General features: G+C 38.7%; 1 protein-coding gene across 1 annotated transcript; it reads right to left on the reverse strand.

The window, feature by feature from the left end:
* Positions 1–10,358: 10,358 nt before the first annotated feature.
* On the reverse strand, positions 10,359–49,408 carry cfap20dc (CFAP20 domain containing). The gene is made up of 16 exons (XM_068316125.1): positions 49,388–49,408; positions 49,184–49,273; positions 48,426–48,519; positions 48,260–48,332; positions 47,384–47,498; positions 47,096–47,243; positions 44,149–44,298; positions 40,227–40,399; positions 40,013–40,115; positions 38,907–39,020; positions 38,676–38,795; positions 37,230–37,375; positions 24,872–25,105; positions 16,106–16,167; positions 11,462–11,556; positions 10,359–10,511 (listed from the first exon to the last, which is right to left on the reverse strand). Exons 1-16 carry the CDS (start codon positions 49,406–49,408, stop codon positions 10,393–10,395), a joined length of 1,857 nt encoding a protein of 618 aa, XP_068172226.1. The 3' UTR covers positions 10,359–10,392.
* Between the last annotated feature and the right edge of the window lie 22,681 nt (positions 49,409–72,089).

Raw genomic sequence — 72,089 nt, forward strand, 5'->3', positions numbered from 1 at the left:
GAAATCCAGACAAACAAGGTGGGCACTGTTCTTCAACCGTTTTGATTTCCCTCTGTCGTACCGCCCAGGTTCTAAGAACACAAAGCCTGATGCCTTCTCCCAGCAGTTCCAGACAGACCACTGTCCATCACCACTTAATGGTATCCTCCATACAACATGTGTCATTGGTTCTGTAACTTTGGAAGTGGAGGATAAGGTAAAGTGCTCCCTGGAGGAGCATCTTACCCCTAGTGCATGTCCAAACTAATTTGTTTTTCCCAGACAGTCTCCATTCCCAGGTCCTGCAGTGAGGTCATTGCTTTAACACATCTGGGACCCGCCGGTGTTTCAAACCCCCCCACCCATTGATCCAAAACAATAGATTGGTTAAGATGGTGAATCGACCAATTGACTCAAGGACGAGTAACAGCAGAACCCAGTGTCCCGAGATTTGTGATGCGACTTGTTGGCCTGAACGCCTCCGCCTCAAACCCTGTTCCTAGCAGGACGCAGCCATGGACAGCTGAGAAAGGGAGAACTAACAACAAAGCTCCCCAATAACCAAATATGCAACTGGAGAACAGATTTTTTCCTCTCCTACAGATCCTGCATCTCCGTCTGATGACCTGGATAACCTCTGAGCTTCACACAGCAGGGTGAGGACTGAGAGTAAATCTGAAAATAAAAGGCTACAAGGAAAGCTAATGACTTGGTCGTAAACTCTGATATTGGGTGACAATGATGTAAAAGATTTAAGAAACATGCGTAGTAAGAACCACAAAACACTCTGCCTTCCCAATGATATGGTCGCTGACATGCCTGAGAGTTCTTCATATCACAGCTGGACATCCAAATGTGAAGAATGTCATAGTGCACATAGGGACCAATGATGTTGTGAAACAGCAGTCTGAAATGCTGAAACCAGACGGGCGATCTGTTGAACACAGTCAGCTCTTCGAGTGCTGAGGTGTTGATCAGTGGACCCTCTACCGCCAGTTAGAAAAAGAGTTGAGAGATTCAGCAGATTGTTGGCACTGAACACATGGCTTGCAGCTGCATGTGCAATCCATCCACTGCACTTAAGGCAGATGGACTTTTCCTCAACGAGTCAGGAGTTAAATTGTTCATCTACAACTTATTTTACTTCTTATGTCATCAATCAGCTCCCTCTGTCATGGTCAAACAACAAGAGGGATTAAAGTAAGACGAAGACAAAACTCAGCAAGTAAGTAAGCAAGCTCACCCTGACTACAAAATCATCCTCCCCGTCCTCCCTTCCTCCCCATAAACCAAAAATCGATGAGGGTCTCATTAAGTTTTTCTGTGGCCATATTTTCCCAATTGAACCACAAATTGACACAAGTGAGGAAAAAAACAAACATAGGATACCATGACAAAATAACTGGCATGCTACCTTAAGCCGACGGAATCCCTGCACCACATGAAAAATAAAGGAATTGAAAATTTAAAAAACATCTACATATTTTGAAACAGACTCTACAAGTGTAAAAATTATTCATGTCTTCACATTAAAATCAAGATTTATAACCCAATTTCTGCTATTTCCACAGAACAAAACGCCATTGAGGCCTTTAAAGCTCTGCAGAACAGATTAAAAAAATTCAGGTAAGAATTGGGAAAGTTGAGTGAATTTAAAAACAAAAATCGAAAGCAGTTTCATATTACGAGTCAATTTCACGCTCATTACTAAGCATTTCATGGAATAAACAGTTGCTAAAATCAACTGAAATACTAATTCGGGTCCGAGTGGAATGTTTACCTATCTTTACCTCAGCCTTTCCATGAACCACAGGTTTCACCACATCAGTTTGCTGTTGGTCAAGGCAAACATTTTATAATTTGTTCTCCGTTTAGAAAATGTTGCAAGTGGATGGATTTTCTGGCTTCCTCCCACCACCAAAAACATATGTGAATGTGAGACTCTAAAGTGCTTTGGTATGAATGTGAGTGTGATTAGTTGCTTATCAGGTTGCCTTTCATTTTAGGTGGGATTGACCTCCCCCTGGTTAGAAATGACTGCATAAAAGTTTACAGAACTTGTAAGCGCTTGATGTTAACAAGCTGTAGTACCGCCGATAACCAGCAGATGGCTCATGCGCTCTACTGACAAATCAGAGGACTAATGTTCACAGAATCATTACTACACATGGCAGGATTAAAACAAACCAGTCAGACTGCAACATCCTGCGACACCTCTGAATTCAACTTTTACCATGACCTACACATTTTTGTGCCTCTGGCTTCCTGAAAATGTTACTTTTTGTTTTGTGATTATATCTCATCAGGTTCCACAGATGTGTACCTAAAAAGGTATACAGTGCGCCATCATTCCTCACAGTTAATACGTTCCAGGAACCACACGCGATTAACGAATTTGGTGATAGAGTCACAAACTATTATCTTATTATTTACACTAATATAAAGTTTTATGAACCTTCTCCATACTGATATCAAACCAACTTCTATCTGCATTATCTTTTCCCACATCCTTATCGTCTATGTGTCTCAGGGAAGTCCGAGACTCGCAGAACGTAGCGCACTTCCTGATGGCGTAAACCAATAGAATGCGTGTACGGTATCATGTGATTGCCTTCCAAAAATCTGTGATGAGTACAAAAGTAGAAAATTTGAGTACAAAAATTTTAAAATTTGACCTTGACCTAGTTTTCCCAAAGTCAAGGTCATCTCATTTTCATCCTCTTTGCCACCCGAGTAATGTGCTTTTTGTATCTGCAACAGCTGTGAACATGTTTGGTGGACTAACAGACGGACAAACATACACTAACAATTACATCACCCTTCCTGGAATGTAATAATTACATTTTGTTCAATTTTTGGTAAATTCATGTGCAATTTAGCAATGATGGCTTAAAATGGGAAATTCTCAGGAATTAGCAGAACCAAAAAAATATTTCTTTCATTTATTTTAATATACTGTATAACTGTGAAGATTGCAAATTCATCATACAGAGATAATACAGTAGTCATGATTAAAACCAATTTTAATTCATCCCACAATGAAAAAAGCTTTTTACACTCAATATAAACATTTTTTCCACACACATACAGTATATAAGCCTGAACACACACACACACGCACGCATGGACACGCACGCACACACACACACACACACACACACACACACACACAAAGGGTTTATGCATATGCCATGGAGAGAGAATAATGGAGCAGTCTTAGAGGTTTGGTGTCTTGCTCAAGGGCACCTTGGCAGTGCCAAAGAGATTAACTAGTGCACCTTTTTTTGTGAGACCGCGCTCCTGCGGTCCTGCCAGGAAACAATGAGAGCGCAGCTGCGGCTGCTCTCCTGGGCGAGGGAGAGAGGCGCGGAACGGAGATGGACGGAGCGTCTCTATCGCTCCGTCACTGCCTTGCTTTTGGGTAGGTGCTCCTAAAGTCTTTGCTGGTGCTACTAACTTATAAATTTGGGAGCACCAGTGCTACCAAGAAAAAAAGTTAATTTCGAGCCCTGCCCCAGACTGAGCTATGGCTGCCCAAACATCATTGATAAAAACAGCAAAAAGCAACATTGAGGAGTAACAGTAACATTAAGCACAGTTAGGATGGAGAGACTGATCTATACAGGTTGGCAAGACAGACAGACAGAGATGGGAAGGACGTGCAGCAGGTTAGGGTGATTAAGGATAGGGATGGAAGTCTATTGACAGGTGCCAGCAGTGTGACGGGAAGATGGAAAGAGTACTTTGAAGAGTTGATGAACGAGGAAAATGAGAGGGAACAAAGACTAGAAGAGGTGGCTGTTGTGGACCAGGAAGTAACAAAGATTAGGCAGGATGAAGTGAGGAGGGCACTGAAGAGGATGAAGAGTGGAAAGGCATTCAGTCCTGATGATATACCTGTAGAGGTTTCGAAGTGTCTAGGAGAGGTGGCAGTAGAGTTTCTGACTGGGTTGTTCAACAGGATCTCAGATAGTGAGAAGATGCCTGGGGAATGGAGAAGTGTGCTGGTGCCCATTTTTAAGAACAAGAGAGATGTGCAGAGTTGTGGCAACTACAGAGGAATAAAGCTGATGAGCCATACAATGAAGTTATGGGAGAGAGTAGTGGAAGCTAGACTATGGGCAGAAGTGAACATTTGTGAGCAGCAGTATGGTTTCATGCCAAAAAAAGAGTACGACAGATAAAGTATTTGCTTTGAGGATGTTGATAGAGAAGTACAGAGAAGGCCAAACGGAGCTGCATTGTGTTTTTGTAGATCTGGAGAAAACTTATGACAGGGTGCCCAGAGAGGAACTGTGGTATTGTATGAGGAAGTCCGGAGTGGCAGAGAAGTATGTTAGAGGGGTGCAGGACATGTATGAGGACTGTAAGACAGTGGTGAGGTGTGCTGTAGGTGTGACAGAGGAGTTCAAGGTGGAGGTGGGACTGCATCAGGGATCAGCTCTGAGCCCCTTCTTGTTCGCTATGGTGATGGACAGGCTGACAGACGAGGCTAGACAGGAATCTCCATGGACTATGATGTTTGCAGATGACATTGTGATCTGCAGCGAGAGCAGGGAACAGGTGGAGGAGAAGCTAGAGAGGTGGAGGTTTGTCCTGGAAAGGAGAGGAATGAAGGTTAGACAGAGGTCATGTGTGTGAATGAGAGGGACCCAAGTGGAAGAGTGAGGTCACAGGGAGAAGAGATCAAGAAGGTGGAGGATTTTAAGTACTTAGGATCAACAGTCTAGAGCAATGGACAGTGTGGAAAAGAGGTGAAGAAGCGTATACAGGCAGGATGGAATGGGTGGAGAAAAGCGTCAGGTGTGATGTGTGATAGAAGAGTTTCAGCTAAAATGAAAGGAAAGGTGTACAAAACTGTGGTGAGACCAGCGATGTTGTTTGGTCTAGAGACAGTGTCACTGAGGAAAAGACAGGAGACAGAGCTGGAGGTAGCAGAGATGAAGATGCTGAGGTGCTCTTTGGGAGTGACCAGGAAGGATAGGATCAGGAATGAGTACATCAGAGGGACAGCACATGTTAGAGGTTTTGGAGATAAAGTCAGAGAGGCCAGACTGAGATGGTTTGGACATGTCCAGAGGAGAGATTGTGAATATATTGGTAGAAGGATGCTGAGTTTTGAACTGCCAGGCAGGAGACCTAGAGGAAGACCAAAGAGGAGGTTTATGGATGTAGTGAAAGAGGACGTGAAGGTAGTTGGTGTGAGAGAAGAGGATGCAGAAGATAGGCTTAAATGGAGGGAACTGATTTGCTGTGGCGACCCCTGAAGGGAAAAGCCGAAGGGAAAAGAAGAAGTAATATGACAGTTTGCAAAATGTGCTATAATACTTCAATTCTGGTATAAGGAGGTATTTTGACAATAGATTGCTCAAGTCTTTATCATACCAGCTAAAACAAAAACCACAGTGAAAACTGTAACTACTATTTTGTAATATTAATGTTCCACAAAAATGCTCCATTGCTCCAAGGTTGCCTTTTCCTTTGCTCAAAGTGTCTGACAGGAGATGTTTAACTTGGTGAACAACATGCAAATGGAAATAAATCTAAATTTCAAAGGAAACTGGTTGATTTCTAAATAAACATGTTATTGATGTTCCTATTTTCATTTGCAAGCTAATTAGTGTGCTTGAAATCCTCTGAAATGTCAAATCTCCATGTGATGTTTAGCAGAAGTAGATGCTATTAACTGATAGCTCTCTGACTGCTCATGAATTAATGTAAAATAATGCAACGCCTCATATTCAGCAGCACTCATTACCTTTCCGTTAAAACAATGCTTCAAAAATGATATTACTATTCATACAAACACACCCACAGCCATGGAACAGCCATGGGAGCATTTTGTAGCTCAGTATATTGCCCAAGGAAACTTCAACATACGGTAAGAGCCAGAGATTGAAACACTAACATCACAATTGGAGGATTATCTCGACCTCCTGAGCTGCAGCCACCTGCAACTACTCCAATATTTTCCACGTTTGCTTTTAAATCTCTCCATTCTTCAATCCAGTGTGTAACTGTGACAGTAAGGGAAGACTTAAGATTTTATAGTCTGGACATTTTGTCATGTCACTGTTTAATGTTATTATTCTCTTCATTTGGATAGTAAGATTAATTGATCTGGGATTGGACATTTTATGAGCCCAGGGAAAGTGAATGGCTGGGCCTAATTGCACTAGCACCAGTCTTATTTTCACACTTGCTAGCACAAGAAGTTATCATAAAATCTCTAATATTGTTTTCCTAAATAATGGTCACAATAAAAGAAGCAGAACTACGTAAAATTCTGTTCTACAATACATATTTCATGTGCATCTTCACTATATATATAAATAAGCCTAAATGTTCTGACATTAAGCATAAAGAAATAACACTCTGATAACAATTCAAGCCTGAGGCTTAAAGCCCACTTTAGTCATATCTCACTGATTTTTCAAATGACAGAATATTAATCAGCTGTTTTGACAGTACATCAGTCATTTTGGTTATACATAAAAAATCTTAATCATTTAAAATCAGTTCAGTTGGTTTATATTAAAGTAAATATTGGTGGGTTTTGAGCAGCTCAAATAAAACATTTGGTTCCGACAAGGGATGCTGTTTTGTGTTATTTTTTGTTGTATAGCTGCAATTAACCAATAATCAAATAAATAGTCTGATTACTCAATCATTTGCAGCAGCTTTAGTCCACACAATCCATCTACATTTTATTTGGCTCGTCCGGCAGCATTCCAGTCTGAGAGTTACTCCAGAAGATCCTGTCACAAGGGGGAAAGGAAGTTAAAATGACATGCGATATGAAAAGAAAGGTTACAGTTCTGTCAACTTGCACCGTTTAAGCTACTATCAGGAGACGCTGACCTCGTCTGACTCCTCTCCCACTGTGGTTGGCCTCCTGTCGCCATCTTCCTCCATCACTGCTGAACCCTGATCCTCCATTTGCCTCAGCTGTGAGTATCTGTATGTTGCCTCACTGAAACAAAGCGATGTGACATGTGAGGTTATGCTTGAAATCTCTATTTTAAACATTAAATAATGTTATTAAAGGGTATTAATGAAGTGCACCTACTTGACTGGAAAGCAGTATTTACGAATGATCATTGCAGCAGCAAAGACTGCCAACACTGAGACGAGGATCACAGACGCAATAACACCAGGGTGAAGTCTTAACTTGTCCTCAAAAAGACAAATGAGTCCAGTAAGACCTAACAATGCAGTGGTTTAAGAGCCTGTAAACCTCACCGCTTCGCCCATGATGAGTGACTGGGATAAGAGGGAAACTCAGGCAGGTTTGATGGCTGAACAACAGTGTGTTGTAGCACATGCTGCTACGAATGACCCAAAAAAACTCAACAGGAGGGGTATGAATAATCAGTCACATCAGAAAAATGCTCATCATCTCATGCCTTTGGTTACAGCAGTACATAAGACCACAGGAAACGCTTGGAGTGGAGTTTCAAAACACGATCCTTGTAGTGATTACATTCATAGTTGTCTGGTTTCACAGGAACTATTAACCACATGGGTTATGAGACTACTGACAAGAAACTGTCAGATTTTATTTCCATATTTTTTTACATATTGACAAATTTTGCTTTGGACTAAGAAAATATCATACAAGTGCCATGTTTAAATAAATATCAACCACGATTTTTTTTTTTACTTTGAAAATGATGCGTTCAAAATGAATCCACTTTTATGGGTCGGTGAACAACTATTTAACGCAAACCCATCCAGAAACATTACTACTACCACCACTATTCTGGCTGTTATTATGGATCCAGAATGATTCCAGATGATTGTATAAAATAGCTGTCGGCATTTTTCGAGCAGCTAGACGTAAACATTTCCGCCTTTCCACTTCCACACACGGGTCTAGGTTTTACCCACGACACATCTCAACACTGTTAAATATAAAATGTCTTTACATCACACTTCAGAACGATGCGCTCAAAGCTACACAGAAAGTATTATTATTGAATGACAGCTGTGATGATGTAAATCCAACATTATGTCTACAGACGGAGGAGCCGCCACGGGTGTGTCATTACGACTTTACCTGTTTTGCCGACATTTTTTACGTGAACCTGGCCCTACCTGCCTTCATTACAACATTACTTTACGTTACATTACTTTCACGCTACATTACTGAATACTGTACTTCATGTCGGTCGAAACCCCCCCCCCAGATCGGTCTGACGTAGGTTTACTTCCGGATTGTTTCACCTGGTGGAACTCGACGCATTTCGACGCCGCCTCGGAAATTACTGTGACGTTCACGTGTCACGTGACGTAAACTTCAACATTAACCGAGCTGAGACGATTACAGCGCTGGGCCAAGCCATCCCGTACTAGAGCTGAGCACTAAGAATTTATGCAACAGCGTTTTGAGCATTGACTACCTTTACAATTAAAAATCACACAATTGGCATCCACTCACTGGCTTCCTGTGGATTGATTTTGATTATACTGGTTGTTGTTTAGTTTTTCTCCTCTGATCTTTCAGATCTGTTTCTTTCCCCGGTCAGAACCTGAGATCCCGCAGCCAGCTGCTGGTGGATGAGCCCAGATCCAGCCGAAAGCAGCAGAGCTGATTGGGACTGGTGCTGCAAGCTTACCAGGCTGCTGAAGAGTTCAACAAATAAAATAAGACCTGCAGTCGATAATTAAATCACTGCTGAAGTGCTATCTCTTCTCACTTGCTTTTAATTCCAGCTGAGCTTGACTTCTTGCTTTGAACTTTTGTAGATCTATATATTTTTCCTTTATCATTGTTGTGTTTATTGGCTTTTTTATTATTATGTCTTTTGATCTGTTGTTCTTTTAGGTATGTTAGGCAATTTGTTCTGATGCTGGCTGCTTTTTAACATGCAATAAAAATCTATTTTGACTTCATTTTAATAGAAATTTTTTCTAAAATTGAACTGTTCCTTCATAGCACTAGAAACTGTATGGAGATTTTGGGGAAATATATCAAAATATGACACAAATTCAAAGTCATTTTGCAGACGGAGGTCATAAGGATTGTGATTCTATCAAATGTTTTTAAACCAAGACATTCTTATATTAACTGATATTTTTTTTAAATTGTAAATTTAGTTGAACTTGATCCTACACAGGATTGTTTTCTTCTGCTTTGCTGTTTGACTCTAAAAGCCATGCTAATTAAGCCATGTAAGAGTGGATATTATTGGTCGTAACTTCAACCTACACCTGCCTACACAGTAATTGTGTGTTTACATCTGCCAATTGCTTGGTCTTTTATCTATTTATTAACAATGTGAAAACAACAAACTCAATCATTTTATTTTATTTCTAGGCTGAAGGAAAATTGCAGCACCACCTTAATGAAAATCTACACAGAAAATCAGCAGCAGTTTGAAAGAAAATTTATTGGAACAAAACAAACATGCATCAACATCTTTTTTTTAACTTCATTATATATAAAGAAGAAAGTAACAGATACTGATGTATTATCTCAGTCAAAATGTTAATGTTAAAAATCTTCTGAATGAAACAAGATCCAGGATGCTCTTTCAACCGGAATGCATATTCATTTAGATGTGAAGACTTCTGAAAAGACTTTTTAAAAATCGCATGTAATACTCAATGGACAAGAAATCAGCTTCCTGCTAAAATTGGATGAGATTTATTGAGTTCCACTCTTTTACCCTATAATATGTCTGTATTTGCAGAAACACAAAACTCCAGATGTCCTGTTGTAATCTCCAAAAAGCAACAGAATGGAGGGGTTTCCATAAAAGGGGTATGCATTACCGATCAATAAGCGGCAGTGGCTCAGCGGTAGAGTGGCCGCCCCATGATTGGAGGTCGGCGGTTCGATTCCCACTCCTGCCAAGGCATCCTCGGAGTGTGAGCTGACAGTGGGAGGTGCCAGCTCACCTCCCAGCCACTGCCGAAGCGCCCTTGAGCAAGGAGCCGTACTACTAACAAGCTGCTCATTTGGGGAAGTCACTCTAACACACACACACACACACACACACACACACACACACACACACACACACACACACACACACACACACACACACACACACACACACATATACATAAAGGTATACAGTATATATACAGTATGTACACACATATATGTATATATATATATATTTACACACACACATATATATATTCAGTATATATATATGTATATGTATATGTATATATATATATATATATATATATATATATATATATATATATATATATATATACACAAACTGTATACTGTATATATGCATGTACAAAGTGGAGTGTAAAGATAATTTCCCCAATGGGGATAAATAAAGTGGATTTAATATTTAATCTTTAAACTAAATCTAAAAAAATCCTGAAGCCATTCATCCACAGTAAATGCCATCTGATTTATTAATTTGGATTCTGTTGAGCTTTGAGTCAAGCTAGCTCATAGTACTTCCCCGTCTCTGGATCAAAATAGCAGTTCAGGCAAGGATCATAGAAGAGATTCAAACTCTCATCACCATTCTCCTCTTCATTCACCGCTTCAAATCCTCCTGTAATAACGTACGAAAATCACTTTTCATAATTTACAGGTGACTATTCAAAATATATAAACAAGGCAAAGCAAGATTCAATTGAATCAAGTTTGCAAGGTAAAAAAGTGTGGAAATAATAATATATACAGTATAATATAACAGCAATAAAACAAAAATGTATGATTAATATCTTAAATATAAATAGCGATAACAATATACATTGTAATAAAAGTATTGTAAGTATTGTTATAAAATGTATATTGCTTGTTCCCTGCTAAATGAATAGGGCTCTACTTTGTAATAAAATGAGAAGCATGTACGACAAGGTAACCTTGAGACTCAAGTGGATTTAAAAGTTTTTTTTCCATTGTAATTTTTTCTCTCATCAATCAGCTCCTAACACCCGGACCCTGCACCACATTATGAAGGTGTAAAGAGATTCCCTGTAATCCCCACACCTTCCAAGCATGTGAATTTAGCTGTTAAATTGACAGGCAGTGAAATGCTAAAAAGGTTATGGAATGCTCCAGGAGGAACATTTTATCTTATCAGAACTTTGGCAATGATAATGAAAACTAATTATCAGACACACTGTGTAAGAGCTTTAAAAATGATGTTGTAAACTGAAAAGGTTTCATCAATTAACCTGTCGATGTGTCTAGGGGGTACAGAGCTGTAATGAGCCTGTCTCTTTTGACCTATGGAGTTAGGTGGAGGACAGAGAGCTCCTCTCTCATGAGATTTTTACCTTTAATTAGATACATTCTGCCCCACTGCTTAGTGTCGTCTTTAGTGGAAGGTTAACATTTTTGTAAGCTTTGACAGTCGTGAATGTTTCCATTAGTTATTTGCATTTGCACCATTAGTGTGGTTAATGTTAAAGCATTGTGTTGTTTGCAGTCGGTCTGACTTTTAAACACTTAAAAGTGCGTCTGGGAGCAAAAGGACCAATACTAAGGTAAATCTACCTTCGACTGGATTGTCAGGATTGTTCCACATCTTGCCTGACCTTCTCTGCTGGCTGGGAAGATTAATAGGAGGACTGAGCACATCCATCCAGTCCCTAGGGAAAAGACCATAAAAGCACACAGTCATGACAACACATGCCATTACACTCACCAAGCTCCTACTGTACCCTGCACATCAAATTGCCTCTATATGACATTTTAACAATGAAGTCCCATCATTGTGTGATCTCAGAAGCCCATCCAAGCTTTCCTCGTCCTTGAGCCACTTCTCCCGTTCACTTAGCCTCTCCACCTTACATTTTTACTTGAAGGGTCATTTATTAGATTCAGTCTCAAACTGTGACTTCCAAGAGTCTACATTCTGGCCCTGAGTGGGGGTCCTACCCTTGTCTTTGTCTCTGAGAGCAACACTTCTGTTCACTCTAAATTAGATTATCTGCTCTGCACTGAGACACACACATGCTACAGCTACACATCAATCATGTTCCAGTAACGTAAAAAAGCTCTTTTAGAAAATAGAGAATAAGATTTGACATTTTTATAATGATAATTACTAAGAAAATTGTTGTCTTTTTAGCCACTTGTCACAGCATCTCCTAAGATCATAGTGCATTTAATGAGGTTCATTTTTGTACTGTAGACCAATAAAAATATAAATTCACCGCAGATATTATTACAAGCTAAAATAACATTACAAATCACATCCACTAACATACCTTAACAAGTTCATTCAATAGGAAGATGACAGTTTTCAGTTAACTGTTATCAGAAGTTTCTGTGCATTAATGTCACAAATTCTTCATCTCTAAGCACGTGTCTTTATAGTGATCAAATACATTATCTCCACTGAGGCCCTGATTTTTCTTTCTAACAAAGGCATCCAGCTCTAACATCCCTTTGATGACACGAGAGGCAGAATATAATAAAAAATGGAGTGTAATGGAAGTAATTTTCTAGGACAAAGGCCTCTCCTACAGAGCTGCAAATTGAACTTCAAATTGTTAAGTGGGACTTGGCGAGAGTGATTAAATTCTTAGATTTTTAAAGTCATTACAAGTCAGAGCCCAAGAACCTGTGATAAAGAGAACCCTTGCTCATTTAATTTGAATAAGTGAGGCATTTTTTGCAGTGAGTACGTACGTAACATTTATTGAAATGCTTTCTAAAATATCTTAAACTAAACACACACTTATAAATACTCTCAAATTCACATTTATGTGCATTTGTAAACTATCCAATTTGCTCCTTGACACGTGTGATTTCAAAATAGCCAGCCAAAGGCGAACATATAAATAACACAGAAACCAACACATTCAGAAATGGCAGAAAAGTCCTAGCAGCGTTACACAGAATATAAAGAGCATTTCAGCTATCAAGAAAACGGTAGCTTTCAACAGTAAGGAAGGCTTGCAGTGATGCCAGGATGTTAAAAAAATACCATAATTCCATTCAGTGTAAGGGTGTCTTAGAATGCAAGAGAGAAAAGAAGAGGAGAGACAACAATGACAAATCCTGTGCAGCTGTTCTTCGATATGTAAATCAAGGTTTCCTTCAGAGCCGTATTACTGTTATACAGCTGCAGATGCTGTAGTCCGTGGGAGACATATTGGAGAGTATGGCTGATCTCTGTCAATATCGTTATCCAATTCAATGGACATTCAACCAAACAGCAAAACCTCACTGAACATCTTCATGTAAAAAACATGTTAGTAGTCATTAGAGTAAATTTAATTAAAATCTCGAAAAGTGTTCCTTATGTCTCCACTTCACATCACTTACAACGATAATAACGATAAAACTTAACGATAAAAGTATTTTGGTTAATGTAAATCTGTACATGTTCGCACAAGCCTACCTTCCTTTTCATCAACAAATCAAAGGCATAACAGAAGAGGTGGGTGCATTATTTGAGTGAAACCATGATGCAATCCCTTTGTCTTGTTCTGCAACAAGACAAAAATTGTGTACATCCATGAAGAGATGTGTGGAAATATGGCTCTGTTGTTGTGGCTAGTAGGATGATTTCTGCCTTGGTCATATCTAGAGGTGGAAGCTCAGTGCTTAAAAGTCAACTGCTAGTTACCAGAATTCAAAGGGCAGTTCTTTTGGTATGGAACCAAGAACTGGATCCGGTTGGGAACCGGTTTCAAACTGCGAGTTCACCAGAATCACTTTGTTTGAATTCTATCAATGTATTTTACCTCCACCATAAGTAAGTGATTGGTTTGATTTGTTTATCATTCATTCTACACAGCCCATTTCCCACTGTCATGAAACCTTTTGATCCAGAAAAAAATATTTTCAGACTGATGACAGACTGCCATGAAATCAGAAAGAAGACCTAACATTGCACTTAAAACAAAGAAGCACTGATTTCTGGAGTAGATCAAGATAAACTAATGTTTCAACAATTACTTTTCTTCACTTTCTCTAATTTTGTCCTAAGGGCAGCTGTTTGGTCTAGGCTAAGGTAAGCTACTGAGTGGCTTTCTAGTTTGTGAGGGTTTTTGATAATGCGAAAAACAAAACAAAACAATGATGCCTGATGACTTTCAGCAAGGACCCCATTATCAAGAGAAAAACAAGGCTTAATTTCTTGAAGAAAGATGACAAAAGTGAAACATCTGTATAATCCTTTCAATTCAGGGCAGAAACACCAGAAATGTGTTAGAGCATCTTTCTCTTCAAAAAAACCCCCGAAACCTAAACTTTGTCTTGTTTTCACTTAATTTAGCCAGAGCAAGTTCAACATAAAAATGTAAGTAAGATAAGTTGCTGTGAAATCTTATGCAGGGAAGCTAGCCTGGTTAGAGGGAGGCTAACCGTCCAGCAAAAGCTCAACTTACAGTTGCTATCTGGGTAAATTTCTGACTCAGGTGATGCTCCCACATAATTTGACATTATGACACATTGTTTCAAGAAAATCAACTTATGGTACATGGAAATTCAATGTAATAAATTATGCAATGAACCACAAAGACCTAAATACTTGTTTTAATTAAATATAGAACGTGATCTGAAGCTTGTATAAATACGGCATTTAAATTAATATTACACTTTTTAATATTAGAATGACCCTGTTTGGATGAGCTTGAATCGAACTCTTTTATAGAACTGGTGGTCAAATATGGGTGTGTGCACACTATTCTCAAGCAACATGTGAGATCTATCATACGTAGATAAAATTGATTTGGCATAGCAAGCAGTAGTGGTGAAGACAGAGCAGCGATGTTTGCTCCACTGAGCAGAGCTGACTGTTCATCTGGGACGTAAAAAAAGTAACACATCTGCAATAAAACAAACCAGAACTGAGGACTGACAAAGCCTTCCTGATTGATTAAATACTAAAGTAGCACCTACTGTATATTTATATTGATTTATTCGCTGTTCCTATGGTGGCTCAGCAGTATAGGTGTCAGTGCTGTGTTCTGAGGGTGAAACCTTTCTGTAGCCCTCAGCCTTGTGTCATCCCCCATCTCCTCTCTCATTATTTAGCAATATTGTCAAGAATGAAAGATGAATTTACCCCCCACCCACCTAAAAACACTTTGATGCATTCAACATTAGACAATGTAACCTTTAGGTTCTATATACAGTGTACATAAAAAGTCAAGTCAAACAGACCTAGATCCACACTAAAATTAAATAGGTTCTTCTTGCCAACCTTGTCACCAAGTTAAAAATCCATTAAGACATTCTTGTGTTATCCTAATGGCAGAGCAACGGACCAAACTGATCATTTAACCTCCATGGCAGAGGTAATAAACACCTTGAATAAGTAATTTTTATCTTCCCCTGACAAAATACAACAGGAGACATTTTGGGGAATCGACAAAGAACCAAGTATAAAAACAGAACCGGCAGTATTTTTAATAAACTTGAGTGAAGTATTTTCCTTTTTTGATGTACTCCTGTCATCTCACTTTTTTAACCTCAAGTTTATTTGGTCGAGTTTATTTCTTGAGCAAGGAAAGCAAAGTACATTTCTTTTGCCTGCTGTGAACTAAAAGAACTACTATGGCTCCCATCTTGCAGAGGAGAGTTTCGATTAATCAAATATGAATTTCTTATTCTACAGCTGCTGAAAGTCAGTGCTAAATAGTCCAACCCCTGCTGTTGATTAATACAAACTAGAATAAAAATGTTACGTTGAACATCAATTACCTAGTATGTAGAAAGTTTACATGAAACGTAACAAATGTGTACTTGCAAAAATGAAAACAGTGAAAACATTTCCTGGCACACTTTCTATCACTTAAAGTCATCAGTAGACAGGATAAGCCCCAGTCTGCATATCTATTTGACATTTAGCTTTCATTTTGTAGTCACTGATTACCATCTAATTGGGAAGGTGCATTTCATGCATCCTTGTACCAATGAAGGCTACATAAGGACATTTCTTGTCAGGAAATGCATAAATGTTTGCTTAAAAAAAGTTAAATTTTGTTCTTCTAATGTTTAGGAGGAAGAATGTCATCTTTTTCTGAAGAACTTTCAGAATCTAGGCTTTCACTACAAAACACAGAAATGTTATAGTATCAGTGTCTCTCTTCTTAAAATATGGACTTTGTCTGGTAGTTTACATTTTTATTAGAATCATGCAAATTTATTTTAGCAAATGTTTTACCAATTTGCTGTGCTTACCTGGGGTTTGATTGCTGGAGGGGGTTCATCTCCTTCTGATAGTGGTGGCCCTGATCAGCAGGCTGGATATGAAGGGAACAAAAATGAACGGTGTTATAAATGTCACCAAATATGCAGTACTTGCTAATAAGCAGTGTAATGTGTTAGGGCATAGAAAAGATACATACAACATAATTGAAAATGCTTTTTAGTTTCAGAACAGCCTATTTCCTTCCATATAACCCAGTAATGATCGACATTCACCATCAAAACAAGCTTGACTGCTGATGAATGACAGCCATCCCTCAACTATGGGAGGTAATACTGCTCACTAAAGAATTCTGATGTCAAGTAGGGCTTTTTAGCAATGTGTGGTAATTGGATTTAATTGTAATGGTAAAAAAGGTTGCATCAAAATGAAACAAAGACTTTCTGAAAAGGTATTTTATGTGTTAACAGGTTTAGTAGCTGTCAACAAGTCAAGCTTGAAATATCACTGCAGAAAAACTCCATAAATGAAAAGAATGGCAAAAGACAGAAAATATATGTGTGAAAATGATGAGTGAACAAATCAAGATGTACTCTGATGGTTATGGAGCAACAAAGGATTGGAACTGATTGGAAGCTGTTAATTTTATAAGCAGCTACATTATTTGTGAGATGTGGTACAGGCTATCGTAACAAAATAAGAGTGGTGCTATTTTCAGTATGAAGCAATATCGGGCTGTAGGAAACAAGTGAGTTGCCCGCTCCATCTTGTCAAAGTTAAAGACCATATAATAGCCTCGGGAGGCTATTTAATGCTGATGCATACTTAAAGGCTTTTGCATTACATGACACTGATAAAGAAGCAGTTATGTTGAAGCTGTAGCGTTCCAGTCTTTTCTTTATATAATTGTCGTCTAAAAATAAGAGGGTAGCTGAGCTTGGACCCCATGGAATTCTGCAGGTAATGTGTACTGATGATGATGAGTGGTGTGGGATGATGGAGAAAATTCTTTTGGAAATGAAGTAGCAGAATCATCTCAGTAGCCTGTTTTGTAAGTGGTCATTACAACGTCCTTGAATCACATCAAATGGAAAACGTATTGGACAGGAAAAGTGTAACGATCACAAGTCACAAAATGTATTTCTAGTAGTAATGCTTTTATGATTTTGAAAGGATGTAATATCTTAACAGCAAAATGTGGTCATGGCGTGTGCATTGATCTTTTTGAAACTCTACCTGTTGTACAGCTTCCTACAAAACCACAGGTCACATGTTGCTGAGAAGTTTGTTACACAGCAGGTATGGCTAAATCTAGATCCTCACCAGTAAGTTTGTTTTTAACTCTACATCTGCCAGACAGTTTTCTGAGCTTTTTACTGTTGCTTCTTTAACTAATTTTGATCCAAATTATCACACAGAGGAGCTGGTCTCCCTTTTTAACCAAATCTGTCACACTGTCCTGGACTCGGTTGCCCCCTACAAAACTAAAAAACCAAATGGTGCACCGCAACCTTGGCTGAATGATTCTATCCAGGAACTGAAGAGAAACTGTAGGAGAAAAGAACGGAAATGGAAGAAGACAGGCTTGCATGCATTTTATGAAATTTGGAAAGAATCAATGATGAGATATCAAGAAAGTTAAAGAGGCAAGAGCATCCTTTTTTTCTAATTTAATTTTAGCAAATCAATCCAACCCCAGAATTTTATTTAAAGTAATAGATTCAGTCACCACCCCCTCCCCCTGTCATTTTACTGATGCCTCTCAAGAGATGTGTAAAGATTTATTAAATTTCTTTACAAACAAAATTTAAGGTTATAAGGCAACAAATCACCCCCTCAGACCGCGTTTTACACGCCAGTAGGGATATACACAGTTATCTTAGCAATTTTGAACCGGTTTCACTGTTATTTTTATCTGAAATCTTAACCCACATGAAACTACGTGCAGTCTTGATGTCATTCCAACAATATTTCTTAAAGAGGTTTTTGACACAGTTGGTCCCGGTATTTTATTGATTATTAACAGCTCATTAACAAAAGGCATTTTCCATCTTCTTTTAAACATGCTGTGGTCCAACCTCTTTTAAAGAAACCCAACCTTGATTCTTCTGATTTTAACAATTTTAGGCCAATTTCTAAACTCCCGTTTTTATCAAAAATTCTAGAAAAAGTGGTTTCAACCTAGCTTTTAGCTTTTATGTCTCATAATAATCTCTTTGAGAAATTTCAGTCTAGTTTTAGAGCTTTACACAGTACAGAAACTCCCCTCCTCAAGGTAACCGATGATCTTCTTTTAGCAGCTGACAGGGGAGAGAGTACAATTTTAATCCTTTTAGATTTAAGTGCAGCCTTTGACACTGTAGACCATGCCATTTTAAATGACCGTCTTGAAACCTGGCTTGGCATCAAGGACACTGCACTTAGCTGGCTTTATTCCTACCTTTTAGATAGAACTTTTGCAGTCACCATAGGTAATTACATATCCTCGAAAACTCAGATTACCTGTGGTGTAACGCAGGGTTCAATTTTAGGTCCAATTTTATTTTCTATTTACATGCTTCCGCTCGGTCAGATCATCCACCGTCACAACGTGTCTTTCCATTGCTATGCGGATGACACACAGATATACCTCCCGCTGAGACCGGATGACCCAAGTAGCCTGGCTGCTGTGTTAGACTGTCTCAACGATATCAACTGTTGGATGGCCCAAAACTTTCTTCAGCTCAATAACTCCAAATCTGAAATCATACTGTTCACTCCTCCAAATTCCATCAGTCCCATTAAAAATAGCCTTGGTCCCCTGTCCGTTAACGTTAAATCCGCTGCCAGAAATCTAGGAGTAATATTCGATTCAAACCTCAACTTCAAATCTCATATCAATAAAGTTGTCCAATCCTGCTATCTTCAGTTAAGAACAATCTCCAAAATCAAACCCATGCTCCCACATTCAGACTTAGAAAAAGTAATTCACGCATTCATCTTCTCCAGACTCGATTATTTTAACTCACTCCTCTCTGGCATCAACCATAAATCACTCTCCCGCCTCCAACTGGTCCAGAATGCAGCAGCTAGGCTTCTTACTGGTTTTAACAGGTGACATCACATTACCCCAATCCTGGCTTCCCTCCATTGGCTCCCTGTGCATTTTAGAATTGATTTTAAGATTTTGCTGATCACTTTTAAAGCCCGTCTGGGTCTGGCCCTGAGTTACATAGCTGAAATGTTGACCCCATACGAGCCGGTACACAGCCTTAGATCCTTGGGTGGGGCCCTCCTGTCGATTCCAAAGTCGAGGCTTAAATGTAAAGGTGACCGTGCCTTTTCCATCCGGGCCCCTCGACTTTGGAACAACCTGCCTGAAGAGATAAGGCGGCCAGAATCAGTGACATCTTTTAAATCTCTTCTTAAAACCCATTTTTATAGACTTGCCTTTATGTGATGTCATCTTTTATTTTTACTTTTATTTATTTTTTATTCATTTTTATTTATTCTTTTAGTCTTTCTATTCCTTTTAAGCGTTAATTCTTGTTTCTATTGTCATTAGGCAATGCTGTCTTTTTATCCTACTATTCTTTTGTTTCTAAGTATTAAAATCAAAAGAATCGTTTTATTGCTTTTATTGTTCTTATCTCTTTTACCATTCTGTCTTAATTCCTGTTCTGGTGTGTTTTGCTTAACTTTACCTCAATTTTAGCTTAATTTTGTCCCGCTTATGTTTGGCCTCACTGTTTTGGCTCTTTATTGTCATATGCTTTTGCCTTGTTTGTCAAAGCACTTTGTAAACTTAAAGTTATTATTATTGTTAATTTTATAGCTGTAATCTACTGGACTGTAAGTGAAAATCTATCCTGTTCAAGTCTGCTTTAGCCAATTACCGAGTGAAGAAAACCCTCAGCTGAAATAAAATTAGGTGTGTATCTTTTGGTGTTGTTAGGACCAAAACACCACTGCTTCAGTAGGAGACTGGTAAGAAAAGTTGAAAAGTACTGAAGAGTCCAACTCTACAATAAATCAAAAGAACAGTGCCCCCCCCCCTCCCTTCAGCCTGTTTTTGGAGCTGACATAACTGTTGTTTGATGGTCTCCTTGGCTAATAAATATTTTGGTGATTTAGTTCCTCTGTCCCTTCAATCAACATGTCCGTGATTATCCTACAATATGAATAAAATTGATGCCACAGCTTTCAGAAAATGTAAGAGAGGCCTACCTCCCTCTGAACAACATTATCATAGATCACTTTTGGCCCATCTGTTACAGAGACATATTAGTTGGCTATAAACTATGCGGTATGGAATTTTGTTCTGCACACATTTCTTTGGAAATGATTTTCAACAACACATCACTAATGCCGGATAATTTCTTTCAACTGCCATATTTTCAAGGCAGTGTCAAGGTGAATGCTGATGTATCAGCTCCACTATAATGAGAATTTTCTTTTGGACAGTTCGCTTTTTATTTTGCAAACCGTCCATTCACTATTATATACTCTCCTAACACCTTAATAATCTACCTTTGATTTGAAGAAATATCTTCCACTCAACCTTGTACACATAAATGTTTGTTATTTAGTGAATCTGAAACAGAGAGACCTGGCTCATGATTCTGTTCACATGAAGGCATAAATGTAGCTGGATATAACTCATTTAGATATGATGGGTGGGGGTAGGCATGCATCGATTTTCATAAGGAGCTATTTCACTGTATAATTACTTAACTCTTCTCAGAGCATTGATCATGATGCTCTGAATGCTGATGTTCAGGGAAAGTAATTCTATTAATTTTATACAACTTAAAAAATAAAAATAAAAAACTCTCACAGGAGGAACATCATTCTTATTTCTGTAATAAACTTGCACTAATTGCTGCCAATCATGCTCTACATTAAACATTCACAATATTGCACTCAGAAAAAGACTACTCTGAGAGCTTCCAGCAGCACCACTGACTGGCAGACTTTCTGACAGCAGAATAACAATCTCATCTCCGTAAACTGAAGGCTATATCAGTCATGTAATTATGTCATTTTTGAGATGTCAATCCTCATGAATCTAAAAAACAGTCATACTACACCACTATCAGAAGGAAGGTAAATAATTGCTTATTGCTATTTTACTGTATACAAAGCACTCTTGGATGCATATTAAAAATCCAAACTGGACACCAGCACTGCTATTAAATGTGACTTTTTGTTTAATTGTGGAACATCTCATTAAGATATTAAATGCCAGATCAACCTTATATTGCTGTACTTTTCTTTAACCTGAACCCCCCCCCCCACACACACACACACAATTTTCAGCTAATGTCTTATTTTAAACATGACAGTTTGCAGCCGGTGATGGTTCTGCCCAGCTTTCTCTTTGCCATTGCTCTACATTTTACATGTAGATGTAGTACATACAAGAAACACTGCCTTTGCTGGATATAGAGAAGGGAACAAGTCTTTATTCACTGATAACATTTGTAAGCATGAAAGCAATGGATTTGCAACTTCATCAGGGCAAATACAAAGTAAAGAACTAAACATGGCAATCACCCTTTTGTCTTCATTTACTCTTGTCTGAGGAAACGGAAACGATGGAATTGTGTGTGTGTGTGTGTGTGTGTGTGTGTGTGTGTGTGTGTGTGTGTGTGTGTGTGTGTGTGCGTGCTCCTTTTCCTTTAGATGGCTCCAGTATCTTTACAAGCTCATGAATGTGTAAATTTTACCATTGACAATATCGTGAATGAGGGCGAGTAAAAGACTCAAGACGAATTGATAGCAGCTGTTAGTGAAGCTGTAAACGTTGACATTTTATTGCTTTTTTACTGTTTATTTTGTAGATTAGCCTGTTCAATGAAGTGTCAGAATGTTACTTTGATAATGTGGCTACTCCAAGTCTCCAAGCTTCCTCCTTGACCTCCAAGTCAAGGACGATCAAGAGAAATTATGTGAACATTAAGCCTCATTTGTAGCCAACTATATAAAAAAGATATTTTTGATGGGCTGAATGCTGTCAACAGTTTTGAGCTGTGTGATGTGTTATATTTATTCAGCAGGCTGGTTGTCAGTTTAGCATTACTTTAGTAGTTTAGTTTAGGTGAGTTTAACATTAGCTAAAATCTGATTTACTCCAGGACATGTATATATTATTGCTGCATAATTTACTTGATAGACATGTAGGTAGCCATGTGAGTAATAGGACTAAAAACACTAATTCATTTACTGGATAACTTCATGTTCTTTTGATGAGTATCAAGCAGTTAACCATACAAAACCTGTTAAGTCGCTCTAGTGAACTGCTTGGCATTGAGACTGGGACTAGTCCAGATCATTTTCCTTCTCTAAGATGTGTGGGCAACTGGTGGTTGGAAATACCAGCACAGTGACTAGAGACACAGTAAACAGTGATGGTTCGAATCATACAAGACTGGACTCCCCTAGAAGCCCAAGGAAACACTGGATTAGAAACTGGATCATGGCATTTTGGACAGAAGGTCAAAAAGGTGCTACATTCAGGTAACATGCAGGTAGTCCTCAAGATACAAGCATCCGACTTATGAACATTCGTAGATGCAAAAAACCCCCGCCCAATGCTATGTTCAACTACTGTAGTTCCCCTTTCTTCCCCTTACATGCCGAGCAGCGAAACATTAACATCCCATAGATAAAGATTTTACGTCATGTCAAAATAGCTGAGCAAATATAAGACTAAGTGAACAGTTCACTCTGATGTCAGACTTCATTCGGCTTCCCTGTTGGTGTGCCATCTGCAGTGTTTTGTCCTTCTTTTATCAAAATCTCTGTGAACTTCTGAGCTGTGAATAAACACAACACATTCGTGTACATGGGGACATTCACTAGCATTGAGACTGCTGGATGTTTGGGCCAGGTTAAAAGTTAAAGCCAGTACTTTAGACTATAGGGTTCCTGCAAGAAAACTGTCACAACTTGCCTGTTATTTCATAGATTTTTTAAAATTGTTGTCACCCTGTAAGAACCAAAAGATGATCATTGTTGTAGGAACCATTGTTGATCTGGAAGCATGCCTGGACTCAACTGCTGAGTTGGGTTAACTGACAAACTTAATGGAAATAAAACAGAGTAATCAAACATAAAGTGGAGTGTCAAGGAAGCACATCAGCACGTCTTTCACGGTGGAATACCTCAGTGGTTTAAAGCTTGGCTTCACATCTACACCCCCAGAGGATAAAATTCAGAGGTTAGATGTAAAGCAGAGGTTAAAATGTAAAAGCTACATTATGGTACTACACTATTTTATTTTGGATATGTGTTGTTTCTCTGTCATATAATTGTTTCTGGTAAATCTTTCTTATTTAGAGTAGTAATGACGTTTAAATGTCCTCAAATAGTGATTAATTCTTTCATTCATTTTCTGCCGCTGTATCCGCCGCAGTGGGTCACGTGGAGCTGGAGCCTATCCCCGCTGGCATAGGGCGTGAGGCGGGGGACACTCCGGGCACGACGCCAGTGCGCCGCAGAGCCACACACAAAGACAGACAAACACGCACACGCGCTCCTACGGGCAATTTGGGAACAGCCAATCAACCTGAAGCACATGCTTTTGGAGGTGGGAGGAAGCCGGAGAACCCAGAGAGAACCCACGCAGACATGGGGAGAACATGCAAACTCCGCACAGAGCGAGACTCGAACCCATACCCGCCTTGTTGTGAGGCGACAGTGCTACCCACTGCGCCACCATGCCGCCCCCAAATAGCGATTATAGATTGAAATTTAATACATAACAACTTATGAACAATTCACCTTATGAACAGCCTCTCTGAACCAATTGTGTTTTTAGGCTGAGGAATACCTGTATATCTATTCCAACACACACCTAAAATGAAGCTTTAAAATGGAAAATGAATCAATGCAGAAACAGTGTAATGGTTAGAATGCCACCAAAATTTACTATTAATACTGTCATGCGTCCTCTCTTTTTGTTGGAAAACGTTTTCTTTTCTTAATGTGCTGATGGGGGTGCTATTGCAGTATGTATGCAGAATTATAAAGCACTGTAGTTGATACCGTAAACATCCCCTCAGGGTCTGATGAAGTCAGATGTAAATCTCATCCTGTCCCCAAGGAAAATTCTCCCCACTGCAAGGTCTGCAGATACATGTTTTGTTGTGACCACATTGCTGTGTCTTCAAAAAGGAAATGATAATCCCTGTGGTAATACCAATATTCATTGATTTCTTCTTGAATATCATCATAATAATGGAAACATGCTTGTGCAGGAATTTATAACAGGGCTACAATATGAGCATTTGTAATTACTACAATCAGTGAGAACCCACCAGTGGACACAGTCACACAAGACAGGGCATTACACTCTCTTCATGGGTGTGATGTGCTTATGCTAATGCCCATAGATCTAATGACCTTCAGTAGACAAGAGTAAACTATAACATCTTTGAATTCAAAAGACATGTGGAGATAATTTCAAATGACCTAAATAATGTTTTAGTCACACGGGAAATGCTTGATATTATGCCAGAGTACTTTTTAAAGCTTTAAGAGGCCAATTAATGTGTGTCTATCTCCATAATCTTTTGTAATGCAGAAAACACACAGTAGAAAGAGCTGCATTAGCACGTCAAGGAGGCATAAGTTGGGGGCTTGAAATGGAAATTAGACAGTCAGGATCAACTAGGGTCAAAAAAATTATTCCAAATGGCAGAGTGAATGAGGGACAACCTGATGATGAGTGTAAATAGTGGATGAGATGTGCAGGAAGACTGCTTGTTAGTGAAGAATCACCTAAAAGAGAACAAGAATAGTATAATAGCACAGACCGTAGAACTATGGGTCCAGGTAGGGGTGTCTTCACTGTTCATGCTGATGCTGACATTACAGTGCTGAATTTGAGATGCGCTGAGGCCAGAGGCTCTGCACTCATCTTCCTCCTGCTGCCTTTTTAGACTTGCCAACATTTGAAGTTCCTCATCATCATGGAGTTGTAGCCTACTCAGTGAATGGAGATCGTAACCACCAGATTCAGCCAGCCTTGGGGATGGCTCATCGTCTTTCTGTAAAATGATCCATAAAACAGCTATTACTTATTTCAAAGCAATTGTGATGATCATGCTTCAAATCAAATTCCACCCATTCTACAAAGTTAACAAAATGTCATGTGCAACCAACCCAACATTATGAATCTTAAAAAGGAGTAATATGAGACAGAGAAGTGCTGCACATACTTCACTGTATTGAAGATATATTTTTTAACAGATGATCTACGGAAAGCTTTGACTTGATTTGTGAGAAAATGCAAGAAACCCTAGTGTTGCTCTGGTCCTCAATCAATGACAGTCAATGAGCCAGGGCTCCAAGGAAGGAAACAAGTTTCACGTCGTATTTCTCAGACAACCTTTCAGTCAAAACCTTCACTGCCTGCTGGAGTTGGCACAAACAGACAGTCAAGAGCTGCACTGATGAAGGATGCTGGGATATGTCTCAGCAGTGACTTGTGTAAATGCAGAGAGTAACAGCCAGATGACAGATGAGGCTTCAGGCTTTGCGATCTATCACATTGGCTATTGATCATCAACTGGAGAAGCAGCCAACCTCAATTTGTGACAGACCATAGCTTGACACAGCTCAACATGGCATTAAAGAACCTTTTCACATTCCTCCAGAGCCACCCAAATCACCAGTCATCACATTCTTGTTGGCAAAGAGAGGCAGCTCAACAGAGTGTCATCAGAGCTTTTAAAAAGCTGCACCTTTGCCAAAGCCTCCAAAACCACAGTTGACATCCCGACTGAAAAATTAATATTATTGTGACTGTAAAATTAAAAATAAGCTATGCCAACTTACTGAAGACTTTGGAATGCAATAAGCGTCACTGCAACACTTTCCAATGGAATTTAATTAGACTAGTGTTTATTTTACCAGGCTGCATTAATCAGTTTTTAAGAAATAAAAACATAAAACATTCAATCTCTTTGTAATCTTTCATGAGCTCCATCAACTCAGGACAAAAATACCTTGATTTTTGGCCGAGCCTGCTATTGTAGAGGTTTAACTTTTTTCACCAGCCACTGAATAACATCTGTCTGATGTTTAGTGCAAATAGTGTTCAGTGAATATATCAAAGCATTTTTTTGGTGGAGACAGCTGCCCACAGGGATTCATGAAGAAGCTATGACTGAAACTAGTCAATTTGCAGTCCAAAAATGAAAATATGAGTTTCATGAAGCTAAGCTCTATAGTTAATTCTGCTTGATTTTAGAACTCTGAGAATCTGTTTTATTTCACACAGTCATTTAATTAAAATATAAAAATGTAACTTTTTTAGTATTCTATCTTTTCACCAGGACATAAAACTATTTTTTACAACAATGACATATACAACAATAAAAAAACAAAGCAGTAATGATACAAATTTATGAACTCAGCTCTGCAATGCAAACACAGGAGGCATTTGTTGGGATGTCAACCTTGCTTCCGAAGATAAGTGTGACAATTGCTTTGTAGAAACAAAAAGTCAACCTCAATTGGTAATATACTTTGTGGAAAATACAGTGTAACATCAAATCCAGGCAACTCATAGTGGATATAATTAGGGATGAAAAACAATCCAACTATTGAATTAGGTTTGAAAGTAATGGAATCAGTTATAATATTTTCATGCGTGCCTGTCTGGTATCAAATCACAATATGAAGCATGAGCTCCCTGGATAAATTTAAGTGTATGTTAACATCATTTCATATCACCGCTACCTCATGTTTGATGTCATTTGATTTGACTTCTTGCAGTGATAATGCTTTTCCCAACTACATGGTTCACTATGTCTGATCCATATGGACCACATTTGTGCTCCCGTTTTCTGAGTGCCAAAAAGGGTGAAAGTGAACGGTTTGGGAGGATCCATGCTGGTACAGCCATCCTTGAGACGTGAGATGTCAAACTGGCAATGGATGAATTGAGCTTGTTTGGTGCTGTTTGATCCACATTATAAGAATCAGCATTGACTTCAAATTGCAAGTCAAAGCTGGATTGGGAGATCTTAGAGCAGAAGAGATTGACTCAACACCAGTTCTTTGATGGTGCAATGTAGTGCAGTGTGTATCCTCAAAGAAAAAAAAAGTGAGTGAACAAACAAGGGATTCAAATGATAGACACAACGTAAATATACACAGAAATGACGTAAGATTGCATACACTTTCTTTTCTTTCTTATGTTAGCTGAACCTTGATGATGTGTTCTGTCATTGAGATTGATCTGTGCTTAATAAAACATGACAATGACATGACACCCTTGTGAAAGGTAAATATATGTACCAATATATTATTTGAAATGTATCGTAATATATGGTAATATATTATTTTCCCAATACATTTACAGTATATTATATATTAGAAATACATGGAATAGCATATTGGACATATATTATACAATATATATTCATGTAATATATTGCAATATATTGCAAAATACACAAATAATTGCCGCTTTCCATATATTGCATATGAAACATAACTATATATGTATTTATACATTCCAAAATATATCAAATTTACATTTAGAAATATCATCAAAAATGTATTGCAATTTATATGGTAAAAGTATTGGTAATATATGTAGATATAGTTCAATATGTGGCAGAATGTATTTTAAATATATGTAAAATCATATTGAAACATATACATTTAATATATGTACAGATATATGGTATATTGAAATATATGTAAAATTATATGGACACATATACCTTAAATATGTTCATATATATGTTAGAATATATATTTAAATATGTAAAATTATATGGCTGCATATATATCACATATAGGTGCAGATATGAGTACCATATATGGTAGAATATATATTTAAATATATATTATATGGTAACATTAAACTAATGCAACCTGTATAAGCAATGCCAAACGATATAACATATCAACACAGACACAATGGGTAATCTATCAATAGTCACCTTTATTTTCTTTATCAGGCACAGATACTAAACCCTGAGGATTTGAGGTAGATATTTTGTAACAGTGCAACATTTTTTAACAGCGCAATTTGTTGAAACATTTTTCAAAGTGTCCCTTTGAACAGAAAGTATACAAAATATTAATTAAAACAGTCACCACAACTTAACATTGTTCCAAAATGCTGTTTCTGTAGCTTAACTGGCACTTTCAATAAACAATTATTTTCAAAACAAACATCCAACACCTTCCTTTTTTTTGCAAACTGTGAAGGACTTTTGGGGAACCATTGAAAAGCAAAGATAAAAATACCGAACGAACAGTCCATTAATCCAGGTTAACAGTCCATCTTGGTGGTTCTTCACTGATTTAAACATGTTGCGGAACAATACAATTTGAATGAAGGGGACTTCTTATTTAACTTCACTTGCTTTTGCGCTTCACCTGGTGTCTTAGTTTGCAGTTCTGTTGATGGATTTTCTGACATCAGCTTCTTTGGTTGCCTGAAACTGGTTTAGAACAGCATCTGTGGAACAAGAAGGATGAAAATTGATTACTCTTCCACTCTTCACAGCTCCTGTGCCACCCTCCCCCACATGCAATTATTATGGGAAAACACTAGCTCTGAGAACGTTTTACCTTGTGAAGCTTTAAGTTTCCTTGGGTCGAGAGCCTGCCGACGCTCAGCAGAGGGATCTAACTTGCTGACCCCTCCTTTCAGGTTAGACTTGAGGACATCCACATCAAACAGCCCCATCAGTAGCACCCGTGCCATCCCATTTGCGGTAGTACAAGATTTTGCAGTCCCCCAACAATGTGAAGAGACAGTGACGGTTCCATCATTCCCGATCTTTGTCTGGTCCCTTCGCCCAATTAACGAGGGAAACCCTATATTTTGTCATACTTGACTGTGATGCTTCGCCTCCTCGTTGTGCTGAGCAGAACCGGTCCGGCTGCTTGTTTCTTCTTGACGGAAAAAAAAAAAGTACGCGTCTTGTGGTTTGTTTTGCCGGTCACATTGCATGCATGCTGCTGGCGCTAAGGGACCCATCTTCCGGTCAGCGTCCCGCTCAAGCAATGCGCATGCGCGCGCGACGTGTTTATGCGCTATGATTGGCTGGTCGGATGGGGCGCTGGTTCTGCACTTGCGCGAGTCTGGTAGAAGTAGTCATGTCAGATCACAGATCAGAGCAGAACAACTAGTCAACGAAGCAGAATATACACGAGTACAAAGTGGACAGATTGAAAAGGAAATATATCCTTTAATATTTCTTTGCAAGGGCATTATCACAACAGAGGAAGTAACAAAATTTGAAAGACTTGTTGCAGATTTTGTCAAAAAAATTGAAACACTGCATGGAAAGACCCGTGTGTCATTGAATGTACATTTATGTCTTAATTTGCCAGAGTCTGTCAGGAATTAGGGACCTTTGTGGGCTCATTCTGGGTATATTTTTGAATCATATAATGGTGAAATATTGAAAATGTTTCATGGCACTCAACACGTTCCTTTACAGATAATGAAACAATTCTCATATAGACAAGTATTGGCTCTTTTGAGGAATGATGCTCTTAGAAATGCTGTTCCTGAATGCATCCAGCTATTTAATACCTTAACCGGCCAAAAAACACTGAAGCAGTTTGAAAGAGTAGGCAATCAATTAGTTACCCTTGGTCTTCATTATTCTCAAAAACTTTTGAGGGAAGAGACACTAGTGATGAGAGATCAACTTTCAGTCACCAAGGATACAGTCGTGAAAATATTCAGCCGACTTCTAGTCAACGGAGAGCTGTATTACTTACAGGAGTTCACAAGGGTTGTGAAAAGGAATAGCTTCACTGTGCTGCTGCATAATGGACACATTATAACTGTGTACTATTACATTGTAGTAGGGCATCATGGGGACAAAAAATACTTTGCTTTTGGAAGAATGTATGACAGATCACATAGTACACTGATTATTATTGAAAATGTAGTTGTTCTGAAAAAAGAATTCCGGGGCAGGAAACGGATATTTGATGTGACACAGTTACAAGGAAATGTATGCTTATTGATCTGCCACAATTTGCAAGCCATTATGCATGTATACCCCCAAGATCCAGTGTGGAGGATTGAAAATGGAAGTTTGCTTCAATCAACTAGAAGCATTTGTTTAATTCAGATGTTTTCACTGTGATCTACAGTATTTTGCCTATAGCCATGTATGGTACATGTTCGGTACTGTATTTTTTATTTTAATTTTTTTTCATTATTTATGGTTGAAAAAATTATAAAAAGTAATGAACTATTTTTATATATGGCACAATATATACCACAATGATAACAATATATGGCACTTGCATGTATTGCAGTATATTGGGGCATATAAAGACAAACTTGCATGTGAAAAATATATATATATCCATATATGATACAATATATATCTACAGTATATATGGCACTATATCCATATATGGCACATGCATATATTGCACTATATTGGATCATATAAATAAACTATTACATGTAAAAATATAGTGCCTTTTTGGTTTTGTTTGCAATATATTTTATTATATGTATCAATATATATGCATAGATGGTCTATGCATATATTGCAATATACTGGAAAATATAAATACTAAATCTCATTTAAGGGAATATTTTTGACGAATGTATTGCATGATATTTTCCAATATACTGCAATATATTTTCTTTCATAAGGGCACACAGTCACTGGAATTGATCGAGTCTTAAGTTTTAAATTAACTTAACATCTAAAAATGTGAATGACATACCGTCTATTTCTGAAATTCTTTCCCACATTCACGTTCAAAGTAGTGCTCGACAATGTTCCAAATTTATCACCAATTAATCCTGTTATGTAACTCCTTGTTTAAGTTTACACAATACTCTCGTCTACCTCATCATTAAAAGATCCACTGAAAAAATGTTCTGAATATCAAACACGCATACATATAGGCTTTAAAGAGATGTGATTATAAGTTTGAAACTTAGTCCTTTACTGAGGAAAGTTAGTGGATTCATTGCAGCAACAATGGATTCGAATTGTGACCTATTTTCACTGTGACAAAAAAGCACCCATGAAAAGTTTGCAAAAGAACCCCAAACCAAAGCAAAACAAATGCATCAGATAAGCCTCCGATAACCAAATGACCAAATTCAGAAGAATCCCTCACCAACGTAAATGTAGGAGATACACAAAGGATAACTGGACTTTCATTCATACTGGAGAAAATTGTTTTGATACAAACTGAGTGTCCATGGACAGAGGACATTTCTGTTGCTTTTTTAATACACTTACTATTGCAGTAAAAACTGGGACACAGTTGGAATACATTCAAACCTAAGTGGAACACACCCTTACATGGGTAAAAGCTATACATTCAAAACATATTTTGGGTTCTTTAATTCTGTTGATATCTGAAAACTACATTTAATGCTTTAGATTTACAATGAATACATTGAATTTGACATCACACTGTATCTTCATAATGTTCACATTAGTGCTAACCAATTATCAATGAAATATAAAGATTATAATTATACAGCCAGATTCCGAACAAACCTCCACTTTATGACTTCACGTTACAGACAGTCTCTCATGAATTAAACTACTTGAAGCCTCCCTGTAAACGGCAAGTCCCTCTAACCTCTCTACATCTTCCTACTGCTGCTCATGTTTCTCTTACATCTGTGAGCTTTGTTTTGGGGTTAAAGGTTATCATAAGCCCCTTGAGGTGTTTCACTCATCTGCTACATATGTTATTGCTTTTCTCTTCTCTTTCTCTGTGTTGTCATATTCTGAAGTGCAAGTGAATGAACAATGAACACATATATTATTGATAGGATGTATTTGGGAATGGCTCTGACCATGTGGAAGTGTATGAATTTATGGGGTATGTGCAAGCCTGTTTGTATAGGGCATATACAGTAGCCACACATTGTTTGACCAGAGCATGAGTAGAAAAGTTTAAAATAGTGCTGTAACATCCATTATTTTAGGTGTCATTGAATTAAAATAACTGCATTTCTTTGAAAACAGAGTAGATGTTACCTTGGTCTACTGTATTTAAAATAGTCATAGTCATAGTCAACTTTATTGTCAAATGTACCATATATGCATGAGATACAGCAAAGATGAAATTACAGTCCTCTCAGACCCACAGGCAGTAAAAAAACAAGAAACGATATATCACATACTGAAGTTCATAGCTTTGTTTTGCCTTTAATATTTCTCTATGCTTAAGAACAAATGCCAGCTCAAAAGAATTGCATGAAAAATGATGCAATGCTCTGAAAGACAATACAGTATAGCTCCAAGTTGAGAAATGAACAACCTGCAGCAACTGAATGTGATTCAAATCAATCCAGCTTGAGTCAGAGAGCTAATGGCCAAAGTCTCATTTATCACTATAGTTGGGATGGTGGGGTACAGTGTATTACAACGCTGAAGTCTACAGCAGTCAAATCCTAGGTGATAGCAGAGAAACTCTGTTGCCTGTCTTGGTTTTTATACTGTCTGTTTGGCAGATGTGGTACTCAAAGCCTTAGAAAAACATTGTATATTTGTTTTTACATCCCGCTTCAAAGCGGTAATGTACTTTAATTGTCAGTGTTTGTGTGTTTGTCTGTCCGTCCGTCCGTTAGTTCATCAAATATCTTCGCAACCGTTGCAGATCGAAAGATGAAACAAAGAACACATTACTCGCGCGGCAAATGGGATGAAAATCAGATGATGACCTTGACGTTGAGAAAACTAGGTCAAAGTAAAATTTAAACTTTTGTACACTCAGGAATCGGATAAGAAAGAAAGACGAGGAGGCCAGTGTGAGTAAGACCATAGATCAAAGCTGGTGCTTTGATCTACCTATGCACTAGCTTTGATCGATGGTCAAAGCTATTCACTAGCTTTGACTAGCTAGTGAATAGCTTTGACCTACCCTGAAAGGTTAAAGCTATGCACAAAGAAGGTCAGAGCACTAGCTTTGATCTTTGACCTATGCAGGTAGGTCAGGGTAAAATTTTTAAATCAGGGTGTCACGGGATGTTAAGGTCTGTGACTGCCTATATATATATATATATATATATATATATATATATATATATATATATATATATATATATAAAATTCACCGGGAGCTTAATTTAAGAACAACACTGAAGGCTACTATTTTTTATAACTTTCTGAATGTATGACATTTTTCACTACCACAAAGCAATACCTACAAACAGCACAAGGTTTTTCCAGTGTCACTGGAGTCACTGGAATAATATGCGCCAACTGGAAATCAGGCATTATTTGACACTAGTTAAAAGCAGAACTTCCTCTTTCTCAATATAGATGACTTTCATAAACCTCCGAAGGGAATTGCAGTGTGGTGGTAGGATTCTGTTAGGGCTCAATGTTAGGAGAAAGAGTGTAGGGTTGGTTCAAGGAAGTGGGGTCAGGGACACAGAGTTAATTATCACAGCTGTTTTTTGTCACACTGATTGCTCTCGCTCCCTTATCTGCAGTAGCGCTCTGGACCCCAGGGAGGCAGCGAGATACTGAGAGAGTCTGCTGCCTGGAGAATATGAGCATTTGAAAGAGACTAATAAGCTGAAAAGCTGGATTTTATGTTTTTCAATTTATGGGAAAATAAAGATTGCTGCCAGGAGTCATCATCAGTGCTGCTCTCAAGAATCCAAAACCCACAGTAGCAGAGTTTACTATTAATGGAACAGAGATCCACAGATTGGAAATATAGGGTAAGTGGAGGAGATTGCATTGTGTGGAAATGATACCATGGTCTAAATTGGACAGCTAAACGAGTGGCTAACTAACCAAGACAAGACTACAAAGAAAAGGGATGGCTGTTTGTGTGGCAATAAATTACCAAGTAGTGGTTCTCTCTGGATCTTTCCTAGTAAAAATCCTCAGAGCTTTGAACCTGACAAACACCTTGATATTTGATATGCTTTTGGCTTGCTATCCCTACCATTCAGGCTGAGTGTCCCATCTACACCTGTATTAAGCAAGGTATAGTCCGCTGTGAAAGGAAGACTTAGCAACTTATCTTCTCAACAAGGAAGAGTAAAACTTGAATCTTCTGCAGGATCCTAGATTCGTGTAAGATGACCTGGATAACCTCTCATCCTCATCAGCATTATGAAAGATAAATGTTTCTGCAGATGCTAATGGTTGAGATAATGACCTCAAGCTGTGACTGTGTTTGACTTTGTTATTCAAGATGCAATAGGCATGAACAATAAGATCACTACAACAAAGAAAGATACAAGCCAACTTAAAAAAAACTGTCAATGTAGACAAAGGGACTATTGATGTAGAGGTACTGGAATGCAGCAACTGATATACTGAACACACTTAGTGGAGGTGTTGAACAGTAACCCTTCCTTCAGAGGAGGAGTTATAAGATTCAGCAGAATGGTGACAGTGATCAACTGCATCTACATTCTGCAACTTCTTCATTTCTCAGGGATATTTTTAGAGGAGAAGGAAACTGCCACAACAAATAAATTTAAGATTGTTTACATGTGATCTGTTTTAATTCCCACATCATTTACTACTGCAATCAGGAACATAAGACAACACAAATTAAAATTAGATAAGACATAAACAACATGGAAGAAAGTTTGAAGGATTGCATCCATTTCAGCCTGAAGAATTTAAAACTAAGACAAACGGTGAATAATGGCAACAAAAATTAATGCTTGGTTTGAAAACAAGAAGACGCTGGCATTGAAACATTTGTATTTCAAGAAGTCGCACTGGCACTGAAGATTGTTTGACTGAAAAATAAAACAAATATTGGTATGCGTATATGTAAATTATGTAACATGATGCATATATATACATTCCATTCCACACTAAAACTGTACAATCTAAAAAGCAGTGACACTGAAGAGTATCAAACTTTAATGACAAACATTATTCGTTAAAAGTGCTACAAAAATGTATTCAAAATAAAGTAACTTTAAATAAAATTTTATTCTTTTTCAGTTACGCTTTTTTTTGTGAGTCCTTATTGGTTCAAGTGTTTGACTGCCAATGATTCTCTCCTCAGTTGATGTGTTGTTTTCAGTTTTATTTGTAATGTGATAATTCACTGTTTTAGACCCATAGAAGAGATTAAAAATGAAGGAAATATGAAGGAGGTCATAACAAAAGGACCTCCACATCCTGTTCATTTATCCTTCATATCCAGTCACATTTTTCCTGCACACGTCCCTTTCCACCACAGGCCAAATCAAAATGCTCGTCCCTGCTACCACTAATCTTATTCCTTTCATATTTTCCCTCCTGTAACCATTCAGAACAAGTTGCTCACCACAAAATCATTAAATTCTTACTGACTTACTGCCAACACTATAACGTCAGTAGCACCCATTACTGTTACACTGACATACTGGAACCCTATGTCCCAGTATTCTTCTGTATTCCTGTCTGGATGAGAAAAACCATTGAGAGTGATGCTTTGTGCTCATTCAGATCTGATTAATTATCAATTCCTTGTCATGTTCTTCTACATTCTCCTTGAAAGAACAAAGGTAACTCCACTGAATATTCAGTCTTTGGCCAATAAGTCCTTATAGACTATTGGTATTCATATGATGTAAATTCTCAGTGTAGGCATCTAACTGAGACCCGGTTAAAAAAACAGTGACGGTGCATCATTTAACTTATATTTTGTGACTGATTCTAAATTCTAAATTTTGTGACTGATTTATTTGATCTCGTCAGAGACAACAACAAATGAAATCTTTTAATGGAAGCTATGTGTATTCTAATAAGCTTAATTCCAGATTCAGCTGATTCCCTCTCACATAATTTAAATGCAAAAGCTCCCAAAGTTACTGACACTAATCAAATAATACCTGGAAAATAGAAATATATTGTATGTCTCTTTTGCTTCACCTCAGAATAATAGCCACTTTCAAAATGACCGTTGCAGAGAGAGGTTGCTGATATGAAGCCAGAAAATTGGGCACAAAAACTTGGTCTGCATTTTCAGGATAAAACCATGTTTCTTTCTTAACCTTCTAACCCCATAGCTCAGACAAAGAGAACACAATTTCCATAATAATTTGAAAGAGACACAGCTTTGACATAATGTCATTGTGAAATGCTGCACTTAATATTTGGGGACGGTGTGTCTTTTGTCACACAGTGTTTATGCATGGTGGCAAGAGACCAAATTTCCGATCTGAACAAAGATCAAATGTTCCAATGATGCTGCAGACCTACAGAGTGACAATAGCATAAAAATATTAATACTCCTGGTTTAAACAGCACAACACAACAGGTGTTTTTGAAAAAAAAACTTAAAAGGAATACACACTGCATATAATTGCATATAATGTTCTACATGTCAAAGGGAGCACCTTCCCATGAAGGGTGGGTGCTTTATTTGAGTATTGAGACTCAAATTAAGCACCTACAGTGTTTGAAGTCAGAGTTGTACAAAAACATGATTGCAAACAATCTACGTATGTATGTGTGTGTTTTTGTGTGTGTGTTCCCTTTATTTTTTGGGCAATTTTTTTTTCCAGGAGGTAGTGCTGAAAACTTGAGGATCACAGAAAATATAAAATGCCTCGCAAGAAAATTAAAATAGTTTTGTGTTGTGTTTCACATAATTTCTCACAAGGAAGTTCTTTGACACTGTCTCAAAAAAATCACTGTTTTGTTGTCTTTGCATGCGCATTTGTATGTGCACACCATATTGATGCAGGTTATTGAGTCTTTATAAGCTTTCACAAGTTTCTAAAGACATAACTTGGCATTGGCTGTTAATATTTTTAGAAATAATTTTATCCTGCATTACACACAGTTGATCCGGAAACTATCTTTTCTTTAGCTTTTTTGTGTATTATTGGTAGCAAAAACATAAATGTGGAGTTAACCATTTGCAACAAAATTAGGTTCCTAAGTCTGAATCCTCTGATGGATTAAGAAGTTTTACATTAGGAAAGACAATTAGTGTTTCTTTGAAGATAATTGTTATGTCAAGTTTTTTTTTCATAGTTTAGTTGTGATTTCCTTACTCAGCATAAATCTTAGAGCTAAATTATGAGTGGATGAAGAGTCCCAATTGTCTGCAAACAGTTTGTCGAATTAAAAATGTTTTTGACAATTGTGTATTACTAGATATTAAATATATAATATAATATATGTGTTTGGGTGAGTAAGACAAGAAAGTGAATGCAGTCTCTACCAGAACAAGCTGAGGCTCAGATCCTTCGTCATTCTCCTGTAGGTCACAGGGCAAGTCTGGCCAGGTCAAGCACTCTGCATTTGCGGGAGAAGCTCCTGAATTTTGTTGACTGGGACTGTTGGTACAGTCACCTAAAAGAACGGAGTCTACAAAAAATTAAAAACAAGACAGTTTTTACCTAAGTAGGTGTCAATTCTCTCTTGATACATCTGTTGTCTCACATGCATATTGATGAAATGAATGAATCTGAGTGGGCAAATTATATACAGCATGACTAAGTCTTTGAGGAATGCACATGGAGGAATTAACCACAAAGATTGAGGAGAGAATGATGTAAATTTAATTTCAATGAGTAATAAATCTTTTTAATTTTTTTCATCATGTGGCTAATGTCACTCAAGTTCCTTTGATTATATGCACATAAGAAATGAATCACGATATTATAATGCAAAATTATAATGAATTCTGCTGCTTGCCAAAAATTATCATTCATTTATCCTGCGTTGACAGTTTTGTTGCTTTTGTTAATAGCTCTGCTATGCTAATACCTTAATGAGAATGTAACAATATAAACAACATAATTAACAAACAAACAGTTTACAGAAAATTGTCACTCAAGCTTGACAGCTATGTACAAACATCCTTAAAAATCTGACCTAAATACTGGCTTAAAAGCCTACCTATCAAGCAAAACCTTTTGGGTTTTTTGTTTTGAGTAGAAAAAGACTTTTTGGAGTAGCGTTAAATACCTGACATTCTGTTCCTGAATGTACCATTTTTCAGTCTTATGTTTCATCTACTACTGTGTGCAAGCAAGAAACAGTGAATCCCTAAACCCCTGAGCTCAAAGACAGAGGAACCTCTATTTGAATGAGTGAGCACATTTGAACCTCTTGACAGTATAATCACTTTCTCTAATTGCCCACTGTGTGGCAAACCCTGGGCCCGGGAGATGTCCCTGTGACTTTTATTTAATGTGCCACATTACCATTAATGAACTGACTACTTTCTGTCTGTGGGCAGGGCTGCAGCAAAGGAGCTTATTGCTGTACAGAAACATCCATAAATGAGCTTTCAAAGCACGCACACCAATGTTGATGAGTTGGAATCAGGGGCACTCCAGCAAAAATCCTGCAAATGGCCTTGACGTGGGTTATACAAAATTTACAAAGGGGAAGAAAAGCAATGGTATATGCTGCATAAAATGAGGATGAATCACTAAATTCCTTCAGCATTTTGAAATAGTCTCATTCAAAGTGAAAGAGTTAGAATAGGTACTTACGGTAAATTATAAAGGAACTTTTTGGTTATATAAGAACATGCCGAGTAGACATCAATATCTCTCAACATACAAGATATTCTCTTGAGTCCTATTCCCTACTGTCTGCATTGCCTGAGAATGCACATGTCTTTCTGATGTCCTAATTCCCTGTCTGTGAACCTCACCTGACATTGACTGCTGTGTTCTTTGGTTCAAAGGCTGTTGTCTGATCTCCTCTCTACTGGATGGTGGAGTGCACTTCTCCTTGGTATTGCTTTTCTTTCTGTGGCTACCAGGAACACAATCTGAGAAGACAGCATTAAACATTTTACCATATCAAATGATATCTTCATCCATCTAACCATTCCATATTCCCCAAGATGAAGATAATACAGTTCGCAGGACTAATACTTTACCTGATAGTGCTATCCTCTCTTTTCCAGAAGAAAAAAGAACCTGTGGCTTTCTGGGTCCAGGCTTGTCGAACTCCTTGTCTTTTGGGGAATGAGGCTGTGAACTGCCAGATGTTTCTACACAGAGAACTTCACATTAGAAAAGCTTTAAACACATAACATTCAAACAACAATGTTACTGAAGCTCTCCAATAGCCTACTTATGAGCTACTAATGAAGAAAATTTTAAAATGTAAGCCATTTACATATATAGTTAGTGGAGAAAGACTGCATCCAACTATGATATACTCAGCCGAATTAATAAATAACAATTATCTGTTTTTCTGGTCAGTAATACTCAAAGCATGGTGTACTGCCAAATGAAAGAGAAAGGTGTCAGTACTAAGTCAACATCTAAAGTGGGGTATGGTTAAATACTCATATAAACACACATTATTCTTAGCCCTGTTAAAGTTTAGGAAATGATTTAGAAATAAAAATATGGTTTTCACATCAACAAACTCAGGGTGAAAATCTTCACACTGAAACAAAGTTCTTCTGATTACTTAGCTGAAAAAATAAATACACTGAATAAGATCCACAGGAGACGGTTTGGGTTCTCCACCCAATACTTCACTAGTTAGAATTTGTTGGGGTTTCTAACCGGTCTACTAACTGATTAATGATGAGAGTGCACTTGTACTAAATATAAGCATTGCTACTGGATGATACCAGTTTCGATACTGGACAATACTAAGTATCAATAATGCACTACACTCAGTACTACTACTGGGATATTGGTAATGTATGGATACCTCCCTAGATCCCTAAAATGACAGTTACGATAAATCCTGGACTATCCGAACAGTAATCACTGAACTACAGTATATCACCTAATGATAATAGACCAGATAAAAAATTAATTTAGGCCTAAAGAAGTTCTTTGGAAAAGCTATATTAATTCAAAATTGTAAATGATATGTTTATAATCTTTCTTTGGACATATATACAAGATAAAAAACAATCTGTGTTATCAAATAAGCGTGACAATGTAAAAAAAAACCCAAAAACAACTGGAAGACCAGGGTAAGAGGCCTTAATTAAACAAAACCATAATTATTCAAATTTACCCTTGAGATCAATGTGGGAAGGTTTTCCATGTAATACATTCTCACTCAGGCTTGCACTGCTCTGACTTTCTGCAGCAACTTTTTGTCTCCCTCCTTTTGATCCCTGAATGGCACAACAATAAAAGAAGAACATTTTATCTTTTAATCAGAAATTTATAACACAGTAACCCAAATCATTCAGAGGGATATGATATTATGGGATTCATACATTTACTGTATTTGGGATAGGGAGTGCACGTTCATTAACTCCATCTAACACTGTGCTGCTTTTTTTTCCAGTCTGAAGGCTTGGCTTCGAAACCTTGGAGCCTGAGGCACTGCGTAAAACACCCTGGGGCTTGGTTCTCCCATAACTGGTTGTTCTGGCAGAGGCAGACTGATCTGGAACTGTAAAGAATTATTGATTTTCTTTAACATTTTCATATGTCTCATGCAGAAAATATTCTGACGGGTCCTGACTAGCATCTTTTTAGATCACACATTTGCTACGTAGTAAGAAACCAATATGTCAGTGGTAGAACTGAATTTCAAACATAAGAAATTGCATTGATGAGATGTGCAATTTCAGGCCACTGGTAGATATCTATAACTGAGTTTGTACAGAACTCAATAGCACATATTTAGTACAGTGGGTGTATTCAAGACACAGTATATGGTCAGTATATAAAATCAGCATTTTGGCTGTAAAGAAATGTACAATATTTGTATCAGACATTAGTCAAAAATGTACTGTTGATATAACTGAATTTCTGTTGGTCAAAATTACATAATGTGCAATGGAATTCGAACAACAAAAAACAACAAACAACCGCAGATGTCTGTTATGACTGTTAGCTCTACTGATTAAATATTAAAAGGGTTTGGTATATGTTTCATTACATTGCAAACTTAAACAACCAGAAGGTATTATAAATGTTATTTCAAATCCAAATGAGCAAGGATTCAACAAGATGAAATTCTACTCTGAACTAATTACATGTTACACGTGATGCTGTAAATCACAGAGACTAAATTGGCTGAATGTTAGACTCCACTGCTGAACTGTCAGAGTTGATGCATCATTCATCTATCAATCTGTTCCATATCACCATGATTAAAGGCTGTAGTGGGAGTCATGATATGGCAATGACCTGACATTGCTGAATCTGTTTTATAAGAATTTCATGCTATTTTTAATCATAGAAACTATTACAGTAAAGCTGAATTCATTATTTTTTGTTGTTGTTTTTAGCATCAGTGGTAGAGGAAGATGTGGCGCTTGTTGAATAGACAGACAATGTCTCTTTGTGGAAATACAGACAAATTGCTTTGATAATACCTTTAAAGGTAGATGGAAACTCTGTTTTCATTTGTTTTACCAAATAAATACCCAACTTTTTGGGTGTCTGAATATGGAAGTGTTATACCCAGTCTAGGAGGGCCTGAGCCATAACATGAACAGAACCCTGAAGAGATACCGTTATGACTGTTTACCTATGACGGCTTTTCTATAGTTTTAGTTTCAACAGGAACCTTGAGTCCCTTAGGTTGTGAAATGCTCTTTGTTGAACATATCTGTTCAAGGATTGAAATCATGAATGGGATGATGTCTCTACTAATGAATCAAGAAGTTGGACATATTTCCTTGGCTACCACTTGGTTAGCACCAACATTTCCTACTGACTGGATATCCTTCTATAAGGACAAACCTTTAATTGTATTTCAGAAATCCAAAGAAGTGGCTTTCTTTCTCTTTAATGGCTGGATATATGTTCATCTGTGACAGCTGTCTAGTTCTTGCCGCCAGTTTCTTTACCACATGTGTTTGTGTAACGCCCATTGAGAGCCCAAGTCTCACTGGCTCTTATGGTGTATCAGAGAGGTGCATCAGACCTCTCTTCTTCTTTCCTATCTTGAAATATGTTTACAATTAAAGTTTACAGCATGACATGCTACAGAACGAGTAAGAGCTGCAACCCTAATCTGTGTAGGAAATTTAGAGCAAAGAAGAGAAACATTCCACAAAATAATCAGGGACATAATGGTAGTACAGGGAATGACCCAGGTTTATGGCTGAATAAAATGCAGGTAACTTCAAATATACTGGAGCTCTAAAATAATATGCAATATGATAGCTGGTGGAATAAATAATGAGCCATGATTTTGATCTGTGAAAATGCAATGCCCTTGAATGTCTTTGTATGAGATAATGTTTGTTTGTTGCTGTCTAAGAAAAAGTGGTTGCAGCTTACTTTTAACAGTTTCTGACAGATTGGGCACTGATGCAACAATATTCAGTAAGAAATTCTGTCACACTTAAATTGTATGCCTACTTAAAGAGCAAGAATTTTAATTATAATTGAAAAACCTATGCTAATAATGCAAATGCTAATTATGAAACACTTTTGTGTGTGGTTATTGCTCTTTTCTGTGGGCACTGCAAGCTTCATCAACATGACTTAGACAGCTGTCAGAATGAATAAATAAGCCCTGATAAAAAAAAGGCCACAAAGGTGGTGGAACTGGATTACTGGTGCATGTCTTTTTATATGAAGCGATAATTGCTGTTCTCTCTGAAAAGGTGAGGTGCAAATGAACACAAAAATGAGGACCACAAGAGTTTCAAACAAAGGAAACAAGAATGATTATCTCCAAAGTCTCATTGTAGCAAGAGGTTTCTCTGTTTGCATATTTTTAGTCCTTGATTACGGATGTTTTAAAATGACATAGCTCCTCAGATTATAAGCAGAAATTAAACATAAGTAATATAAAATAGAAATACGCAAAAGTACACTTATCTATATAGATCGGAGTTTAGTTTTGGTTAAATGACTCAAACTTTTATTATTGTTACATCATTAAAACTAATTGGGTTGAATAGTTGACAAATTGAGATGAGGGTCAGTTTGTCAGAAGACGTTTATGTCTTGAATATATAACAATAACAAACAAGAACCAATCCTGTCACAGACCGCAAAACCCCAGGACACCACTGAATTAAAAATTTTACCCTGACCCACTTGCATAGGTCAAAGATCCAAGCTAGTGCTCTGACCTACTGTCATTGATCAAAGCACTAGCTTTGACCTATGGTCTTACACTGACCATGTCCCTCGTCTTTCTATCTTATCCAGCTCCTGAGTGTACAAAAGTTTTAATTACATCCCGCTTCAAAGCGGTGATGTATTGCGATTGTCAGTGTTTATGTGTTCGTCCGTTAGTCCGTCCGTCCGTTAGTCCACCAAATATCTTTGCAACTGTTACAGATAGAAAGATGAAACAAAAAGCATGCTACTTGGGCAGCAAAGGGGATGAAAATGAGATGATGATCCTGACCTTGAGAAAACTAGGTCAAGGTCAAATTTTAACTTTTGTACAGGAACTTTCTCAGGAACTGGATAAGATAGAAAGACGAGGGAAAAGGCCAGTGTAAGACTGTAGATCAAAGCTGGTGCTTTGATCTATGAAAGTAGGTCTGAGCACTAGCTCTGATCCTTGAACTATGCAAGTAGGTCGGGGTAAATTTTTGAATTCAGGGGTGTCGCGGGATGTTGCAGTGTGTGCTTGCATTGGTTACATTCAGCTTCAAAGCGGTGATGTAATTGTCAGTGTTCGTGTGTTAGTCCGTTCGTTAGTTCTTCCGTTAGTATGTTCACCAAATATCTCCGCAAACCGTTGCAGATAGAAAGATGAAACAAAAAGCATATTACTCGGGCTGCAAAGGGAATTTGTTTCAGGGGCCTTTACACACATATATGCATGTCAAAAATATACAAAATAAACATGAGGGGAAAAAACATTTCCCAAAGAGAGGTCAATAAAGTACATTTCTTCTTTCTTCTTTTCTTCTTAAATATTTATTTATTCAACACTTCTTCTGCTTCGCGGGTCAATACATAATCATTTATTAGTTAATTATATTGAGTATTAATATTTGAAAGGTGAAATGTAACAACTAGCTAAAGCTGTTACAGATGTGGTGAATGAAATAAAGGCAAAATTTTCCTCACAATGTAGTAAAGACATATAGAATGGCTTTGAATAGAAATTCACAAAGTCCCTCAAATCTGCAGTTACGTAGAGCACTTGAGTAGGTGGACTTACCCTTCATAAATCTTCACCACTGTTTCACTCAAAATCCTATGATTTGCTCTTACCTTGACAGTCAGAAATCAACATTCGAGCACTCATTTCCATCTTCTGCAAATTCTCTACACTCAACACCTGAGTGACATGGTTGACATGTGGTGGGAAGTGACAATTGCGTGGGATCAGGTCCATGAAGCCATCTTCATTAAGAAACATATCTACATTAACATACATACAGCATCAAATTTATCACAAATCAAAACACATTAACATAACATATTATCACACAACACAAATTAGTCAACAGGGAAATGTAAAATGGCCAGCTGACTTTACTGTGAATCAAGTGCAGCTGTCGCCATGGCTTTGCCAAATCAAGGTTCAACAAAAGCCATGGTTGAGATCTACGCCCCTACCAGTGAAAACTTTCACTCACACCCTACACACATGCACACAATTTTATATACAGACCCTTTCCAAAAAATTATGAAAGGATGGAAAAGTTTATTTGTTTCCATAATAACAAACTTTCAAAGATTATAGATTCAAGGCCTTCAATTCAATTCAATTCTATGGTCAGAGCACTAACTTTGATCTTTGAGCTATGCAAGTAGGTCAGGGTAAAATTTTGAATTCAGGGGTTTCACGGGATGTTGTAGTCTGTGACTGCCTTGTTTGAAATGAAGTGAGAAAGTGTCAAACTAAGAGCAGGGATTCTCTGTTACATCCGTCTATGTCAGTGGCCCCCAACCACCGGGTCGCGACCCGGTACTCGGTCGCAGGACATTAGGTACCAGGCGGCACGGAACGATTGACTTTCTTTCTTTTTTAATGAATTACCAGTCTAAAGATTTTTTTTCAAGTGACGTCTGTGCATTTGTCTGTGACACTCAGACAAATGCATGCATCTCTGTCTCTTGACAGGTCTCGGTCACATGACAGGTTACCAGCCATCACCCCTAAATAAAGCACCCACAACTGCGCCAGTGTTCTAGATTTAAGTCAAGGCAGATTATCCTAACATCGCCCAAAAAGTATCAAAAAACCCTGCTTCCATTTCCAACCTCCTGTCTTTGTGAAGCGGGATTTTCTGCAGTGACCGTAAAGAAAATCAAACTGTGGAGTAGAGCAGACGTCTGGAACTTCCTTCAAGTGTCATTGTCTCCCGTTACCTCTAGATCAGCGGTCCCCAACCACTAATTCTCATTATTGTACTTATTATTTCTCCTGAATGCACTGACTGTAAGTCGCTAAATTTCAAAATAAACTTAATCAATGCAGTCACTTGAATTGAGTTTTTAACATAATTATTGCAATCATTTCATTTACAGAGATTTTGATTATCAATTAATGATTGTTTATTGTCTGTTGATGTCTGCATTTTACATAAAATCACTGCGGATGATTTATTATTAGACTACAGCTGTCCTGGCGTCATTAACGATTATCGAGCAAATGAAGGCCGGTCCATGAAAATATTGTCTTTGATTAAACCAGTCTGTGGCGCAAAAAGGTGGGGGACCGCTGGTTATGAGGATTTTCCTTCAGCACGAGCACGAGTATTGTTTTACTCAAATCGTGCTTGTCAAAATGCTTTATCCGTACCGGATACTCGGGTGAAATGAGTACCCACCCTATTATATACTATATTTCTTTATTTTTACATAATTTGGGCTTCCTGCTGATAAAACTCATAAAACATGTTGATTCAAAACATTTTGCAGGGCAAAGTGAGTGTCACACACTACAATCACCTACAAAACACAAGAGCACCTGCACATGTTTTCCCAGGTGTTGTTACTTCAGTTTGATTATAGTGCCTCTGTTCCGTTCAAGATTGGGAAGACTGATTGACAACTGACCAGACGACCATCATTGATACCTTCTGCAGGATGAGTAAGCCACAAACGTTCATAGCTAAGAAGGCCTGCTCTTCACAAAGTGCTGTGTCCAAGCATATCAATGGAAAGTCTAGTCGAGGGCAAAAGGGGGCACGACAAGATGCACCAGCAAAAGAGTTGTCTTTTGGGCTTCAGCGGATTATCAAACAGAAAAGATTCAAGAATTGGGCAGAAATTCAGAAAGAGTGGAATGAGGCAGGAGGCACAGCTTCAAAGACCACAACATTCTGATGTACCCAAATGATGGGCCACAAGTGTAGGGTTCTTCAGGTCAAGCCACTTCTGAGCCTGAGCCAACAATTGAGCCAAGGAGAAGAAGGACTGGACTGTGGGCCAGTGATCCAAGATCCTCTCTTTTTATGAAAGTAAAGCGTACCTTTCATTTGGAAATTAAGGTCCAAGGGTTTGGAGAAGTTGGACGAGGAACAGAACCCAAGCTGGTTGAGGTCAAGTGTGAAATATCCACTCAGTGATGATTTGGGGTGTCTGGTGCAGGTGTTGGTCAACTCTACTTTCTTAAATCCAAGGTTACAGCAGCAGTCTACAAGAATGTTTTAGAAGACTTCATTATTCCTTCTGCTGAGGATGTCTATGGAGATACAGATTTCATCTTCCAGCAGGATCTGGCCCCCGCCCATACAGCCAGAAGCACCAAAACGTGGTATGATGCCCATTCTATCACAGTGCTTGACTGGCCAGCCAGAATTTGATTAATTTGATGTGATCCGGATTTTTTCTTGGGTTTTTTTTCTGCAAAAATTAAACAGTAAATGGTAAATTTCCTATAGTATTCAAATGTTTTTTATATTCCTGTTTCTATGGCTTAATGACGTGGAAGCTCACACTATGTAAAAATAAACGAATATATGTTGTACTTAAAATTGCTAAAATGGTGCACCCTGAATCTATCATATATGAGTAAAATATATAAAAGTTTAACTTTTTGAATGAAATTATGGAAATAAATAAACTCTTCCATGATATACGTTTTGGGAAAGGGCTTGTCTACTGTGATGAGCGATGAAGTCTATGACTTGTCTTTAAAAATCCTCATGGAGGAGCTTAGGGAAAACTGGCACAATTGTAATTTGACATTTAACATTAAATCTGTTACCATCATCTGTCATCCCTGTAGGATCTGTTCTCATGGTGAAGATTCTGCGGACTTTACAAGTAGCACATAAAGTGATTATGTCCAGTGTCAAAAATCCTTTGAAAAGGTTTTCAGCAAATGACACAAGGTCGATGCATAAAGTAGACCACTGAAGGAAAAGAAACAGTATGAAATCATAGCTACAAGGATCTCTTTGGAATACAGCTCAATAAAACATAATGCCACTGATAAAGAAGTAATTGAAAGCAAATATAAAAAGGAATCGTCAGGGAGACGTTAGATACTCACAATATTACGTTTCAATCCTGCAAAAGGTATCTTCGCATGCAACTGATTGGCAGACACTTCTTTGTGCACTGTGGATATGTGAAGTCTTTTTTTGAGGTGCTCTGAATCAGTTATCCTGTCAATAGTAGACAACAAAATCTCACACACATATATGTGTGTATTTATCCAAACACACACACACACACACACACACATTCATTCATCTTCTGAACCTTTTTATCCGCCGTAGCAGGTCACGTGGAGCCTATCCCAGCTGTCTTAGGGTTTGAGGTGGGGCAAACCCCGGCGCCACACAAAGACAAACAACCACGCACGCACACACTCAAACCTATGGGTAATTTGAAGCCGACCAATTAACCTGAAGCGCATGTTTTTGGAAGTGGGAGGAAGCCGGAAAACCCGGAGAGAACCAATGCAGATACAGGGAGAACATGCAAACTCCACATAGAGCGGAACTCAAACCAGGAACTGCCGTGCTGTGCAGCGACAGCGCTATCCACTGCGCCACCTTGCCGCCCGTAATAAATACATATTTGAGAAATTATAATCGTCAATATAGATTCTAAACAATGCACTTCTTTTCATGGTTAAATGTAAACATGTCTTTATTATTTTGGGTTGTATTGTTTATTGCAGCGTTTCTGTGGTGTAAAAGAAAATCTCAGTGATAAATGTCTGTGTTCAGGAGAGAGTGCAGAAAACCTCAATTTACAATATTAATCGAGGCAATCTCAAATAAGTATAGTTCAAAATATTACACTGCTGTAACAGAAAAAAACCCTCACCCTTTACTGAGCTTTACAACAATACTTTTCAAGGTGAGTTTCCATGTATAAAGGAAAGGATACAATTTAAAAATGTGATGGTTGTACTTACGTAAGCTCAATAGAAAAATCTTCTTTCAGAGGGACATAGACTTGAAGGACCAAAATTCTTTGGAGAAGCCCAACTACATGTGAAATAAGCAATGATATACACACCAATGAAAATGTCAGCATAGCTGACTATTATACTAATGGGTGCAAGTATGATAGTGACTTACGAGACGTTTTTCCATTTGCCGGCATTTGCATCTTGACTGTCTGGCTGCTACCTTCCAGACAGTAAACAAATCCTTTGACTTCATTATTAAACTCCTGAGGGAGAAAATAATAAAGAGGAAGTCTGTCAGTCCCTTATTAAGTATGACCAGAGTTGTGCACCTTCAGTGCTACTGCTGCTAATGCCTACAAATGTGGGCAAAAAATTAAATTTGAGAGGCATAGTCTGAGTTACAGTGACATAAAAATCCAGTCTTTTCAGACTGCAAAGATGAATGGAGGAGCAGTCGTGGACATATCCAATTAAATTGTCTGATAAACAGGAAATCAGAGCTGAACATTTTCTGTTATAATACAATGATTCATAATAAGATAAGATCAGTTAAGATAAGATCAGATGCACTTTATTGATCCCAAACTGGGGGATTTAAATACATCAGTTTGTATTTTCATTAGCTTCACGTTTGCACACACGATCATCCAACAAGGTTAGGTGGCTCTAATGACGCAAACGGAAGCACACAACCTGACATGACATGTCAACATCACAGCTCCACTCAGCTCCACAGTAATCCTCCAGACCACATGAAAGCACTGTGACGTTTTTAGCACTGCTTTACACTGTGTAATTGTTGCTGGATTTCAGTGCTAATCTGACATTTAGCACATGGAAACCAGATGCATTTGATTGGTTTTTACTCACGAACGTTTCATTTAACACGATGTAACACCAGGTTAAAGTAATTCACCTTAAACTCACCTTGTGTATCGCTAACGGCCCCCCGTAAAGTTTCCATTTCGCCACCGGGTCTTTTCCCTGTCCACTGAAGATTTCCACACTAAGTCCCCCCTGAGAGAAACACCACTACAATTTACATTCGTTAGCATTAACTTATTCTGGGCTCATATTAGCTTAAACACAGCATGATATCTCATTTAAGACACGTGACGCTAATTAGCCTACCTGAAAACTATGCCTGAACATTTTACCTGACTTCAAAAACAGAAACGCAAAGCTTTAAATATAATGTCTTCCACCGCCTTTGCCGGAAAAATAATGAAGTCTGTATCTTATACTTCAGAACCGCACAAGATATAAACGAACATACGGTGTCATGGTTACCAGAGTTCTCCAGTTTCGTTTTTTTATATTTCCTCTATCTCTGATTGGCTTGTATCCGTGACCTCCGTCGGTTTGGTTGGTTCGCATTTGAGCATCGAGCCACACAACCACCAATAGGAAGCAGGCAGTGGGCGGGTCAATGTGAACACCGCCGTCTAACAGTCAAAAGTTAACGTCACTTGTCTTTTTACCGTGATGTCGACACGTTTGGGAGCTTTACTGTACATATCAAGAAAACAACAACAAACAAACAAACAGACCCCCCCCCCACACACACATTAAATCCAATTCACATAGGATTGGCTAGTGTGAGTAATTACTAGGCTATGACGGTCTGGCTGTCATCAACAGTACAATTAAAAACCTCAGAGGCTATATACAGCACTAGTTTGACCAAACATTACACCAATGCTGACTGTGATTAGTAATCGTGTCATGATATTTTAGATCGTAACAAGTATTTTTGATCTTCTAATTTTGCATTTGTTTTTTTTGTTTCCATGCAAACTTGATTTTTCATGTGAGTCTGGTCTGGTCGTACTGTCTGAAAAAAATGTACAGTGTAGCTTTTCCAGTCGCTACAAATAAATAAAACATTAGTACATTTGCCTTTTTATGTTTCTTCAATGGGATCCTTTTTTCTTTTTAGGTTTTTCCACGGAAAGATAATTTAGGTGTAACTGAAAGTTGGTCATCTTCAACAGAGATCGCAGTATATTGTGAGCAAATATTTAATCCATTGTCTTAATATTTTACAACCTTTTGGAACCTATGGCAGAGAAAGAGTTTAAAGTTTGAATGTTTGACACAGATTTGACTAAGCATCAGATTCTGGATTACTTTTTCACTTTCTTCAACAAGGCCTTTGTAGGTACATTTTGCAGTGACAATAATAAATCCCTTTAAACCTCCTATGAATGCATTATAAAGTGCACTGCCAGCACACGAAACACCCCCTAAGTTAGGACCCATCCTGCTACCTGTGACAGCTAGATTTCATTTGGATATCTCTACAAGACAAATGGCAGAGAGGCTTGTGACTGACATGAAGCTTCTTGAAAAGGAAATAAGAGGGAAAGCAAGACAGAGGGGGGCAGCACGGTGGCGCAGTGGTTAGCGCTGCTGCCTCACAACATGCTCTCCCCGTGTCTGCGTGGGTTCTCTCCGGGTTCTCCGGCTTCCTTCCACCTCCAAAAGCATACGCTTCAGGTTGATTGCCCATTCCAAATTGCCTGTAGGAATGAGTGTGTGTGCGTGGTTGTATGTCTTTGTGTATGGCTCCGCGGTGCACTGGCGTCGTGCCCGGAGTGTCCCCCGCCTAACGCCCTATGCCGCCGAGATAGGCTCCGGCTCCCCGTGACCTGCTGCGGCGGATATAGCGGTGGTAATCTGACGATGACTGACTGACAAGACAGAGAATGCCGGCATCCTGACTCACCACTGCTTTTCAGAGGTGCACTGACAAACAAATGTTAATGAATCTTGTTTGATATATAACCTGGAAACAATTATTCAGTTGTTCAGGCTTTAGTAACAATGTCTTTGGCAGGGATGTGTGATCACCGAGTTCATTCTAGTTGTCATAGTTGCCATATAAGTCAATGGTTCTGATTTTACTTTCCCTGAGATTTTTCAGCAAAGACCCATTTATGTAGTGTTTTCATGACCCTTCTGCATGTGTTGTGCATACAGTATGTCAATGAAAACAATCATAAAATTTCAGGTTACCTACATTAGCTTTAAAAATAGAAAAGATACAAAGTTAAGTGAGATGGAATCATTAATATATGGGCAAACAGTGTAAATCTGTAAAACAGTAAGACTGAGAATTTAATGTTGGTAATAAGTACTGTCAAAATAAAGCAATGCATTTTTGACACTTAAATATTTATTTCAAAACTCATTTTGCCCTTCTCCTTGGCACAAGTGTATATTGCAGTTGTCCCAATAACCCTCCAACTCTAAATCACTTCTTTCATAGGGCTTGTGTTTTTCAATCAAGACAAACGGCATTGACTTTGGTGATTGGCTGTTGCTTTGATCTGAATAACAGACGTACAGTCCTTCCAGCTTTCTCCTTCAATTAAAAAATGATTTAAATGTTTTCTTTCTCATCTCTGGACTTGTCAAAACAGTAGAATTGTTTCTTGTACTAAATGTCTTAATAAACGTCATCTCTGAGGATGCTACTAAAGAAAAAAGATAAATATATGGATGAATTAAAACTGTCTGCTCTTGAAATGCGAAAAAATCCATTACTGTATAGTGTCATTGTCATTTGTTTTGTTTACCCAGGCAGCAGCACTATTATGAGATCAAAAAGATGTCTTTTAATTAGCTACTGAGGGAGGCCAGATCCAGAAGTATAGCTTACAGCTTATTAACGTATTTTGCATGGATCTGACTTCAAACACAAGGTGGTTTCAGTTATTTATGGATATAGAACAAAAGACACCAAAAGAAATCTATCCAGTTGCACATTTGATTGCAGAGAGTTGTTTTGCTCATAACATCAGTACAAAGTACTGATCACTGTTTATTTGTGTGTGTGTGTGTGTGTGTGTGTGTGTGTGTGTGTGTGTGTGTGTGTGTGTGTGTGTGTGTGTGTGTGTGTGTGTGTGTGTGTGTGTGTGTGTGTGTGTGTGTGTGTGTGTGTGTGTGTGTGCGCGTATGTGAAATGTGATGTTAAATCTTTGGGTTGATAGTCATGTCTAAGCCTTTGCTAATTATGACACACAACAGATCAGCAGTGATTGGTTAGTAGGAGTGAAAGTGTTCTGTGTATGGAATCACTGCTTACAGATTGTGTCCGCTACTGGCATTTATTATACACTATATTTGATCTGAGTCAGCTCACCTTGTTTATGTGTAGTCAGAGTTTAGTAAGATGTCTTGCCGGTGCACCGACTGCAATTTGATGGTGGCCATGGGTTTCATTCTGTCCGTCACCCTTCGTTGCACGTCTTGCCCCCTGCTCTCGTCCACCTACCCTGTCTTCACCCCAGCTGTCATACTAAATCAATAAAGGCTAAAAAGCCCAAAAATTTTAAATAAAAGGACACATCTATATGATTCATTAATGACAACCCTTTCTTTTCTTCAATCAAATAAGTGGATTTCTAAAATTGGGGAATGGCATTTATGGTGTTGTGCATGATTAAAGGATCACACAAGTTTGTGCAGATGACATTCACACACTTCACACAATGCACAAGTTGTCATGGTTATATAAATTGTAAAATGGCACGTTTCCATTCTCACTGACGTCAATGTGCTTTACAACACAAGCCACCATTTACCCATTCACACATGAATTCATGATAACTATTACCACAGTCTCTCTCTCTCTCACACACACACACACACACACACACACACACACACACACACACACACACACACACACACACACACACACACACACACACACACACACATCGTCCAATGGAATGGCTATGGGGTGTAAATTAGGGATCATTTCTCTGGGATGCTTCAATACGTAAAATGCAGTGCCCAGGGATCAAATCCCTGACCTTTCAATACGGGGATGTCTGCTCCATCTTGTGAGCCATAACCATCCTCAAAAGTACTTATTTGATTCATTCATCTTTTTTTCCAGTGTCAGCAGGGTTCTACCCCTGCTGATAATGAGGGGAGAGGTGGACTCCTCCTAAACAGGTCACTAGTTCATCACAGAGTTTGTAGTGTTCATATTCAGACTAATAGACAATATCGACACATTCACCATTGTTTTATGTCTTTGGATTGTGGTAGGTAGGGGACGAAAGGAAGTGGTAACTCCAAAAAGAAATACACCATGCCTGTCTTTGAAACCAGTACTGTCTGTGAGGCAGTAATGCAAACCACTGCACCAACATATCCATTCTGGTGGATTATAGCAAGATGGAAATCACATCAACACAACACGCCACACCAAAAAGCTTCATAAGTTAGTCTTTTTGTTTTTCTCTGGTCTTTTTCAAAGCAATGCCTTGACGCTGATTGGGACAGACATTCTCATTAAAACAAAGCCTGGCATGCAGTGAGTGCTGACGAAGGTGGTATGGAGAAATCAGTTAATAAATCAGTGCTTGTTAGCATACTTAATTATGACTAATTATTCACTCATTATTTAAAAATAATCTATTCATTTGAATCAGTCCAAACACATAAATTAGTGTCGACAATATTAGTTTTGATATACTGTCAAGTGGCAGGAAGGTAAGATGTTTCTTTTATTGTTGTAATGCAGGCAACGTTTCAGAATATCACCATAGTTGTTTTATGAAAGACTGTTGGAAAGAGGCTGACATTTAAACTATTTGTTTTAATTCATTTCACTCATTGGATAATTAAGGTGAGCAATTTTTAGTAAAGGTGACAAGTATAATTAAAATCATTTGTTTGACTCAATAATACTGCAAACTATACTTTACATTGAGATAGATTATATGATAAATTTGATTCATTTTAAAATAAAACACGAGATTAAAGAGTTTTCAATTGAACTGTTTGGATGTACTAAAATTGAATATGCAACAACCATATAAACTTGCTTGAAGTTCAAAATGACAAAATGTTCAATTACCAAACAGAAAACATTTCACCCTAGACCACGTTTTCTCACTGCTGGACCTCTGTCTGATCACCACCTTCTAGCAGCAGAGATAAAAGTATTACAGACAGGAACGTGGCTGTGCCAGAGGGTCACCTGTATCTTCTATATTAGCCAATGTGTATACGGAAGACATGGAAAGAAAGGCTCTCACAGAGACAACATCCATTTCATTGGTTCAGATATGTGGATGACACATAGGTAAATAACAGGACCCAAGGAATGGAGGCCTTTATAGATCATATCAACCTGATGGATCACAACATCAAGTTCACCAATGGTGATGTTAAGGACAATGTACTGCTCTTCTTGGACTGTGCAGTACACCTTGAAATAGATCTTCTTTTCCTTTCGGGGGTCGCCACAGCGAATCAGTTGCCTCCATCTAACCCTCTCTTCTGCATCCTACACCTTGAAATAGATAGGGATCTCAAAATCAAAGTGTACAGAAAACTGACCCATACTGATCAGTATCTTCTTTTTGATTCCCATCACCCACTACAGCACATGTTAGAGGCCATCCAAACCCTGAACTACTGAGCCGAAAACATCATCACCAGAGCAGATGGAGAGGTCAAGTAGCAGAAACACCAAGAATGATCTCAAGATGTGACTAACAAAGACTAACAAAATGGTCTACATCCCCTACATTGCTGCTGTATTAGAAAAATTCAAGAGGACTTTCAGTAAACACAAGATTTCCATACATTTCAAACCTGGAAACACACTAAGACAGAAGCTGGTCCACCCTAAGGACAAAATACCACAACAAAAATGGAGCAATGTAATTTATGTTTTCCAATGCAGTGAGGAAAGCAGTGACTTTACACTGGGGAGACCAAACAACCTCTCCAGAAGTGTATGACTCAACACAGGAGAGACAACTCCTCAGGCCTAGATTCACTTGCACCTGAAATACACCGGCCAGTCCTTTGCCGATGGTAATGTCCAGCAATTAGCCAGAGAAGACAGATGGTTTGAGAGAGGAGTTAAAAAAGCCATTTTTGTCAAAATAGAGAAAGAGAGGAGGATTACAACACAATCTATCAGTCACCTACAGAGCAGTGTTGACCTCCATCCGTATACACCCATATCTCACCCTAATACAAAGTTTATTGTTCAATGTATAATGCATTATTATGAATACTGTAAGGCTGAAAAATACCCTTTGCTTATTCACAATGTGTGTAAAAAGCAATAACATTAATAAAATCAGCGTGTCTTAAAATATGAAGAAAATCTGTGTGTGTAATTTTTGCAGAATCCTACTTACCAACCAACCAAGGCAGGATAATTCTGTAGCTCTTATTCCTTGTGTGTTCTCATATTCTGACTGAAGTTTTAATTTATTTTGTTCCAGTAAACCCCAATCCTCTCTCTCTCTCTCTCATCTACTTCTGCCTGTCCTTGTTCAAAATAAGAGGCAGATTGTCATTCTGGTTCCTGATCTTATTGTGAATCGTGATGAAGAGTTTTTCAGAGCTCAACTAACTCAAATCAGGCCCGGTTTTAGCCAGCTATATTAATTTGTGTCTGGTTTTCAATTAGATGAAAAATAAAATATATTTCTTCTTTTGATTAGGTGAACAAAATACAAATTTGAGTTTACTGAGCCTACCCCTGCCCTGACCCAACACAAAACCTGTTGAGCTTTGACCAAATTATTGTATCTCAGACCTAAACAGTAAGATTCACGAGGGCTGACCTGCAACCATCTGTTTTAGTTTCAATGTAATATATACTGTGTAGTTTATGCTGGTAAAGAAAAATAGCCCATAAAACTTGGTTATAGCAGCTTCTGGTTAAAAAAATAAGATTTAATTACTTGAATTATTAAATATTTTTCTAATCATCAATTGAATAAAATTACAAAAAAACCCTTACTAATTGTTATCATCCACCGATTCAACACCTCAATAAATATATTCAAAAGCTTTGACAGCCTTGTTTTGCTCATTTTCTAATAATGACAAAAAATATCATGTTCAAAACAAACTGAATTTCAACTTGCTGTGATCCAATCAAATTCCCTTGAAAAAAAAAACTTACACTGGAAAGTGATCCGAAAACAGATGATGAAAAGCGATTCACTGAATAAAATTAGCCTGAGGCACAAGCCAAAGTCAGTAAAATCTCTTTCACGAGGGAGACTGCTGATAATTTGTCAAAGTATGCTGTTTCCAAATTGCTTGCCTGCTGTAGAAGAATAGGACACCTCTATGATATGTGATAATTCACAAGCTTGGTTTGAGATGGACAAGTGGACTTTATTATTTAAAGATTTATGCTGCTGATTTGGATATCTCAGGGCTCTGTTAAAATTTTGCGAGTGTATATTTCATTTTAACTGAAGTCTGGCCTGAGAAAAAAGTTTGGAGCAGTGGAGGTTGACAAGTGTGTCTGCAAAATGTAGACTGTTTGTCAGGGATCTTTGAATTGTATCAAATGACAAGGCACACGGGCACAGTGGGTAGCACTGCTGCCTCACAGTAGGAACATTCTGGGTTCGATTCCTTTCTGTGTGGATTTTGTAGGTTCTCTGCTTGGGTACTCTCCTGGTTCTCTGGCTTCCTCTTACCTCCAAAAACATGCAGCTTAGGTAAATTTGTCAAATCAAATTGTCCATAGGTGTGAGTGTGAGGTGGTTGTTTGTCTTTCATGTGGCTCTCGATGAGCTGGGTTCTCATCTGGGGAGTACCCAACCTTTCACATGTAGCCAACATAGATAAGCTCCTGCAGACCCGTGACCCACAAGGTGGATAGGTTGCTGCAGATGAGATTACAATCATCTCGTCTATGAGAAAATGATAAGGAGATCTCTAAAACAGGTTACACTAGCTGAACTCCAAAAAAGAAATATAAAGATAAATTAAAAAGATAAATCAACACTGCTGAATTAAGTTAGCAAACTTTATCCAGCAGCCCAATTCCAAGAGGACCACTAAAGTATAAAGCATTTTCATTGTAAATCCTCTTGGCCTTGATGTGAAAAGCTGTTTTTTTTTTCTTTTTTACTTCTTATGAATTTGAAATATCTGATATTATAAAAGTGAAAGTTTCTCAAGGTAGCAAACAGGACTATGTTTACTCTTTAATCTTCTTTCTCTGCTTATGCATGAAAAGGCCAAACAAAGACAAACACAGTTTTGCTGTACCAATTAACAATCATTTGACAATAGAGGTCAGAGAACATTTAATAGACCTACATTTGTATTGTAAAGAATAGGGCAAATTACCAATAAAACATGAAAAGTGATACACATGTTCTATTTATTTCCATTGGTCTTCAAAGAGGAGAATCATAGTTAAAATGAGGATATATCTGCTTTAGTTTACCATTGCTATTTCAGCACATCCCTGCAAAGCCTTGAAATGAATGAAACAAACCAACCAATGTATGTGACCAAATGACTTTTACCGATAGTACTGTTTGTATCCTGTCATGCTTTTCACTGTCCAAAACTGTGAATAGAGATGGAGTATTTTTAAGGCAACTGCCAACACTTGCACTTAACAAGATTTGGCACCACCAAACCTGGATGCTGGCAAAGCTGAGCGTTTCTTCTCATCAGGTTTTATTAATGCAATGGCAACAAATGTGAGATTCACAGATCTTGTTATTTGCTGTTAGTGTTATTTATTTTATCCTACCAAACCTTTAAAGGGACAGTAATGTTAATTTTAAGTGACATATATATTATTCATCATTATGAAAAATAGAATAAAAAAATACATTTTATGTGTGTAGCATCATCCGTTTGGTCAAATAAGCTTAAAATCTGCGCCGCAGCAGCTTCCGCATTCAGTGGTCACGTGGGCATCATATGTCACTGGGGCCAAACATAACATAGCAGCCATAAGAAACAATGCAATTCAAGATGCGAAAATACCAAAAGTATCATGGTTACCTGCGCGGTGAACGGTTGTGTCAACAGAACAGCAAAAATACGCGAAGACAAGTACCTGTCGTTCTTTAGAATACCTTATGGGAAGGTATCGCGCTAAAAATGCTGATGCGCTAGCCCGTCAATGATATTGTCCATATTATGTTAGCATTGAGCTAACCGCCATTTATTACTTTTGGACTGTGTGGAATTGATAACAAATCTAATTGTTATTAATTCCACAGTGAATTTATTTGAAAGTCGCGTCTTTTTGCTGTTCTGTTGACACGACCGTTCACCGCGCAGGTAACTGTAAGCCAGGGGTTATTTAGCCAGCCTGTTGTTCAGTGCTAATAGGTAGGTACACTGTCTCTTTAGGAGTCACGACAGTAACGTTCTTCTTTACGGCTGTGGAACAGGTGATCTCAGAGCGGGAGAAATCGCGGGTTGTCACTTGATGTCTGTGTAGGTTCTCAGTCATCCAGGTCATGGCTATCCAAAAGCTGTTGAGTCAATCCACTGGACGTTAAGAAAGTTCTTGAAAACATTTTGTCTCTCATCCAGGAGACTTCTTCAGTTCAGAGAGTGGCTGATAATGTCCCAGTTTATAAACCCTGTGGGGTGTGGTCAGTGCTTTTCACATTCCAACGACCGTTGTTAAACCCGTCTGGCTCCTCAACGATTGTTGGTGGGGGTGTCAAAGGGGGTTGTTGAGATGTGAGTTACAACTTTGTATGCTAATGAGGGTCATTAGCATGAGACACATCACCTGGGTCAATCCGCTGAGACAATCTTTTTGGGAGTTTCGAAAGGACATGATTATAAATGGGAGAAAGGTGATGTCGCAGACCACCCCGTCTATTCAGAGATGGCTTCTCCTCTTTGACGTGGATGGCCTCTTTCACTCCTCTCTCAAACCATTTATCTTCCCTGTCCAAGATCTGAACATCAGTGTCCTGAAATGAGTGTCCCTCTTCCTTGAGGCGAAGGAAGACTGCTGAGTCCTGTCCTGATGTGTTGGCTCTTCTGTGTTGAGCCATGCGTCTGTGTAGTGGTTATTTGGTTTCCCCTATGTAGACATATGAGCATTCCTCGCTGCATTTAACTGCATACACCAGATTGCTCTTCTGACTGTGAGGTGTTGGGTCTTTTGGGTGAACCAGTCTTTGTCGGAGGGTGTTACCCAGCTTAAAATACACAGGGACCTTGTGTTTGTTAAAGATCCTCCTCAGCTTTTCAGACAATCCAGACACATACGAGATCACTATACCATTGCGCTTGCTCTCTTCCGTCCTAACTGGGTTGTTCTCCTTTCTGGATCTTGTGTGGGCTTTCATGAAGGTCCAGTTAGGATATCCACATGTTTTCAGTGCCCCTTTCAGGTGTTGGTGTTCTGTCACCTGGTCTTGGGCACTGGTTGGTAGCTTATCAGCCCTGTCTTGCAGGGTCCTGATGATGCCCAGCTTCTGCTCCAGTGGGTGGTGAGAGTCAAAAAGCAGGTATTGGCCCGTGTGTGTTGGTTTCCTATATACCCCAAAATACAGACTTCTGTCATCTTTTATGCCGACATTGCAATCCAAAAAGGGCAAACTGTTGTCCTTCACACCCTCTCTGGTGAATTTGATGTCGCTGTCCACCGAGTTGATGTGTTCGGTGAAAGGTTGCACCTCGTGGATATTACCTTAACCCATGTGTTGTCCACATACCGGAACCAGTGGCTTGGTGGTGTTCCGTTGAACGAGGTAAGGGCCTTGTGTTCCACCTCTTCCATGTACAAATTGGCCCCGATAGGAGATACCGGCGAGCCCATGGCACATCCGTGTTTCTGCCTATAGAAGTTCCCTCTGTACTGGAAGTATGTTGTGTTGAGGCAGAGGTCCAAAAGTTAGCAGATCTGGTTGGGGTTGAGGTTTGTCCTGTCGCTGAGGGTGGTGTCCTGTGAAAGCCATTGTTTCCACAGCCTCCGTTGTGGGGACACATGTGAACAGGGAGGTGACGTCGTAGGATACAATGGCGTAATCCAATCTCAGTCCTCTCACCTTTTCCACAAAGACCATGGAATTCTCTATATGATAGGGGTTGTTACCCACTAGCGGGGCCAAGATGGTTGCAACATGCTTGGCAATGTTGTAAGTGACAGAGTTGATGCTGCTGACGATGGGTCTGAGTGGGGTTCCTTCTTTATGAATTTTGGGGAGGCCATATATGCATAGTATATCCTCCCCAGGGTACAGGCGAAAGTAGAGCAGGCGGTTTAAAGTTTTCTCCTTCGGTAGCGCCTGTAGGCAGTCCACAACCTTCTTTTTGTAGCTGCTGGTTGGGTCACTCTTCAGGGTCTCATAGGTCGTGTCACTTGATTAACTGAGAGAGGAGAGGACACATGGCCGAGCTGTGGCTAGTCTGTATTTGCCATCTTTCAATTCGAGTCACCTGTTATATTTCTTCCTGCTAGCGTGGGTGGACTAGAGCCAGATAGTGACTTGTTGTGCACCGGGACCTACCGCCAGCCGTCACCCAGCTCTGCTAGTGGATAACTTCAGTACCAGACATTTATTTTTTTCTATAGAGCTCTATAGTATTTTTTTTTGGGGGGGGGGGTTCACAACGTTTTGAATTGTGACATTTTCATTTATATTATCATTGAAGACAATTTATTTTTATTTTATTTTAATACATTTTGTTTTAGGTTATTCAAAGTTTATTTTTTATATAACATTTTGATTTAAAGGGAAGGTACGTTCCAGTCCATAAAAGTTTTATTTAATTTTCTTTTTGGACTTTGGCAGCATACTACTGCCAGACCCTAAATAAATTCCTGTTGACGACCTATGAATCTGATGTAACCCTCATTTATTTGTCATTGAAGGAGGGAAAAATTGATACTTGGTTATATTACCATGAAATTTTTGGTGTTAATCGCGTCTAGAATTGCATTGTTTCTTATGGCTGCTAAGCTATGTCCATCTCCGTCCACACGTAAACACATTCGAAGACGGCTATAAGCATGCCAAACCATGTGGTGGCGGTATTGAGTCAAATTTTATCCAATAGGAATCCTCCGTGTTTTGTTGTCACAAAACGCCTGGAAGAATGCTGCAATCAACAAGGTTCATTCATCCATCATGTTTGTACACACGGGCCCATAAATATGACGTCACAGCGGTTTTCGTCGCAGGCAAGACGTCAGCATTTTTTAAAAGTTGCGGATACACTGTCCACATGACAACGCAGACCCAGCGTTTTAAAAAAAATCCACCCAGGCCAGCGCTTTCAAAAAGTTGCGTTTTCGTTCCGGATATCCGCAATGACGTGTTGACGGAAGGCGTAAATGCAACAAAAAAGTTTTCAAAAGTTCCGGTATCGTGTGGACGGGGCCTGAATGCGGAAGCTGCTGCGGCGCATATTTTAAGCTTTTTTGACCAAACGGATTATGCTTCACATATAAAATTTATTTTTTCTTCTATTTTTCATAATGATGAATAACATATATGTCACTTAAAATTAACTTTACTGTCCCTTTAATTTGTTGGTTATCAACAAAACAAAGTAATGCAAATTCATCAAAATAAATTATAATTATTAATGCTAACTGGTTTGCCATTATTATAGATATATTATTACTATAGTAATAATATGCTTTAATTTGCAAATGACAAAAAAAAAAAGTCAAATCAAACCAAAGTCAAAATGGGGGAGGGGGGGTAAGATTCAATACAGCAATAATACAATCCAAAACGTGCTTTAAAAAAGCAATTAATTGTCTAATGTTATTACTTATTTATTAAGTTAGCCAAGATTACAGGTCCTCACATACTTTGTATTAATTGAATACAATAATGAATTTGATTCATATAGCGCTTTTCTGGACACTCAAAGTTGCTTTTTGGATCCATTATTCATTCACTCCTCATTTGTACTTGGTGATGGCAAGCTAGTATGTAGCCACAGCTGCCCTGTGGCAGACCGATGGAGGCATGGCTGCCAATCTGTGCCTACGGCCCCTCTGACCACAACCGGAACAATCACACGCTAGCGAATGCCTCACTGGAGGCAAGGAGGTTCAAGTGTCATGCCCATGGACACAATAACATATGACTTGGCAAGAGCGGGAATCGAACTGCCGATCTTGAGTAATTGGACGACTCTACCATTGAGCCACTGCTGCTAAATATTTGAATGCCCAGTATGATGCTGAACAGTCAAGATGCAAATGCTTGACGCAAGTACAATTTGTGTAACTAGCTCAATTCTCAAGTTGGACAGCAGTGAATAAATTCCACACTGATTCATTTAACCATCTTTTGTTAAAAAAAAAGAAAGTTTTTGCAGCTGTGTGTGGGTGTGTTCAAGTGTGATGGATAGAGGGAAACAGACAGAATTGGTTATTTTATTTGTGGTAGTTGGCAAACCTGCTCAGTGGTGTTTTTAACCCTCCTGCTGGCAACTGCTGCACATTGCTGTTAAACCATAACACACATATACATATCAGTCAGTCAACCTTTTATAATTTTAAACTGAAAACAGTTTTTCATTTACCCTGTCATTTTAGTTTTGTTTCTATATATAGTTTCACATTTCATTTAATATTGTCGTCAATTTTATCCATATTTTTCGGTGAAACTAGGTTCATAGACCTGTAGTTTTACCATCCCTCATGAATGTCAGCTTGTGTATTTTTGAGTGTGTCTGGAAGAACCTGGCATCATGACAATGTTATTATTATAGTTTCCTACAGGTTGACAAAAAGCAACTCAGCGCAAAAATGGTCTATGGGTTGCTCTGTTTTCTCTGATTTGTTAAACACTTGTATTGAGTATGTGTCATTGTGACAAATGATTCTAAAAAAATACAACAAAGTATTTGTTCATGAAGATGTAGCATAGGAGAGCTATTAATTATGTGCCTAGTGTACACAGAGTTTCTCAATGTGATGATATGAATAAGAATTTATTGGATGATACCCTCAGTACAACATAATCCTTTTCAGGCTTTGAAAAAAAATGGAAAGAGCAATAAAGATTCTAGTCATACAAATAGAATAAGATGACCTGATATCATGTCTAAGTTTGTGGTTTAAGCATTGCTGGGAGAATTTATCATACAAATCATTGAACAAACTATATCCATCTATGGTTGGATGTAGAAAAACTGTCAGAAAACATTGTGGTCCACCTCCTTGTCCAATTTTGGAGTTGCCATAAGCTCCAGGATGACGCTTGAAAATGGTGACATAACTGAGACCATGGCCATGTTTTATATGATGGATTTTACTAAAGTTTTGTATTTGAAAGGCCAACATTCTCAATTAACCGACAAGGAAGGAGTGGTTCAGAATACTGAGAGCCATTGAGCATCAAAATCTAAATGGCCAATTCAATAGAATTGCACAACAGACTGTATTCTTACACCAAGGCCAAACAAAGTTAGAAATGTGTGTTTACCTCTAATTGCATGATAACAGCATGAGTCAGTCAGCATGGAAAAGAGTAAAGAAAATACTAGATGTCAGCACAGGTGTTTGTACCTGCTCGGCATTTCTGCCTGAAGCACCTCCGACGGTGCCATTGTGCAGACTGCAGGGTCATCAGCCGGAGGGGCCACCTTTCACTGATGTTTCACTCCATTATCCCCTGGAACATCTCAGGGTGGTGGAGCAGCAACAGGGACGTCTCCCTGCCGCCCCCTGCAGCCTGCTGAAGGATCGTATTCTCCCCACACTCTGACCCCAGTGTTATTGTTGGCGTGTATAGAATGAGACCCAGGGGACTGTGCATGGTAGGGACGTCCATCTCCCTGAGTCAAGCGTAGGCCTGACCGCATACCGTGGCGTCTTTCTTATGAGCCTTCTCTTCCCCACGCCCTGTCCTTCCTTCTGAGTTATAGCCAGAAGCTCCCTTCCTCGGCCTCCTCCGCAAGATCCCAAAGAGCTCGATTTCTGCTGGACCCAGGGACTCCGAGGGTCCCCAGCAACCGCTGAGTGGATGTCCCGGTGAAGCCCCTACATCCGACCCCCACTGGGAAAGTGAATGGTCTCCACCCAGCTTGAGGTTACGTTGCTACAACTCTGCGTACTTATCCTTCTTGCGCTCGTACGCGGCCTCCATGTGTTCCTCCCATGGGACTGTCAGCTCCACCATGATGACGACTTTGGCAGGAGCTGACGAGAGCACGATGTCTGGACGTAGGGATGTCATGGTGATCTCTGCGGGGAATTTCAGTTGCCGGCTAAGGTCGGCTGCTAACTGCCACGTGCCTCCTAGTGACAGGAGCGATCGCTCTGATTCCGTGCAGTGCCATGCTGTTATCCCAGGCCTGGTAAACTGGATCCACAGTTTACCAGGCCTGGGGATGTAGGTGGATTCTCCTGGTTTACTTGCTGCCTGCGGGCTTTCAGGATCTCTGCTAGCTTGCGCAGGACCTTGTCATGCCACCATCTGTACCTTCCCTTTGACAACGCCATCTTGCATCCAGAGAGGATGTGCTTCAGGTTTGGATTTGGGGAGCTACAATGGGTACAATGGTGACAGGGTTCTTCTGTTCCAAACCAGGTGAGAAGGTTCCGGGGGCTGGGTAAGGTGTCGTATGTGGCCCTAATCCGGAAACTCAATCACAGGAGCTCTCCACATGTCGGCCCAAGTGATTTTTCTGTTGATCACAGCCTCCCAAGTAAGTAGTCCACTTTCCTTGCAGTTGCTGGCTCATCCCTGTGATCTTGTAGGTTTCCTCCTCCATCTTAGCAACTTCAGAGATCACCAGATCCTTCCTCTCCTTCATGGTCACTTTAGACCAGGTCTTTGGTGCTGCTGCCCATCCTAAGCCAGACCTGACTGACTGTGTGAAACCAACAATCTCCTGGTGCTTCAACCTCTCCACTGCATGGTCAACTGCTTTGGATGCATTCCACTTCCGTCCAGGTCTGATCTGAGGGTTGGCAGCTTGGATTGCCGGGTCCGTGGCGTCCCTCAGCTCGAAGTGGAGCTGCACCTTCTCCTTTTTTGTACCCCAGACTGATGGACTGCAGTGGGAGCTGCAGGGTGTTTCTTCCAAACAGTGCCGTGGTGGAGAGGGATTGAGGAAGGCCGAGCCACTTCCGGATGAAGTTGTTGGCCTTTGCCTCCAGCTTTAGGACCTTGCTCATGGTGATGTCGCTCAGCTTCAGGGGACACATTAGGCGGTGGTACAGAGTAAACTGGTAGCACCACACCTTGAACTTCCCTGGTAGTGGGCACTGGTCGATCTTGCGCAAGCCCTCTTGGAGGTGGGTTGTGATAGCTGTGCACCGTGTATATCCTGCCGAGGCTTCTCACAGGTGATTCTGCCAATAGGAGGATTCTTTCACCCGCCACAGTGAAGACGACATTATCGTTCCTGGTCCCTTTCCGGATCGACAGGCTGCGCAACTTTGATGGCTTGACCTTCATGCGAGCCCAGGCTAGTAGCTCTTCCAGACGTTTGAGGACTCTAGCTGTGCTGGCTGCTGTTTGGAGGAGGGTAGCGACATCATCCATATAGCACCTCATGGCTGGTAGTTTTTGGCCTGTCTGTACTCTGACCCCTCGGACCATCTGCCTTCCGCCTATCAGGAGAATCTCAAAAGCCACACTGAAGAGGATGGGAGATATGGCACATCCCATTGCTATCCCCTTCTCGAGCCGGTGCCACTCGGTTGAGAGATCCCGGGTTGTGTAGCAAACGTGCAGGTTGTTGAAGTAGTTGACTACTAGGTTCTGGACACATGATGGTAGGTGGAAAAATTTGGTTGCATATGTGATGAGCTGGTGGGGAACTGATCTGAAGGCATTTGCCAGGTCAAGCCAAACTACATGCAGGTCTTCTTTGCGTCGTTTGGCTGTCTGGATCTGTTCCCAGATCACCGCTGAGTGTTCTACACAGCCAGGGAATCTTGGGACTCCTGTCTTTTGGCAGCTGGTGTCAACGTACTTGTTTGCCAGGAAGTAGCTCATCATCCCTCTGGCCAAGATGGAGAAAAAGATCCCCCCCCCCCACATTCAGCAGAGCGATGCCTCTGAACTGACTGAGGTTTTGTGAGTCTTTCTCCTTTGGGATGAAGGTGATGTTAATCATTGTTTATTACTGCAAATTATTTGTGATCATCAATCAGTCTTTGGTATTTAGTGATTGTGATCCAAGGGCATTGTTCCTGAGCATCAGTAAGATAAATACCATGACAGAGTCCACTGGTGGTGTTGATGGTACAACAGTCTGTTTAAAAAATTTAGTCAAGCCCAAAATCCTTATAATGGTTTTATTCCCATGCATTGGGAACACTGCACATTGTATTCTTAATCAAAACATGAAGAAAAAGGTAGAAATTCTTTAATTTCTTTAATAGCAGTGTCTGCTTTTTTTAAAAAAAATAGCAGGCACTATCTAAAAAAATAGCAGTGTCTGCATTTTACGTTACAAACTCAAATATTTACTGTATAAACTGAAAAATATCCAGGATTCAGCATTCCTATGAATCACTAAACTAATATTTAGTTGTATAGCCACTGTTTCTGAGAACCGCTTCACATCTGTGTTGCATGGAGTCGACCAACTTCTGGCATCTGTGAACAGGTATTCCAGTCGGATGATTTGACAACGTTCCATAATTCCTCTGTATCTCTTGGTTTTGCTCCAAAAACAGCATTTTTAATGTCACCCCACAAGTTTTCTATCGGGTTAAGGTCTGGGGATTGGGCTGGCCACTCCATGACTTTTATTTTGTTGGTCTGGAACCAAGAAGCTGCTCGCTTATTGGTGTGTTTGGGAATGTTGTCTTGTTGAAACACCCATTTCAAGGGTATTTCCTCTTCAGCATAAGGTAACATGACCTCTTAAGGTATTTTGATGTATCCAAACTGATCCATCATCCCTGGTATGCGATAAATAGGCCCGACACCATAGTAAGAGAAACATCCCCATATTATGATGCTTGCACCACCATGCTTCACTGTCTTCAGAGTGTACTGTGGCTTGAATTCAGTGTTTGGGGGTCGTCTGACAAACTGTCTGCGGCCCTTAGACCCAAAGAGAACAATCTTACTCTCATCCATCCACAAAATGTTTCTCCATTTCTCTTTTGGCCAGCCAATGTGTTCTTTGGCAAATTCTATCCTCTTCAGCACATGCCTTTTTTTTTTAAACAGTGGGACTTTGCGGGGGCTTCTTGCTGATAGATTAACTTCACACAGGCGTCCTCTAATTGTCACCGCACTCACAGGTAACTTCAGACTGTCTTTGATCATCCTGGAGCTGATCAGTGGCTGAGTTTTCACCATTCTGGCTATTCTTCGATCCATTCGAATGGTAGTCTTCCGTTTTCTTCCACATCTCTCTGGTTTTGCTTTCCATTTTCAAAGCATTGGAGATCGTTTTAGCCAAGGAGTCCATCATTTTCTGCAATTCCTTATACATTTTCCCTTCATTAATCAACATTTTAATCGAAGTACGTTTTTCTTCTGAACAATGTCTGGAACGACCCATTTTTCTCAGGTTTTCTAAGAAATGCATGAGCAACATGTGCTGGCTTCATCCTTAAATAAAAAAAAAAACAGGTGTCACCTGATTGACACTTGTTTTTTCACAGATTGAATGACTTCACTAATTGAATTCCACACTACTGTTTTTTTTTGCAATTCATTATTCAATTACACAGACTCAGGAGCATAAATATCATGAATGTTGGCTGTGTTGGTTTTCCATGACCCTACTACAGCAACTGGTAAATTATTTGCCATGCAGTAATATAATTTCTACCAAAAACAGGTTATTCATGTTATTATTTTGAACAAAACTGTAGATGATGACTCTGTTGAGACTGATGGATCTGGTGAATTTGTCAGACTGGGACACTAATGGAGAGGAGGAACAATGTCAACAATAAGAGCAGTACAAGTTAACTAGACTTGCTTACATCAAATATAGTAAATGGCAGGCAAATGAGGGTGTGTCACTGTGCTGTTGGATATACAGTATATACTGTAAGTATATAAGCTGATGAAACTACCTGATTGCAATTCATTGTCCCAGATGATGGCAGCAGGAACTCTTGACAGATTCTATGTGAGATGTATGATTTACAATATGCAATCAGAAAGTATTGCACTGAAAGTGTACAATTTTCACTTGATCTTAATTTTAGGGGTGCTCTATAGTTGATCGATATTATTATTATTATTATTATTATTAATAATAATAATAATAAAATATAGTTTTGCAATAAATAATGACTATGCAACAATTGTATTGAAGAGACATGATTAAAAAAAACCTCAAAAAGTATTTCTTGATAAGTCCCATCAACAATAGCACGTTATGCATTGTTGTCTGGGCCATGGCCTACTCTTCCATAGAATTTTGTGGTAATCAGTCTATTAGATTTTGTTTAATCTTGCTAACCTCAAAGCAGGGAACAGATGAAAGACGAGGCAACACATTCATAAACATTGAAATAATAAGCAAAATAATATAATTTTACATACATGCAATTAGCAGGACAAGGTTGTAGAGCGTGCCAAGTTCAGCAGATACTTTGTATTCACTTTTAAGGAGTACCTATTGAAATGCCCAGCACTTTATTATCTATCGTCAGGCCACTATAGCATGAGGTTTTTTTTTAAATTTATGATCCCAGCATCACCAAATGCAATTGATATGTTATGTTATGCATGCCACACATTCTGTTTTCATTACTGTATTTTCATTGTATCACAGACAAATGTTAAATTGTTAATTTAATACATAATACTTTGCAATCCCTGACATTTATCTCAATTTAAATTACGGCTGAGTTTGTGTTCAAGATATTACTGTTGAGGCAAGTAATACTTATACTGTTTAGATTTTATTTTATACTGTTTATATTTTAATACTGTAATATTTTTAAATTTTATACTGTTTATATTTTAGTTATAGTTTAGTATATAAGTCCTGTTAGTGCTGCATGTGCCTGTCTGTTAGTGTAATGTATGTCTTGTGGTATGTCCTGTGATGTCAGTGTTTCCTTTTCTCCTGGTGTTTATCCAGTATTATTTGTTATGTAATGCCTGAGCAGTGGATATATGCAATTTCCTCCGGGATTAATAAAGTATCTATCTATCTATCTATCTATCTATCTATCTATCTATCTATCTATCTATCTATCTATCTATCTATCTATCTATCTATCTATCTATCTATCTATCTATCTATCTATCTATCTATCTATCTATCTATCTATCTATCTATCTATCTATCTATCTAATATCTTGAACACATAATAATGTCCGATCCATTGGGAGATATTTATTCATCTAATGTGCTTGCTTTGCCACAAGCAAATATTTTGTAATATCTCTAAGTGGTATAAAGCTGTGTAAGTAAAGAGTGATCCACAGCACACATGTGGTGATGGCATTGTGCTTCATATTAAGGAATGAATAATTCTGCCAATTCTTTGACACATTTTAAAGTAAAACAGCCCTTGAACTCATTTGATTTGTTTTGTTGGTTCATGGTGTACTTTGATATTTTTAAACTTATTCTATGTTATTCTCACAAATTAAAAGTTCATCTCTCTTTGAAAAAGTACAGTTCCATTATTATGCTATTATACTTTTGAAAACGCATTAAACATAATTCTGTTATGACATCAGCGGCATAAAATCAATCAATCAATCAAGCAATCAAGTTTTATTTATATAGCGCTTAATCATGGCAGCAGACATTTCAAAGCACTTTAACAGACAGAGATCCCCAACTCAACCCTCCAGAGCAAGCATAAGTGACAGTGGCGGGGAAAAACTCCCTCGATGAGGAAATGGCCTTCATATAAAAAATAATAGTTTACAGTCTTTCATTGAGAATAAAATTTCTAAAACAAAAAAGTCCTTATCATGACAGACCTAAACACACACATACAGCTACCCAATTCATATTCTTCTCACCTCAATAGGAAAATTAAAAGCACTTTACTATCACGTCCTACAGAGGCTGAATAACTCCTTATTTATTCTAGAGTGGAAAAACTTCAACCTCGCTCTGGTTTTCCTCATCCAACCCTGTGTTATTCAAGTTGGACTTTAAACACAGATCACAAACATTAATTACTGTACTCAGCTGACAACTGTATGACAGCACAAAAAATAGTAAGGAAAATGTTCAATTTTCTAACATTTCAGTAGAGCTCTGGTGGACTTAGGAATGTTCTTCATGGCAAAACAAAGCTATTAATATTTGTGGCAAAATGTGAAGTAATCTCTCACCAGTGTCATGCTACAGCATATGAGATCCTTTTTCTTTATTTTCCTTTTTCAGTATTCAATTGCTATATTCTTACTATGTTTTCTGGTGAGGTGGGGTCTTACCTCTGCTGGTTTAGTAGTGTTTCCTTTTGTTCTATTTTTTTCCTCCTGTTTAGACTAATTTCCACATTTTGGGTCCACTTTTAGTCTGATATAATACCCAAGTTTGACTGCGTTGTGAAATGAGGCATTGTTTGGTGGATGCGGCAGGATCTGCTTATTCTGAGATCAATATAACCACTAGAGGGTGCATGGTAGGGGTCAGATCTGCATTTGTTCACACTATTTAATACAAAGAGAGTTAGGGGAAATGTATGACTTAAAGTCACTTTTGTGTTCAGTGGGTTGTACACCACATCAAGTACATATACACAGAGCAAAGTAACCAAGACTAAAACAGAAGAAGAAAGAAAGAAAAGAAGATGCAGAAGAAGAAAGAAAATGCAAGGATAGGATGACAGTTAATCTGTACTCCCGATATTGCTGATATGTAGGATGAGGAGGGGGAGCTGAAAAGACTGAGTTGGAATCCCTGTTCCAAGATACATATAAGAAAGGAGACCACCCTTCTGGTCAGCCTTTGGCAGTTCCCAGAGGAGGGAAAAGTGTACAGACACGCCTGTGTCATGTCACTGGCCTTACATTATGATGGGGACTAATGCTGCTCCCTCTCTTTCCAATGTGGTGGAGAGTTTTTAAACGGGCCTCTAGTTCTACATATTGGTTCACATAGTGTTGTGGACATTCAAAGTAAGCAAGTAGGTCATGTCATTGGACCTAAATAATGCCCACCTCCTGGGAAGGTCATGGGAATGCAAGGAACTGCTCTTTGATTCCTGTGTTCCCCCATTCAATAGCTGACTGGCTCCATCCATCTTCAGGTGGTGCCCAAGGGTTATGAACTGTCTGACAAGCAATTATTGTGCTGTGGCTCAACCATAGCACAATATCACAATCTTGTATTATCAGCCATGAAAGTAGACTAGAAGACTGTCTGGCACTGCGCTATCCAGAAACTGTACTTTATTGACTAGTGTCAGCAGAAGTAGTAATAGTCCATTTGACCTGCATTTTGATAGTGAAGGTACCTTCTCAGTTTTGCAAGAGCAGAGGAAACAAGGGCCACTGATGCGGCTTTGAATTTTTACTTACCTTCTATGAATCCTTGTTCCACTGTCAGGATGGCCATTTACTGCAAAGGAAAGGAAATGCGGCACAGTTGTTCAGGCATACATCAGGATCTTAGGGTGATGCAGGATATCACTCCCTTTGGTGCAGATGCTTTAGCCCTTCATTTGCCCAAGCCCTTTGTGAGTCTCCACACATCTGATCAGTGGACCATCATGGGATCTCCCAACTCACTTATGTTTTTACAAGCACAAGGTATCACACTTCTGATAAACTGGCAGATAAACCCAATGACAGGAGAGTAGGCATTTAAAGAATTGAAGTTCAGATTTACAGTAATTAAAGTTCAAAAGCCAGGTAGTCAATCCAAACAAGCAAACAAATGCAACAGGGATCAGTCCAGGGATCAGACAGAATCAATACTGAGAAATCAGGAAGTAATCAGGAATGCTGGAAAGTAGGATAAATGCTAATAATCTGTCAGGAGCTGTTAAGGGATGACCAGAGTATATATAGAGTGGAGACTTATGGGTTGCAGGTGGCTGAAGAAACACAGGTGAAGGGGATGAGCATGATTGAGTGCAGGGAGACAGAGAAGGCTCTGCAATGATAGGAGAAGATAATGAAGG

The sequence above is a fragment of the Antennarius striatus genome, chromosome 5 (genome assembly GCF_040054535.1).
Source record: "Antennarius striatus isolate MH-2024 chromosome 5, ASM4005453v1, whole genome shotgun sequence".
Classification (NCBI taxonomy): Eukaryota; Metazoa; Chordata; class Actinopteri; order Lophiiformes; family Antennariidae; genus Antennarius; species Antennarius striatus.

Excerpts from the sequence above, each read along its gene's own strand:
- cfap20dc (XM_068316125.1), bottom strand. The coding sequence starts at position 49,408 with ATGTTCAGGCATAGTTTTCAG. Across the intron at positions 49,274-49,387 it reads TGTTCAGGCATAGTTTTCAG|GGGGGACTTAGTGTGGAAAT; the intron begins GTAGGCTAATTA and ends TGTTTCTCTCAG. Across the intron at positions 40,400-44,148 it reads GTTGATTTCTGACTGTCAAG|TTCCAGATCAGTCTGCCTCT; the intron begins GTAAGAGCAAAT and ends AATTCTTTACAG.